The sequence below is a fragment of the Capsicum annuum genome, chromosome 11, assembly GCF_002878395.1.
Source record: "Capsicum annuum cultivar UCD-10X-F1 chromosome 11, UCD10Xv1.1, whole genome shotgun sequence".
NCBI lineage: Eukaryota > Viridiplantae > Streptophyta > Magnoliopsida > Solanales > Solanaceae > Capsicum > Capsicum annuum.
In genome coordinates, this window is record NC_061121.1 from 3,130,026 (window position 1) to 3,202,114 (window position 72,089).

Genomic DNA, 72,089 nt, shown 5'->3' on the forward strand with positions numbered 1-72,089 from the left:
CTCACTAATCTCAACTAGTCTTAAGTCAATGGGTGCATGTTGTATTTTCCAAAAGTAATGTATTTTTGGAGAATCCAACACGAGTGCGACATTAAAAGTGAAGAGTCTGCGCAACTTTCCAACACCTATTCACCAACACATCTACAAGCATAGTTGAATCTGTTGATGAAATTGTTTTAGTTAACATCTTCATCTGCATTTATATATGTAAATTTGATTATTTAAACATTAGCAAACTACATATTAAAAACTATTAATATGTAAATTCACTTAAAGATATTAACATTTTGAATTTGGATGAAGTTGTGCAACAAGTTTTAAGTAGAAATAAGTGATTTAGCATTTTCATGATGGATACGACATCTATAATTGTTGATTTGGATTGAATTAATCGTTATTTTTGAAACTCAAAAGATAATGGGTTGAGAAAGATCTAAATTAAAAGAAGGGGATCATCGAACCCAGTAATATTGGAAAATATGTTGTGTATATATATGTATATACTTTGAAAAATGAATATATATATTTGATTTCTAACTCTAGCAAGTCCACCCTTTTACCATTTTCAACTTAAAATATAAAAAATAATTTGCGTGACACTAGACTCGAACTTGTCACCTAAAGTAAAAGTCCATCAACCTAATTTGCCAATTGAGCAAACCCCATGTAGCTTCTCTTACCATGGGTTCAAAAGCTATATGCATTCTTGAGGAATGGTGATTATGTGACATGCATATTGTAACATATTAGTGTATCGATCGAATGAGAAATATGAATATTTTAATTTCTATGAACGTAATAATATTCGATACGATGTTATTAAAGTTGGTATAACAATATTCGATGATGTTATTAGAGTTTATATAATATATCAAAATTTGGTATATATTACACTTTAAGGTGAGTGTTTGTGACATATAATGAATCCATATGTACCACCAAAGGATGTGGTGCACCAGATGGGGCTGCTCCTTCTTTAATTAGAAGTCTTGGATTCAATTCCTGTGTATGAAAAAATTCTTGATAGGGGACGCTTTCCCCGAATAGACCCTACGCGGCGTGAATCTAAATTAGGTGTATGAATACCGAATATCAGATAAAAAAAAATCCATATGTATTTTCTTGTACCAAGTCCAACCTAAAGGTCCTAAAATACCTACCCCCACTCATTAAGGTGAAAAGAAAAATCATGTCAAATGGTATGTCTCATTGTTAAACATGTCAAATGCATGGGTGGATTGGTAATGAAATGAATTGAGTACCATAAAGTCTCAAATTTAATTTCTAACAGAAACAAAATAATAGGTGAATTCTTCCTACCTTAAAATCTGACTTTGATATCATTATTATTCAAAAAGAAAAAAGAGTATAAAATAAAAATCTCATCAAATATTTTTATGTATATATACAAACGACCAAAATATCTCTCATGTATGAATGCTTTTTCTAAAGTAAAGCACATATGACACTTTGGCTTATAGTATTATAATTCATGTATTATTAATTCATATATCATCACAGTTTCAACCCACACTCTAAACTTTGCATAAAATAATTCAACATTTAGTTAATTGGAGGGATTATAAACAAGTTAATAACTAATAATAACATAATTAAGACAATTACAGCTAACTAAGATGACTTGTATATCTACTCTCAGCCTACCTATAGTTTAAGAATTTATATTATTAATTAATAATCGTACGATGAGTCCTTGTTTCATTTCTACCCCACCCCTAATCAAAAAGTTTGGATGAAGTTTTTAATTATTTTTATTTTTATAATTTATAAACACTTACTTTTTTGAACCACGATCTAAGTATACTTTGAAGTAAATTGAATATTTTATGAGAAAATATTAGAATATATTCAAAAAATTTATAGACATTAGATGATAGTCAAATATTTAGGTTGCTCAACATCAAAAAATGAGAATCGAATTTAAACGGTCATCTGAAAAACGAATATTTACATTTGTAATCAGCTCCTAATTATTTTTAGCCCAGACAAAGACTTTAATTTTTTATGAATGGAATATTCACAGCTAATTAATCAAGCTTTAATCTACTTAATCTTTTTTTAACTTAATTATTCACATATGGTAAGATTTTTTTAAATGAATAAATAATTCATAGCATGTAGGCTGCTGACTACTTAAACTATAACACATAAAATGAAATATCAAATCGAGTATTCCTTCCATTCCAACTTAACGAGAATGAAACAAGTTTTTTTTTGATTGTGGTATTTTATTATGCCTTTTAAATATTTGAAAATGCAAGATAACATAACTAAGTCAAGATATAGAACGAACCCGAATCATCTTCAATATTGCTGTACATAATCAATAATTTAACCAGAATAATAATAATATAATTCAAGGCATCGACCATATCAATATCACTGTGCAATATAAGTAAATAATCATAATACTACTAGTGTATCACAAGCTATCACACAAGCTATAAAATTGATTCCCATAAGCCAATTGGTGTAGAAAAGTAAAGAACTCGTCACAACCTCCCATACGATGGGAGAGTACTTTCAAGAGAAGGATAAACCAATCAACCAATGTTATAACTAACCGACATCATCAATTAACCATCATTCTGTTGGGTTCGAAATCGAGAGGGCGTCATGAGGAAGCTATTAGTTGCAAACTATGAGACGAAAAATCAGATGACAACGAAAAAACAATACTAAAAACATAATTTTACTATATGATTTGGCCAATTGACCTACATATAAAACCTAATATTAAAATACATAAAACTAATAAGAGAGAAAATCTTTCCGTAAACAAAATCTTAAAATACTACATTGTGGATGCTATCGTATTATTGTATGAGAAGAGGAGTCTTCTATTTATAGATGTCCAAAACCTTTCCTCCAAGAAAGAGGTTAGTCAAATATAAAAAAGTTTTAAAAGTATTTATGGTTACTTTTATTTCCTTACAAAAAAAAAAAGTAAAAATTAAAATTTGGTAAGAAAATCGAGGTAAAAATTCTAACACATTCTACAATTATTATCAATCAGTCATTTACCAACATTCCACTAATAACCAACATTAATCTATGTACCCTCATTTCATAAGGTTACCATCATTAACCACATTATTATTATTACTCACTAACCACCGTCTATTAGCGAAACAGCTCTTATTAACTAACCCATTCGATTACTAGTCATCTTATGACCTCTAGTCATCACTTGGGAAACTATTCGCCACATGATCATTAAATAGCCAACATTTATTAACCAACCAACATTTATCAACTAACATCATTTATTAACTAAACTTCATTTTTCAACTAATTTTCATTTACCGACTAGTCATTTCTAACCTCTTGAACAATATCCACCACTAATTCTCATTTAACCTTAATCAACAACTATAGCATTTTATATGCATTTTTCACTAGTGGGTTATAAGAAGAGGAAGTAGGCAAGTTGTAAAAATCACAAATGGAGCTAGCTATAGAGAGAAGAAGAAATAAATAATTAATGTGGAGTTAATAGGAAAGTTATAAATAATACAAAGTCGTATTACTATTTTAATTTTATACATGCAAATATACATTATAATATATTTGTTACCAACTAATTTCTAGTATATTAAGATTTTAATCTCTTCAAAAAGTTATAAAGAAGAAGGTTTGACTGGCAGTTAAGTTAACTAGTCCACTAAAATTGTCTTAATTAATATTCATTTTGCAAATTGCTAATTTATTTTTCATTTTCTTTAAACTAATAAGGTTGTTGTTTGTCTATTTTAGATTAGACAAATTAATATAATTTATTGGTGGTACTGGCCTGCCTAAAAATTACACAAGGAGGGAAAAGCAATTAATTAAGCTAATAAGCATGCCTGCCAGTTTTGTGGGTGGGGGGGGGGGGGGGGGGTGCGGGGATCTATCTATGAAAAATATTTAGTATAAACAGGTAAGATTAGATATATTGAGGTACCACACAATTGCATGCTTATTTTAACAGTAGAGAGTATTATTATCCTATCCTATTTTTTTAAAAAAAAGGTAATTTGATACACTAAAGCTTTCGCTATGCGCAAGGTTCGGAAAAGGTCTCCACCACAATAGCAGCCTTTATTTTGCATTTCTGTGAGAGGTGGTGGGTAGCAAGGGTTATAAGGTTTATACATCATGTCAGCAAGTCAAAGCCACCTACGTCTTCTTGCACGAAATCCGCCTTTGTTTGGATAAGACGTTGAAGACGTTCATTTTCTGCCCGCAAAGTGCAGACACAAGAGGTTGTGGCGGACCTAATAAGGAGAACAAATTATTCATCATTCTCACCACACGGTAAAATTAATATAGAATTATTCTTTTTATATGTATACATAAACAAACATGTGTATCATGTTGATTAATATAGAAAAAAAATTCCACTTTCATTACACTTCATTAATTTCTTCAAAAAAAAAAATGTGTATAAAAAACGTTGTAAATTTTAACACATTTTTTTTTTCAAATTTTATTATTGAGAAGAAGTAGAAATTTATACTCAATTTAATTTTCACGTGACAAAGATTTCTCAATTTCACCAAAAAAGAGGAATAGTTGATTAATTAATAAAATGGCACTATCTTTTGATAATTGATTTGTCAATCTGTTGAATCTTTTGTCTTGAGATAATAGACAACAATGGTATTTTTATACCAAATGCAAAAATAGGATAAACGTGCGTTATTCCCCCTCAAGATTGCAGTTGTTATTGTAAACAACTCCATAAATGGAAGAACTGGATGGCAAGCTGGTACATCAACAAACATTATTATTTAACTAGCAATGGCAAATAAAACGTAAATCTGAAATCTATTTCCAATAATTGAGAGGTATTTGACCATTTCCCCAACAAAATATTGCGTTTAGGAGTGGCCAATTGTTATCAATCCAATTTGAAACACGTCTGACTCCACTTTGGATAGTAAATAGTCTTTCCAGATGGTTTAGAGAATTTTTGCCAATGGGGGAGATTAGAATGTACACAGGCTTTATCACTATAAAGGTTGTTTCCTATAGATCGTCGATACTCGGCTCAAGTGCAGCAAATACTGGTACAAAAAAAGAGGGAAAAAGTCATTGAAATTGGAAAATTAAATTCATTACTAGAGCTCATTGTTCATATCCCATTTATATGATACAAATCAAATTGCTCATACTTGGCATACAACAAGACACTGTGTTCATAGATGAGAGCGCACCATTTTTTGTAGACGCATTTAAATTGCAACGACGACTTCACAAGCAACTCAATAAGATATCCCTTGCTAAATCTTCAAGAAAAGCCCCACTACTATCGGTGGTAGCCATAGTAATACCACTCAATCTTAGGAATACGGAAAAACTGATTTGATAAGATTTTATTTCTGTCCAAATGGGTTCTAAATATTTCCTTGTGGCAAAGTTGGTAGGCCCAATTTATGGCCCTAGACTCAAGAAATTCTTCCTCGTGTATTCTTAGATGTGTTGCTTCATATAAACTTAACAATCCTTTAAACATCATGTTTAGTTAGAGTTTACTGGGATTTTCCTTTATGGCTGTTGAATTTTGGATACTGTTGAAATGATAGTGAAAAATGATTAGTGAATTATAATGATAAGTGGAAAATGATGAATGGGCAGTGTAGAGCTGTCAATTCTGTTATAACAGAATTGCCAATAGATGTAGTAGTTAGTTAGTTAGTCAGTTTCTGAGTAGTTAGTTGTGTCTCTGTGTGTAGAGATATTTTGATTAGTTGTATTCACCAAAAGCTATCAATACAAGCATCAGTTTAATTACTCCCTTCGTTAAAGCTTCTTCAATACTATTCCGATCACTTAGCCTAACAATGGCAAAGTTTAACAGATACTAATTAATTCCATGTACCAATAAAATAACAATAGAAAAATAATAATAATTATAACTGTTTCACCTCGTCACTTATTTCTTAGCTCTTCAAGTCAAGCAACATTTCCCATCTTCATTTTTATCCCCCTCCCCACCCCCCAGATAACAATTTGTTGGATTAAGCTAACAGTAAAGTACTCTTAATAAAGGTGTAATAGTGATGGCTTTACGTCAAGTTCACACGATTATTTTTAACACATCTCATTGCATTACTAGCACTAATTCACAAAATGTTTTCCTTACAAAGGATTTGCTTGAATAAGCCACAAGAATAACCCATAATAAAAATATATATGAGGTTGAAAGAATACATACAATATTCCATGAGATGCACCTAAATAAGTTGGAAGAATGAACCGTACATAAACATAAACATGTAAATTTATCCAATATGTTTAAGGCTCTTATTGAAATTTAGAATTCGACCGACATTTTCGTCAAACAGCTGCAGAGATGGAGCTCATCATTTCGTTGTCGTTTAATCGTTACTAAGCTCTCTTTATAATAATAAATTCCACAACCAGCATGGTTTGGGGCACTACTGCTTAGGTCCGGATGAAAAAAATTCAAGAAGCCTCGTCTTCTTTGTCCGAACATTATAGGAGAGCAGTTGAGAATCGCTAGTTACCAAAATCAAAGAGCTTTCATAACAAGACTTAATATGTGCAAAGCAGTTAACAGTGACAAGTTTGTTCCAGACCCCTGGTTGGATCATTACCCATACATCAATAACCAACCTCTCAACAAAGTTCAAGATGGCAACGGAGTCATCAAGCAATATCAGATTCGCACTCCAACTATAAATGCAGTAATCAACTGGTGGTCCTTCAATCTCTACAAACACCTCTTTCCCAAAGTCAAATGAAAGAATATTCCAAGTAGGTTTCTCCGTTAACAACCAGTAGTAAGATCCATTCAAGTAAGTAGTGTTATATAAGCTTCCAACACAGTCAGTATTTCGATTACAGTTGATGTTATGTTTGAAGATTTTCCATGAATCCCTTGAACATGAGTAGACCGCGTATTCAAGTGTTCTATTATGAACTTGGGGTCCTCTATAAGAGCACACCATTTTTTGCATACGCATTTGAATCGCAACAACGACTTCACAACAAATTCAATAGGATCTCCATTTCTAAATCTTCAAGAAAAGCCCCACTATTACCGCAGGTGGCCATAGCGATGCCACTCATCTAATACGTACGCGAACACATACAAAAAAAGTCCCTGTAAAAATTAAACTGAAAGTAAGAAATAATCTTAGTATATTTATGTCATGTATATACTACTAATAAACAAGTCATAGTTTAAAAACGTGACTGGCCAATTGGTATCAAATTCTGGTGTGTCAAATCGCAAAAATCCAATTTGAAACATGTCTAATTCCACTTTAGAAAGCAAAGTAAAGCACACAAGCAATCAAAAACCGACCTAATAGAAATCATTCTAATGAAATAAGATGTGAATTTTAATTAATGAAAAGAGATGCACCTTTGAATTTTCAGTAAATCCCTATGCTTTGTGCAGAATGAAGGGAACGTTGCTGAGAAAAATGAGCCAAAAGGGCCTTGCAGGTTTCCAATTAAAAAAAAAAAAAAAGATAAGTGGGTCCCACAAACTTGACCCCTTAAAAAACTTAAGTCCCTCAAACAACTGAGATAGTTATTAGACAACTACATTAGTTGTCGAACAACTTTGCGCAATTGTCGAACAACGTTGTTGAACAACTTTGGTAGTTGTTGAACAACTTCGCAAAGTTGTCGAGCAACTACCAAAGTTGTTCTACAACTGGGACAAGTTGTTCGAACGGAAAAACTTAAAAAAAAAAAAAGACTCAAAAAGGATTTGTCCCTCCCACCTAATTTAAAAAATTTGGAGGCCCACTTAATTAAACAACTTGTTTATCCTTTTTAATCCAAACTTGTTTTTTCCTTTTTAATCCAAGGTTGCTTATGGGTGGAGATTCCCAAGTTTTATACAATTAAGCTCGGATAGAGGAGTCTAGGTTTTACTTAATTCCTAAGAGTCAAACTATTTATGTTTGAAAGTAACTTGGGGCAAGTAATCTTCAAATATTTTGAAATAAAAGTTATATTTGGAAATTGTATAAAATTTGGGCTTATGATATTGCTAGGTTAGAAATTGGATTTTGTGGTAGGTTTACTAGGATTAGAACTTAACAGATGAGTCATGAAGGATACGTGAGCAATTTGTAAGGAACTCTTTTTAGGATGAATTGAGTAGTGACACTAAGTAATTCCTTAATAAAGAAGAAACTTATTTGGATAAATTCTTATTAATTTTATCAGTAATAAATTCTAGAATAATTTTCCTAAATGAGTTACAGTTGTGCTTAATTAGAAAAATTATAGTTATAAGTTGTTTAATTATGTCTTGTAGCAACAATTTGGAGGAGAGAGGGGTTCGGGGAGCGTGAAATATATTCAACCTTATAGTTAATTGAGATACATTATAGCAATGAATCTGTTGAATAATCAGCAAGGGACACCGAGAAACACAAGTTGAAGATTATCACAACTCTGGTGAGATTTTTTGGATGTAGAAACAAATACTATATCTAAGAAAGCAATATCAGTTCTTAGTATTTATTGGTCTAAGACTGTACAAAGTGTATTTGAATGAGAGAAAGAAAAACAAACATGAATAAGAGAGAAAAAACTGAGAAGTAGTGCAGTGATTTTTCATTCATACATCAAATATATAGGAATAACACATAAGTGGTCTGAAAATATTCTTCAAAATCTGCAAACATGTCTCCTTATGTTGTACTTAAATAAAGCACCACCACACACTACAACTAACTTCTAAAAAATCTAGAACTTACAACAAAATATCAAGATCAAGATGCCAAGTTGACAGCAATTAGCATCACACAAAATCAGTACCCTTCATCACTCCTCCTTGATGCAAGTGTTGTTGGTTACTCCAAGCTTAGCACTAAGACGCTCAAATCTCTATTTCTGTATGCTTTTTGTAAAAATATCAGCTAGCTGGTCTTCACCACAGCATTGCAGAATCTAAACTTCATTCTCACTTCCAGCTTCTCCAATGGAATGATATTTGATTTTAATGTGTTTATTCTTTCCATGCAAGACTGAATTCTTTACCATAACAACTGCAGATTTGTTATCACAAAGAAATTTATGTTGCTTTACTTGGCTGAAACGCCAAGTCGATCAAAATTTTTCTCAACCTTAAAGCTTGATTAACAGCACCTGAGGCAGCAACGTATTCTGCTTCAGCAATTGATTGAGCCACAGGCCCCTGCTTCTTTGTGCACCAACAAATGACACCTGATCCTAGAGTGAAACAATATCCGAAAGTTCTTTTTGTGTCATCTTGTGACCCAGCCCAGTCACTATCAGTGAACCCCAACAATTTCATAAATGCAGTTCTTTTAGAGAACAAACCGTAATCAATGGTGCTCTGAATGTACCTCAAAATTCTTTGTGCTGCTTTGAGATGAATTTCAGTTGGTGAATGCATAAACCTTGACAACACACTTGTTACGTACAGAAGATCAAGCCTCGTGGCAGATAGACACAATAGAGAACGAAGCAAACTTCTAAAAAAATAAAGCATCAACCAAACCAGATTCATTCCTTTTCGTTAGTTTCTCTCCTTGAACTGCAGGCGTACTTGGTAGTTTGCATTTGTCAAGGCAAAACTTCATTAATATTTTGATAGCATATTTCTTCTGAGCAATAAAAATTCCTTGAGAAGATTGACTAACCTCCATTCCCAAGAAATAAGTCATCTTTCCCAGATCTTCATTTCAAAAACCTTCTTCATTTTCTTTTTGAAGTCTATGATAGACTTTGTGTTGCTGCCAGTCACCAACAAATTATCAATATAGAGAGAAACTACTAGAAAGTTGTCAGTTTGAAGTCTGATACACAAGGTTGCTTCATTGCAGCTTCTATTGAACCCTAAATTCAGTCTATTCATGCATACCACATCTTAGGCGTCTGTTTCAAGCCATAAAGTGTTTCTCTTAACAAGTATACCTGATCGCCAAATTTTCTAAAACCTTCAGGCTGCTCTACATAAATTTTTATTTTCTTTAAACTAATAAGGTTGTTGTTTGTCTATTTTAGATTGGACAAATTAATATAATTTATTGGTGGTACTGGCCTGCCTAAAAATTAAACAAGGAGGGAAAAGCAATTAATTAAGCTATGCATGGATGCGTGGTTGGGGGGGGGGGGGGGGGAGGAGGATATATATGTAAAATATTTAGTATAAATAGGTCAGATTAGATAAATTGAGGTACCACACAATTGCATGCTTATTTTAACAGTAGAGAGAATTATTATCCCATCCTATACAAAAAAAACAAAAAAAAAAAAAAAGGTAACTCGGTGCACTAAAGCTTTCGGTATGTACATGTTTCAGAGAAGGTGCCCACCACAAAGGTGTATGGTACGTAGCCTTACTTTGCATTTCTGTCAGAGGTGGTGGGTAACAAGGGTTATAAGGTTTATACATCATGTCAGCAAGTCAAAGCCACCTACGTCTTCTTGCACGAAATCCGCCTTTGTTTGGATAAGACGTTGAAGAAGTTCATTTTCTGCCAGCAAAGTGCAGACACAAGAGACTGTGACGGACCTAATAAGGAGAACAAATTATTCATCATTCTCACCACACGGTAAAATTAATATAGAATTACTCTTCTTATATGTATACATAAACAAACATGTGTATCATGTTGATTAATATAGAAAAAAATTCCACTTTCATTACACTTCATTAACTTCTTCAAGAAAAAAAAAATGTGTATAAAAACGTTGTAAATTTTAACACATTTTTTTTCAAATTTTATTATTGAGAAGAAGTAAAAATTTATACACAATTTAATTTTTCATCTGACAAAGATTTCTCAATTTCACCAAAAAAGAGGAATAGTTGATTAATTAAATAGAATTACACTATCTTTTAATAATTGATTTGTCAATCCGTTGAATTCTTTTTCTTGATACTTTTTCGTGTTAAAGTTTAATCACTAAGAAGAAGAAATAATAGACAATAGGATACCAAATGCAAAAATAGGATAAATGTGAGTTATTCCCCCTCAAGATTGCCATTGTTATTGAAAACAACTCCATAAATTGAAGAACTGGATGGCAAGCTGGTTCATCAACAAACATTATTATTTAACTAGCAATGGCAAATAAAATGTAAACCTGAAATCTCAAGGGGGTATTTGGCTTTACTACCTGCTGAACCAAGACTATTTGGAGCTAATTTAATCTGGAATGAAAGCAGTTCATTCCAATGTTTGCAGGGGGGGTGGGGGTGGATGGGTTTGATGGAGGAAGAGAAATAAAGAGCGGGGGAAGGGTGGTCTGAAGAAGAAAGAACGAGTGTAGTGTAACTTTTTATGTGGCAATGACGTGGCGCGAGTGTAGTGCATTCATCAATGTGAGACTGCAATTTTGATTTTAAGGTTGTGTTTAATTCACTTGAAAGTTGTTTAGAAGATAAATAATTACTCATAAAGTTAAAGTGCTAAAGTAAGTTTGACAGGCAAGATCAGGGATGTTTTAATGACTTTTCTCTTGATTAAATAAGGTCAAACTCATCGACAGCCCCCTAAACTTAGCACGATCTTTCACTTTAATACCTCAAGTGGACGTTGTTCACTTTTGACACCTCAAGTAATCATAAAATGTGTCATTTTTGCACCTTTCGACATCAGCACTGGTGAGTGTATCTCCTCGCTGCCAACGTGGATAAAATGGTCAATTGATTTGTGTCAACTCATTTAAATTGCCACATCATATTTATGTCCAATAAATTAATGATAAATTTTATTTTATTTTATTTTTTTTACCAAATAATTGCAAAAAAACCCCCAACAAATGTCTTCCCCACCTAACCTTCTTAACCTTCATTAATGGAGGTTAAATTTTCTAAGGATGATAAACATATTTTCCCATTCTCTAAGGTTGACAAATATGCATTAAAAGCTTCATGAATTTCAGACACAAGCTATAAAATGTGTCATTTTCGAATACAAGCTTCACAAAAACGTACATCCCCATTCAGACACAAGCTATAAAATGTGTCATTTTTTCTTCCGTTAATTTTAACCATTTTTGTTTCTTAAAATGGGTTCCCTTCTTAAAATGGTTTCTCTTCTTTGATCGAATTAATAGAAAAAAAGGGAAAACCAAGAAAATTTTTATATCATTTTTTTTAATTTTAAGCTTACTTTTTTAAAAAAAAAATTTCACCATTTTTGTCAATCACTAATGCTTGACATAATTCTTTGCTTGAAACAAAAAAAATATTATTATTAATGGTGTACAAAAATGGAAGAGGGCTAGGGTATTTTAGAGAATGATTCGCAGGTGGGGCGTTGGGAATTTGGAGAAGGAGATTTGGTTGGTTGGTTGGTTGGTTTTTTTTTTTTTTTTTGGGGGGGGGGGGGGGGGGGGACACTTTATGGCTACTTGAGGCGCCATAAGATATCAACGTCTACTTAAGATATCAAAATGAAATATCGTGTCAAGTTTAGAGAGCTGTCGATTGATTTGGCCATTAAATAAAGATATTTATGTATCATGTTGATTTGGTAAAGAGAGAGGTGGGAGAGTAGGGGGCAAAAGGAACAAGTATTACTACATGTTTTTGTATAAATAACATAAATATCAATCCTTTTGTAAGTATTTACATTCTCTCCCACTTTTTTAATTACTTTACTCTCTCTCCCTATTAATATACATAACATAATCGATATATACATAGCATTTTGTGTATATGTTGTGACTTTTGTAATATGTTTAGGGAGTTGGGATTTTTTGTAATATTGAAAACATAAGTTGTGTATTTGTGTAATTTTTATTTTTTTTAATCTACATCAAATAAAATTATTTCTATCGGTTAATTTTGAGGGGTAAAAAGTGGGCCAATTCTTTAATGGTGAGGGTATTTGAGTTCAAAATCAAAACGAAAGGTATATTTGATCTATTTCCAATAATTGACAGATATTTTTGACCATTTTCCCGATAAAATATTGCGTATAGGAGTGGCCAATTGTTATCAAATTGTGGTGTATCAAGTCACAAAAATTCAATTTGAAACACGTCTGACTCCACTTTGGATAGTAAATAGTCTCCCCAGACGATTGAAAGAATTTTTGCCAATGGGCGTGAACTGGGAGATTAAAATGTACACAGACCTTATCACTATCTCGAGGCGGTAGAAAGGTTGTTTCCTATAGACCCTCGGCTCAAGTGTAGCAAATCCTGATACAAAGAAGAGGAAAACAGTCCTTAAAATTGGAAAATTAAATTCATTACTAGAGTTCATTGTTCATATCCCATTTATGTGGTACAAATCGAATTGCTCATATTTGGGATACAACAAAACACTGTGTTCTATAGTGAACTTGAGGTTGATAAGAGCACACCATTTCTTGTAGACGTATTTGAATTGCAACAACGACTTCACCGGCAACTCAACAAGATATCCCTTGCTAAAGCCATAGTAATATGTACCACTCAAACCTTACACGTACAGAAATACAGAAAAGCTGATTTAACCATATTTTAATTAAATCTAAACGGGCTCTAAATATTTCCTTGTAGCCAATGTTGGTATATTTGTATATGTTGCTTCATATAAACTTAACAATCCTCTAAACATCATCTTTAGTTAGAGTTTACTGGGATTTTCCATTGTGGCTGTTGAATTTTTGAAAACACATCTGATTTAACATCATAATAATATTAAAGAAATTAAACTAGTTAATTAAAGAGCCATATAATGTTGGAATATAATGTGCACTAATCGAATAAGATTGAGGGAAAAAATAAAAGATATCGCAAGATATATAATGCCTTTGTTGTCTCACTAGTCGAAACAAACGAGCAACAATGTATAGATTGTTATTATTATTATTATTATTACTCTGTTGAAACTTTTCAAAAATGTTTTGTATTGAATTGTGTCAATCAAGACAAGTTTTGTGTACTATTATTAGGTGTTTTTACTAGCATTTGCCAGACTTTTTTCATTCAACTCTTCAATCTGAAGTTTTTCTTGGACACTAATTCCATGTACCAAAAAAATAATAATTAAAACTTAGTAAAAATTAACCAAGTTGAATTATGGCATAATATGTGGCTTGGTATCAGATAAATTATTATTTCCTATACCATTATTATTATTATTAGGGGGTGGACACTCGATATTCGATTCGGTATTTTCAAAGTTCGGATTCGATAATCGATATTTAAACGTAAATACCACATATCGTCATACTTATAAACATCAGTTCGACAATCGATAAATTAAACTTCGATTCGGTTCAGTTTTTGGTAATACCATATTAAAGTTAGAAATGTGCACATGTACGTTTAAACATCAAAGATAATATGTAATAAAAACACTATTTAACATTCCTTTTGTTGCTTTTTACGAACATATTACAGCAGTCCAAGAGATTCTTTGGGATGACTAATACTATTGTATATTGGGTTGGTTAGACATATTAGATAAATACCAAATACCAAACGGTATTAATATCTTGTACCAAACCCAATCCCGAATATTGAAATCTTACTCCCAAATACCATACCAAATACCGAATCACTAAATACCAAATTTTTTAACTTTCGATAATCTTGATGAAGAAGAGAAAAATATGAATCCCTAGAATCTTCTAGAGAGAGAAAGGAGTTGAAGCATCATTTCATTATCTGAGAGAATGAGAAAATTACAAAAAAAATGACTTCAAAATATCTGAGCCAAACCTATACATATATGTGGGCCTTTACCTGTCTATGAAAATGGAAAGCATAAACTAAACTATCGGGCAAAGCCCAATGTAAAGGAAAATACAATGACTAAAATTAAGTAATTCCAACACGATTCGATCAGCCCTAATTATTATCGCTTTACGTTAAGATCACACGATTATTTTTAAAAGATCTCATTGCATTACTAGCACTAACTCACAAAATGTTTTCCTTAATGTACAATCTCAAAGGATTAACCTGAATAAGCCAAAAGAATAACCCAAAATAAAAATATATATGAGCTTGAAAGTATACATAAAATATTTCATGATTTATCTCATATATATTTCACCTTAATAAGTTGGATTAATATCTTGCCACCATATTCGTCAAACAGCACTGAGATCGATCGAGTTCACCATTTTCTTGTCGTTTAATCGTGTTATTTCTACTAATAAACCCAACAACCGATGACGAAATTTAAGAAGCCTCGTCTTCTTTGTCCACATTATACGAGAGCAGCAGAGAATTTCTAGTTACCAAAATTAGCTTAATACGTGTAAAGTTTGTATGTTATCTTTTCACGGTTTGATAACCATGAAATCACTCAATTTTTAGAAGGCCAAACACATCGACGGGCTCCTCAACTTAGCATCATCTTTTGCTGATTCAGCAAAGTGAGTGTTCTACACTCGCGGTTTGACACGTGATAGCGGTATTTTAGCTAGAACGTTTCTACCATCATGAAAGAGTTCAAAATTCCTTTTCTTGTTTTCATTCTATTAGTTGAACATATTTGGTTTAAATTTTATTCAAACAAGGATACCAAAAATTGCAGTAGTTTCATGAGATTTAAGCACCATGTGCTTATTTTGATTAACAACCCCCCCCCCCCCAAACCCCCAACCCACCACAAGACCAGTGAATAATTTTATGGACAAATGGGCACTACTTAAAGTCTTACATAAATATAATTTGGTTAGCTGATTCATCGGGTATAGAGATATTTCGAGAAATGAATTGTTAGCAGCAAGAAGACGAATGAATTTAGAAACTTTAATGCAATTAATAGGCTGTTTTTCTAAGTCAAAACACTTAGCTCTGGCATACAAAAATAACCATAAGCTAGCACGAGTTGTAATTTGTTACCACCAGTGCAGCTATCAAGTCTTGTAGCTATATATGCCGTTGCATCCCGTAAAAGTTGGATTCCCTTGAAAGAACATGTAAGTAGGAGTATCCACATTACAAAACGGACATAGTACAAGGTCCATCGAGCCATTTTGCCCCTAGAAATCAACGGCTAAACTAGTCAAGAAAGCTAAGTTAAGAGGAGATGTGGACTTGCCAAATAAAGAACACCAGTGAGGAAGCTTCCCAAGTACTGTTTCAGTTGGTAAAGTTAGTGTATCAACATCTGTCCGCAGTTTTAGCAAGGGTTTCTTCTCTCTGTTGCTATCCGACATACCAGTATGATTGTTGGCCGCCCAGAAAAGCATCAGACTGAATTTCCTTGGTGACTTCTTCCCTCCTGAAAACTGAATTATGTGCCACCCATCAACATTGCTTTTGTCACCAATTGGAACCAACTCCTCTCGACCGTCTGCACCAACATCAATCATCAGAATAACAGTGGAAAGAAATCCATTCTTACCACAAGCTTTTAAAACTATAGCCGTAATTTATCATTACATGTGACTTTATTATAGAAAGAGTATTGAGTCATTACTAGGAAGGTTGAACCAAAATTCTCTCCACCAATTGTCCTAGCTCATTATCTTTTGCCCTCCGTTCTAGTTCTAGACACGTCAAAAATAGCACAATAGACAACTCCCCGACTCCTAGTTTTCAAATGGCAATTGGACCTTTACTAACAAAATGATTTGAAGACACAAAGGTCAACATGTGTAGCAAGATAATTAATTTATTAGTCATTTATTTTTTTTCCATTGTGGAGTATACTATCCTACGCATTATATGTGAAATTAACAATACATAACGCAAGTGTTCTCAGCTATGATTATTGGTAGCGTGTTTGCTCTCGGCGGGAGTGACAATGTTGTATTGGTGAACAAGTGATCAGATTCATTTCAACAATTTGACCCTAGGATTCTTGTGGATCCCCCGGAGGCTCATTTCAGTTGTCCAACTGGTTATGCTTCCAAAGTGTTTCGTAATCTATATTTTAGCTGAGCTAACTTATTATCAAACCAATTGTATAGAACACCTCAACGCATAAAAGTTATCACCTCGCTTTTTGTCTCCAGATAAGCTTGACCATAATCTTTCTTTATGGGGCTAAATTAAAGATGTGGAGGAGCAAGAACATAAAAAGAGAATCATTTCCATTATAAGAGAGAGAGAGAGAGAGAGAGAGAGAGAGAGAGAGAGGTATTTCAACTATCTGATACGAGTAATGGAACTTGATTGTATAGACTGGCATCAATTCAAGATTCAACCAAGTTAATAAAGTAGTATCTATCTCCAATATATGCATGATTCAAACCAAGATCACAAAGCCTCTCTTCTCTCTCTCTCTCTCTATCCTCCCAGCCCTCTCTGTAAAGGGCAGCCCGGTGCACTAAAGCTACCGCTATGCGCGGTGTCCGGGGAAGGGCCCCACCACAAAGGTGTATCGTACGCAGCCTTATCTTGCATTTCTGCCAGAGGCTGTTTCCAAGGCTTGAACCCGTAACCTCCTGGTCACATGGCAGCAACTTTACCAGTAACTCCAAGGCTCCCCCATCCCTCTCTGTAGGCCCTCTAAAAGATAAGAACCAATTTTTATGGTAATTTTCGCAACTTATTTTGCAAACTTGTCGCCTCATCTAGTCCTACACACGCATGCGGGTATGAGAGGCATTAAGCTTTTACCTCAGCCCACCCGAAACATTCTCTTCCAAGAACTATAACTAAACCAGTTCTAGTTAGTTGTTCCAAGGGAGTAAACCTTTTGTGTATCTGATAGGCCAAGTTCCCAGGATACGAATTCAGCATGTGAGCTACATGAACAGAGTCTAATACCTGTTCCGTTTTTCCATATATTCATATTATTACATTAAGTTAGCATGAGAAACAACTTTAACTACAACAGAAACTAAGAACTAATAACAGAATCTTCCTAAGCATGGTGCACAACTTGAGCAAAGCAAACTTGTCTAAATTGTTTCTAACAAGTGCAGAAGACTATTTCAATTATGAGTGGGGACATCTAAAAATGGAAATAGCTTTGATAAGAGCACAAAAGTCAGACCAGGATAGAATTATAGAATTAACAGAAGTAAATCCCTTAATACCTTTGATCAGCATGATATGATACCGGTGCCTCAACTAGAAACTTAAGTTTGTTAAGATTGGAAATGAAAATATAACCAGATCATCTTGTTAATTTTATGCAACTTCTGAAAGAACCTAATCATCTATCTACAAGAGTATAAAGAAGAAGAACAATGATAAAAGTCTTTGTTTCCCTTTTTAGGTGAAAGAGCAAAAGCCTGATGAAGGCCCATGCTATCTCAGGCATATGAAGAATTCACATAGTCCAGATAAAAAGTTTTTTGTTAATAAAAATGGCGGCTCAGAGGTGTATCAACTGTCTTAAACAATGAACTGCGGAACACCATGGGAAAAGCATGACCAGAAAAGAAGTCAAGGAAAGAAGTTTCTTCTGTGTATTAGCATGTTGAACAGGAATGTAGTTATATGGAAAAGTATTTTCACCCATGTAAGTTAAATCTTTTTTGCACTTCAAGTTCTTTGGAGAACTATTCAAGCATTTCACATGGAGATGATCTCAACTGAGAGAAACGTAACCCTCTGAAAACCCCAAAATTCGACACCTAGTGAAACCTAACTAATGTATCTGAGCAAGAAGATAAAGAAAAGGTAATGACAACCTTCACGAGTATTTTTAGGTACCTTTCAACTGGAAATCCTCAACTTCATCAGTGTTGATACCCAGAGTCCAGCGTGTGGAAAGTTTTGTGTCAATGGATACATGAGAAACTCTATTGTCACCCTTGGTATCATCCTCAACATGAATCAGAGGAATATCTGTCTCATGCCAACCAATATTAGCATTTTTATCGCTCCAACAACCATATTTGACCAAAAATGTGACAAAATCAAGAGGCTTATCAGTGCCACAAGTAAATCCTTCTCCAATCTGTTCAACCTCCTTAACCAAACTTCCTGGAGTAGTTGAAAATAAGGAAATGTGAGAGGCTGGTTCTTGCATTTCGCCTCTGGCTCCGGTCATATCAACAATATGCACCACCTGAAATAATAGTTCAAATATAATCAGATTTTCACATGGTATGCTACCTCGGTGCAAATTTCAATATCATTTTGTATTTGAAGGAGAGTTGGACCATAGTAATTTTTTTTTTGCAAGCTACATTTGCTAAGGTTATAAGTATGTGCTGTGCAGAAGTTTAGAAGTGATATACTTCTCTCATCTTCACATAGTGGAGCATGACTATGCACAAAGAGTTTATCTAATTTAAATCAGTAAGTGTAAGGAGATAGGGATTCTAGAAGCAGAGGCAGAAAAAGTCACTCGATAAATTGGTGGATCACACACTTAAAAGACAGGAACAGGGGCATGCAAGTATGTCCTGTGCAGAATTTTTGAAGTAATATACTCCTCATATCTTCACATAGTAGAGTATGATTATGCACAGAGAGTTTGATAAAATCCAAATTGGCTTCAATGCCTTTGAGCATATAATTCGAGGCCAACACAAGGGATTTCAAGCCATGAACATCTCAAGGATGCTAAGACATGTTTGGAGTACCCTTGTTAAGCTCCCACGAGGACCATACCACATATGGATGATAGGTTGGAATGCGGGAGGAGCTATACTTGAAGATGTCATCCAAAGGAGCATTGAGCAACACCACGTTTGGATGATAGATTGGGCCTCAAGAGAGTAAGGACGCCCTTTGCATTGCTTGGGCTCTCGGGTCACTTTTGGGCCCAATAGCTTTTAGGGTCACTTTTGGACCCATTATATAATAAATAGTCCATTGCTATAAATAGCCAGTTTTCCTTCATTTGTAGGTAGGTGATTTGGCTATGTGTTGAATACACTTGCGAGTGTTTATGTCAAGCTTGTTTTAGAAACGTGGGTGCTCGAAAATTTGTTTCCGTTGTGTCCTCGTAAGAAATTGGTGTTTGAATCTACTAGTTTAAGGGTCGTTAAGTTTGATACACTCGTTGGTTCTTAATTCATTGTAGTTTCTTATGTCAATTTGCCTATCTTAACTTCTTGCATCGAATCTAGACGGAAGAATGGTGAGTGTGGAAGGAAACCACAATTCTTCAAATCCTACTCCACCAACCCCACCACATGTATCCTGACCACTACAATTCCACCAACAAACACCCCAAACCCTTTCTCAAGCTCCCTAAAATCAAGTGTCGAACTACCCTGAGCACCCAAGGCCACTCCCAATCCAATGTGAAAAAGACAATTCAAACGTTGAACCTTTGTCACTCAGTAACCAAGATACTAGCATTTTGCCTAGTATCATTTCTCCTCTTGTGCAGGATCATTAAACATCACCTTCAAAGGAGAAGACAAAGAGAGTGCCTCACGAACATACGCTTGAATATCACACGAAGTTCTTACCAAAGGTTTCCAAACTTGAGAGGTTTGATGGAACGTCATCAAAAGATTTGGATTCGGGGTCGAATCTTCTTCGAGAAGGGGAGGATGATACAATCCAAATTGGCTTCAACGCCTTTGAGCATATAATTCGAGGCCAACAAAAGGGATTTTAAGCCATGGCCATCTCGAGGATGCTAAGACATGTTTGGAGTACCCTTGTTAAGCTCCCACGAGAATCATACCGTGCGGATGATAGCTTGGAATGCGCAGGGAGCTATACTTGAAGATGTCATCCAAAGGAGCGTTGAGCAACACCGCGTTTGGATGATAGCTTGGGCCTCTAGAGAGTATGGACGCCCTTTGCATTGTCTGGGCTCTTGGCTCACTTTTGGGCCCAATAACTTTTAGGGTCACTTTTGGGTCTATTATGTAATAAATAGCCCATGGCTATAAATAGCTAGTTTTCCTTCATTTGTAGGTAGATGATTTTAGATATGTGTTGAATACACTTGCGAGTGTTTATGTTAAGCTTGTTGGGAGCTTATTGGTTGTTTAGAAATGTGGGTGCTCAGGAATCTGTTTTCGTTGTGTCCTCGTAAGAAATTGATGTTTGAATCTACTAATTTAAGGGTCTTTGAGCTTAATACACTCGTTGGTTCTTATTTCATCATAGTTTCTTATGTCAATTTGCCTATCTTTACTTCTTGCAACGATTATCTTTTGCTTCTTTAGGTAGATTTCTATCTTTCGTAGCTTGATCCATATCAGAGTTCATCCAATTTAAAATGATTTGTGTATTAAATCGCTAAGTGTGAGGAGATGGGGACTCCAGACGCAGCAGAAAAAGGCCACTCAATGAATTGGTTATCACACACTTAAGAGACAGGAACAGGGGCATGCCTGACTCTTAAGAAAGTATTCACGGGTTAAAAGAGTGAAGTCTAGTCAGTCCAGTATACGCGAGGTTGTGTTGTTCTCTTTGCTGGTGCAGTTGTTAAATCTATCTGAATCTTTTTTGACAAGGTAAAATATTAAAATGAAAATATAAATTAAATCCATCTAATTCGCCCTTCATTATGGCACCTACTCCTATTTTAGCTCTTACACATGATGCTTATATGGTAGCCATGGGAATTTTTCTTGTATCTCAGCTTAGAATATTAGAACAGAAGGGAAATTAGTGTGATAAGGAAGATATGCACAACCAAACGATTTAATTAATAATCAATGGACACTAATTGTTTCATTAATGAAGCCCCAAAAACAAACTGGAGCATCTCGTAGTTCTTCCAACTTTTTGATGAAGATAATTATAATAGTGATATGACGGGAACGGCCCCTTCATCCATGGTGTATACAAGTAGGTAATCCTACAAAAAGGCGCGACTCTATACAAAGTGCATTCAATCATTAATGTTGATTGGATATCATTAGTGTTCCATGGTTCTTCCAACGTATGGAAGAAGCAAGGAAAAGATTGGCACCTTAAATATGTTCAAGATATTACCGCTGCCTATTCAATTAAAAAAACTGGTTGAAAAAGCTAGGCCTGAGTTGTGATTCAACATCAAGATTAGTTATCTTGCAGTTTGCATGGAGATTGAACATACATCAACTTACATTTATAGCTCTGGCAGTATCTTCGTTAAATGGTGGAACAACACCTAGTTGAACCACAGCAAGCGAGATGCCAAACAGAAGACAGGTCGTTACAATAAGTGGCATCTTTGCACCTGAAACTCAAAATGAGATTTTGATTTAATGTTGTCCATCACATGCCAAATAATAGGCACACATACATATTTCTATGAGATTTTTCCACTCACTAAAAAATCAAGTAATTAACTTTAGATGAGATTCCTATCAATCATGTGGTTTATACCTATTTCAATGGGGGAAGGGGAAGTATGGATAAGTAACTGGACCTTGTAACAGAAACCCAATGATTATTCGCTTGGATAGAAAAGTGATTGCTTTTTTGGATACTGCTAATTTAAAAGCTATCATGTCACCATGCAAATTTAAATATGCAGTTAAGTTTTTCCTTAGTATTGAATTAACGAAACATATACAACTGGGGCACTAAATACTGTGCCCTTTCTTGATAAAACATCAGTACTGGCCAGATCTATATGAGTACGAGGATCGAAGGTGAAATGAAACATAGACAGCAGTCAAGATCCTAATGAAGTTCTAATTCCAATAGAAAGCAAAACAATATGCTAAATCATGGTGGAGAAAATAACCTGCATTAGACCTTGTAAATATAGCGATTGTGATCTCTCTGATGAGAATTTCAATAAACAGAGATAACAAATATATAACAAAAAGCAACTAGTTTCACATCACAATTGAGTTATAATTTGGAACCGAACTTTATGCAAGATGTGCTTCACACTGAACCATTCTAAAGAATTTCAAGTGCTGTTTATTACTTCAATACAATAAAATCATCTACAAACCCAAAAGAAATCTTCTGAGATTATTTAAATTTAGAAGCACGATTACCCATTCAACTTTTTACTTGCACCAACATTATTCAAGGAATATTATTAACAGAGTGCCTCACGACTAATACCACTATGGGGTATCTAGTTACTTAGGCTTCAGTAATTTGCACTCAAAGAATGTCTTAATCATTTAAATCTCACTTTTTTACAACTCAATCTTAATAATTCATGTTTAAGAATATGAGCTATAAATATATTCTATACATATTAAGATCCTGTCACATTTTCATTTATTAATTTTGACCTAAGTTGCTCGAACTCAGGTGCGGGTGTCCGAAAAAGGCATGGATCTAGAGGTTGGATCCTTCATGAGCTAAATTTTAAGATACTGTGATACGGATCTAGGTACGTATACATGTGCGGGGATTCTAATTCAAGTATCTAAAAATAAAGTTCTAAAACCTCAATGATGAGACCTCATGTGCAGCATGAAGAGAATACTAAAAGGAGTAGAGGAGATAAAAGAAAAAGGAGCGGCATACAAATTTCTATATACAAGGTATTCTATTTTCTTCAAAGTACCAAAAATTTTGGTCAAAGTATCCAAAATCGGTTGACTAAATCAGGTACGGATCTCACACCCACGCCCATACCTATGTCATGTCGACACGGGTGCAACACCGAAAGTGACGAGTCCGAGTAACTTAGGTTTTTACTTCTTTGTTTTGGTAAAGCATCAAGTAGATACAAAGTTACAAATGCACAAATGTGCAAAAGAAGCAGCCCCAACAGAGAAACATGAAGCTAGCTTGGCAAATGACTTGTAAAAATGGCCAAAAGGGGTCCATGCTACACAACTATACTAGACAAAGGGAACTAACAAAATCCGAAAGTTTATCCACACTATAACTATATAACTTCTTTCCTAAGATAAAATCCTTGTAACTGTATAAATTCCTTCCATATTCATGAATATAGTAGCAACCTTCCACTATTGAATTACATGGTACCAGAGCTGCTAGCACACAAATTGTATGCTTCGAAATAAAACTTTTTGGGATTGTTTGATCAGTTGGGTCACCCCTAAGGAGTGACTAGGTTGTCTCACCACCATTGAAGGAAGAGACAGCGATGGATTTACGGCCTGCAAAACCATCTCCAGAGCCAGACCTCCACCTTGCGACAGTCTCTCACGGTCCGCCGCATGCCACGACAGGATCGAATGTGACTTAAATTGCCGGTTTCCACTGGCTAGTTCCGACATATTCCAGGTCTTTTTTGAGTTAAAACACCATTTTGAAAATCTATTCTTCACTTCCAAGCTCATTATTTCTTTTGATGGTAAATCTAGTTATTGGATTGAGCTTCTGCAGCTGCTGGCTTCTCTTTGGGTGTCTAATTTTCTTTTGTGAGAAAGGTAATGTTGTATTTATCCGCATTAAAGACATGCTAGAGACCTCCAAAAATGTGTTCTCTACAAAACAAAACCAAAACTACTTGATTACAGCGTGCGTATAAAGTCTAATTTGTGCTTCTTCTATTCCTTTTTCTTTACACCAAATACATGACGATATTATGCTCCAACCACTTTTTCTGAGATTTGTTGTCCCCTCTTCTGATCCAGCAACTGAGCAAGTCTGAGTAGGTCTGATATGCTCCGGCATGATCCACTCAGTTTGTCACAATCCAAGGAATAAGATCCACTGTTTTGTTGTCACTGCCATGTAGGAACAGATGGTTGTTTGTCTCCTCTACCTCATTGCAAAGAGAGCACCAAGAGGCAATCTGAAACTCTCTCCTTCTCAATCTCTCGTGTGTGGAACAAACTCTTCTGGCCACCAACCAAGAGAAGCATCTTACCTTGGTTGGTAACTTGTTCCTCCAAATCTGTTTCCAGGGACGGATCTTACATCCTTGCTTCTCCTTGAATGCCTTAGTATATAGTCTATTTACAGAGAGAAGTCCATCATTGTTGTGCTTCCATATGATAGAATCCTCCAATCATTGAGAGGTTTCCTAAACACTATGTTCCATTCTCGAGGCAACCAAGCATCAGCCACTGTTCCTTCTGAGTTAGTATTCAAGGAAAACAAGTTCGAGATTAAGATCATCAGGGTCTCATTTTCTATCCAGTTCTCCTTACGAAACAAAGCTTTAGACCCATTTCCCACCTTATAGAATATGTTTCTATTCAATTCAGGCCACAAATTTCTCATTGTTTTAATGTGCTCGAACACCAGCTTCCATTAAACACAAACTTATTTACTTTCACCTCCCTCCACAAAGCTTGTTCGTCAGGGGTGAACCTCCATACGTCATTCGCAAGGATTGCATTGCATTGAACCTGATTAAGAGCCTCTCATAGCCTAATACCGTGAACTAGCCATTTTGTCAAAAGGCATTTGCAACCCCAAATTTCTAACTCCAAGTCCACCAGATTCCTTGTATAGCTTGTATAACTGGACAGTCTACCATTTAACTAAGTGCATACCCTTTCCTTCTTTGTTACCTAACAACAAACAGTCTTTCTTCAACCTTAGCAGGGATAGGGAATAGACAGTACATAACTTGACAATGAGTACAAAAGTGAATTTATAAAGGTGGGTCTCCCTCCTAAAGAAATGTACTGAACTTTCCAATTAGCCAGTTTTTTCTTAGTCTTTTCAATAATGTCATCCCATATTTCTAGATCCTTGTGTTTGTCCCAGTGGCATGCCCAGATAGGTTGTGGGAAGCTGCTCCACTCTGCACCCTAGAATAGTTGCCAAACTCTAAAGTTGGGACTTCTTTAATAGGGAAAACGTTGCTCTTCCTCCAGTTGACTGATAGCCCTGAGACTACTTGAAAGGCCAATAAAGTATATCTGATGAATGCAAATTGTACTGCCTCGGCTTCACAACAACTAACTATGTCATCTGCATATAGCAGATGATGTATCTGCATTTCCACCCCTCAAAAATTTCCAATCTTGAAACCTCTGATCCATCCAACTGTTTTGAATAGCCACTCTCATCATGCTACTGTAGCCCTCCATTGCTAAAATAAAGAGAAAGGGTGAAAGTGGATCTCCTTGCTTGAGTCCTCTTTCAGATGGTACAAAACAGGCAGGTTCTCCATTTATAAGAATGGACAACCTAACAATTGGTATACAATAGTCTATCGACTTCAACCATTTCTCCCCAAATCCCATCTGCTCTAGGATTCAGATCAGAAATCTCCCATTTACATGGTCATAAGCCTTCTCTATATCCAGCTTGCACATAATTCATAATTCATGGATCCTCTCCTTTGAGCCTAGTGTCCACACTCACAAGCTATCAATGATGCATCAATGATCTGCCTTCCTTTTATGAAAGACATTTGATGATTGTTTACCAGCTTGCTAATCACTCTCTTCATCCTTTTAGCTAATAGCTTGGCAATGATCTTATATACTCCACCTATCAAAAGCTTCCACCCTCTTGGGGATCAGTGCAACATAGGTTGCATTTAGGCTTTTCTCAAAACATGTTGATCATGGAACTGTTTCTTGTCCACATACCCCTCAACAAAATGGAGTAGCAGAGAGAGAGAGAGAATACACACCTCATCGAGACTGCTCGCACTCTTCTCATCTGTGTTTTTTAGGCGATGCAGTTATCACATCTTGCTATTTAATTAATCAAATGCCTTTATCTTTCATTCAAAACCAAATTCCAATCCAATATTGGAGGCTCCTTTTGAAGCTCAAGAAATATTGGATAGCATAAAGGCTTGTGCGGGGACAACGCCCCTGGGCTTGATGGCTATTTCAATGGCCTTTTTCAACCAGTGTCGGGATATTATCCGTCATGATTTGATAGCTGTTGTTCAGAATTTCTATATGGTGGTGGGGGGGTATATTTGATAGAAGTATGAATGCCACCTTTATAGCATTGGTTCCTAAAAAGGTAGGGGCTATTGAGTTGACTGATTTCATGAAACACCCAAGATCTTGGCCTTGCAAAATTTTTGCTCTTAGGACACACTGTCCATGATACGGCTTGCGCATGTCACTCGTACCCATTGGGTACGAATCGTATCCTCTCTTCCCTTCCCTCTCATACCCTAGGTAGTGTGGTGGGGGGTACTCAATGTCCTAGGTACAAGTGACACCCCCCCCCTCAATCGTACCTTAAGGTAAGAGTCGTACCAAGTGAGTCGTACATAGTGAAGTCCCAAAACTTGAGTGGACTGTTCTAAGTACAGCTAAAGCATACGATTTAGGGCATCAGTCGTACCCTTTGGACACGACTCAAGTGTGTGTGGTCGTACCCTAACCAGTGTAGGTGACCTAGGAGGATCCTAGGGTACAAGTTAGGGTACCGCTCGTACCCTAGGGTACGGCTGACTTAAGTGAGTCATACCCTCCATCGTGGTCACAGTGTTCAGAGATGCGTGATGCGGAAAAAAGCGACAAGGCTCCGCATCACGCATTATGCGATGCGTGATGCGATGCGACCGCATCATTTTAGTGAAGCGCTATTTAATAAAAAATATACCTATAGAGCATTGAAATAGTAAGTTATAATTTAAAAGAGCCCAACAACTATATAATCAACAATAAAGACAATATATTTAAGCGAAAGTTGTAATGAAACACCAACAAATCAGTTCAACAAAGCAAAATAAACACCAAAAAAAGAAGAAAAATCAAATCTAAATTAATAATGGTTCAATCTAAAGCTCTTCTAGTTCATTAAGGTTGTCCAATTCTTCTATTCCTTGAGTATCAACATAATTCTCATCATCTTCAACTTCCTCATCTCGTGTTCCCTTACCAGTTGTTAAAATGAAAGAAGGAGAAGAAGAAGAAGACTTACAATGTTCAGTAGCCGTTGGAGTACAGAGAAAGCTGTCAAAATCCTAAATTGCTTAATGAAAACTGTCTTCATTACCTTTTTCAACTTTTCACCACTTTTTTTTACTTTAAACAATTTTTGTGAAAACCCAAAAATACTGCACATGCAATTCCAACCTAAATAGAATACCAGCACATGCAATTCCAACCTAAAATAAATACCATCCTCAACAAAATTAAAAAAATCCATATTGCGAGCGCATCGCAACGCCTCGCCATCGCATCATGCAACAGGGCTTGATGCGCCCGCATTTCTTAGATTGCTCCGCATCATAGATGCATCTCGCCGGAGGACCGCATCGCATCGCATCACCGCATAATGCGACATTGCGGGCGCAATTCTGAACACTGCATGGTCAAAATCCAGCTTTTAGTTGAGGACCTTATGGTCATTTCCTACACCTAAAATCCTTATGTCCCCTCACTATATAAGTCATCTTAGCCTCTCATGAGGATAAAACATTCCAAAACACTCAAAAGTTCTTGAAACAAGATTAGAGGCTAGGGTTTAAAGAGGGTCCATCTAGAGACGATAGAGGTCAAGTTCTTCCTTGAATCAACTTGTATAAAGCATGTACCTCTCTCCCTTGTTAAATAACTCAAAAACCATGTATTTTACACTTGAATTAGAAACTGTACATGGAGATTTTGAAATCAAAATGTTAAGGGTTTGATGCCTAGTGATGAGTTATGTGTGTTCTTGCTTAGACTTGTGTTTATACATGATAATGTTGATGTTTTGCACATGTGGGTGTTTGTTGTTTGTAGCTTACAAATGGGTCTTGAGGAACCCTAATATTGATGATTGTTGCTTTGAAGTTGGCCTTGATAAATACATGCACACAAGGTGTTTGTGAAAATGTCTAAGTGAATTGTCTAGTCACATGATGGTGATGTTTTGAACTAGGGCAATGGCTCAGTAAGTACGAATGGTTGATAAGTGACATTGTAGAGGTATTATGAGCCACGCAATGTGTAATTTATGACCTTGTTGGTTTGATGACTAATGGGGTTAAGGTCCCTAAACATGAAAATGAACTTGAATCGGGTTTTGAACTAATGTGTTGTATAGGATATGTTGTAAGATTGCTAGTGAAGTGTGAATATTTGTAAGGGTCTTGATGACCATAAATATGAATTGAATGATGAATTGAATAAAGGCATTTGCCAATTAAAGTGTATGATGCATGAATGGTTCCATGAAGACCATGTGGTCATATGTGGTGTTGAATTGGTCAAATGGGTTAATAGTCCTGAAGTGTTGAGATGAATTGTATGGGTGAAAAAATCTTGAACAAAAGAGTTAGGAATCAAATGTCCATTAGTAATGGTAATGAGAGGGCATGTGGTTAAAGTCCCTTGCCTAATAATAATAATAATAAGGCGACTTGAGGTTAGAGTCCAAAGAAGAATGTGGTTAGAGTCTCGTGCCTAATGACAATGCATGAAGTTAGAGTCACACTGCCAAATGTGAAAGCATGAGGGTGGAGTCCCATGCCTAATGACCTAAGTTGCTCGGACCTGGGTGCGGGTGTCGGACACGAGTGCGGATCCGAGTGTCGGATCCTTCATGATCGAATTTTTAAGATTCGGGGATCTGGATCTGGATACGGATACGGGTGCAGAGACTTGGCAAAAAAAAATTAAAAGTTTATACATATAGTTACAAAAATATCAAATATGCATAATTATATATGAGATATTGTGAAAAGCTTACATGTAACTTATGCCTTATAGAATTAGATCATGAAGGAACGAGGCCGCAAGCAAATACACCTCTTTAAAAGGACATGATTCATTCCGTTTCCTATAACTCACACAACAAAGTATTAAAATAAGATAGTATAACTATAACACATTGAAATATAGCAAATAAAAAACTAAAACAAAGCTAAGATTAAGAGAGATATGAAACATACCTTTTAGTCTTTTGGAAGTAAGTCGAGATGACTAGATGTGTTACTAAGTTAGAATCAAATAGACAAAGAGAAAGTCACGAGAGACACAAGTCAACTAACCATTCAAATTAAGAGTCAAATGATCACCAAAAATCATACATAAACTACATGTTCACAAGTTCATACACCAAAAATAATTGCATAAAATTTACATTTAAACTAAGTTCTATTTGAAACATCTAATATGAACATGGGCATATCTAAATCAAAGATCATCTTCTTCAATTTCCTCCATGTTGTCATCTTCTTCTAAATTCTCAACTTCATTTTCCAAGAACATACGTTCTAGTTGAGGTTTGTCGATTGACAATTCAACTAATTCATTGATACTTTCATCAATGTTGAAATGGTCTCCTCCTAAAATAATAACAAATGAATATAGAATATTGTGAAAGAGACTTATCATAATAAAAAATTACTCAAGAAGTATCAAAAGACTTACCTAAATCCCAATATTTGCTTGGACCACTTATGTATTTTTCTATCTTTCGAGAAAGCAAGCGAAGATTATAATGCACAAACAACCTTCGGCTCTTGAAGAAGCTAACTTCACTTGTTTCTCTCGATGCTATGGATCAATGAATAAGTGCTCCAATTCCTTTCACAAGAAGATGAATAAGCCGGTTGGGAGAGCAACTTACAAGCCAAACTTGGTAAAAGTAGAGCATTTACACACCATAGTTAATCCACCAAGATAGAGGATCTTCATACCCCATAGCATCAATCACGTGAGGCTCACTAAAGTAACCACTTAAACTACAAAATGCCCCATACTCCAAAGAAACTTGCTTCAAATCATTTGGATCTTTGAAAACATTTGATCCTATTTGAGGCAATCTCCATATCTTCATTCGGTGCAAGTCTTCTTACCCCATTACCTTCCCCTTGCAGCCACGATTCATGATAGTATTTGGGCACCAAGGAATGTGCTAAACAATGCAATGGGGTGTTACTCTTATTCCACATAGCCACAAGAATTTCTTGAATTGTATCAAAAAATTTCGATTGGCTGTTAATAAGATCTTTCCCTTCATCCTCAAATACAATCACCTTCGCCTTTTCAATCATGGTATCCCACATGTCATAAATAAGATGCAATTGTAAAATATCAAGATCGGCTCTTCTAAGCATGGATACTATCAGATCCGTGCACTTTAAAAAGTATTCAACCTTATCCCACCATACATCATCCATCACAAGCAATTTTATCCCAGGCAACTTCGCTTCAAGTACTTTGTCTCCCTGTAATTTTTTCATTCGTCATCCATTACCATTTTTTCCAATGACGATTTTACCTTATAAACACAAGAAGTCATGACAATGTGGGAAGGGAATCTTGTTTCGGCAACTTTTAACAAAGATAGCTCCGAATGCTTTTGAAAAATGGCATGCGCCATGTCATGATTCACAACAAAATTCTTTAAACTACTCACATCGCCAATCACCTTTAATATCCATGCACAACTTGAAAAGTGGGCCGATTTTTCGAAAGGTTGACACATACTTTTTAAAGCAAGATTTAGACAATGTACAACACATGGTGTCCAAAATATGTGCGGAAAAGTTTCTTCAACAATAGTACTGGCAAGTTTCATATTTCCGGCATTATAGGTGATAACTTGAACGACATTTTTTGGGGTCAACATCTTCAATAAATAACTTAGCGATATACCCACCATCCTTGACAACACCACTATAATTAATGGATTTCAAGAATATAGATCCACCACTAGATGCTCCCATTATATTTATCAAAGTGTCGTCTTTTAATATCCGACTATCCGTCCGAACATATTGACAATCCTTTTCTTTTCCACGTATCTCTAATAGGTTGTAATTTTCTATCTATATTAGCTTTTTCTTGAGCCAAAAGTGTTGTTCTTAACCTATTATAAGTGGGTGGAATATAATCGGGTATAAGATTTGCCGCCAAAAACTCGAATACTTTTTAACGTAAAGAGAAGTTGCAAGGTTGGATGATAAACCCAAAGCATAGAACATTCGAGTCTCCAAATTATCGGCAATGCTAAACAACTTCTCTAGTGCTCCACCCGTCGATGCTTTTGGCTTTTTCTGTTGCGATAAATCCGAGCCTTCGGGAAAGGATACACAATCTGCCTTTTTTCTTACATCTAATTGAACCATTGATTTTTCTTTTCAGCTTCTTCATTCTTCATCTTTAATGTTGCACATACTTCATTACTAATTTCTTTGCATATTGCAACCCCATGGCCAAAAAGTTTTAACAGATGTGCTTTCACCTTAGAATATGAACCTGTAACCCTTTTATTACAAAAGTTACATGACCATATTCTATTTCCACCACCATTAGGAGCAATCATAAGAACCTTGACATGATTCCACAAAAGTTTATCATCAAAATCGAATCCAACACTTTTAAAAAAAAAGGGGCATCCCGGTGCACTAAAGCTACCAATATGTGCAGTGCCCAGTGAAGGGCCCAACCTTACATAGCCTTACCTTGCATTTCTGCCTTTGTTGGTCTTAAAATACTCTTTCCTTTTGTTGTTGATGCTTCCATGGTAGAACAGTGCTTTAAAAAATTCTTATCTATAGAAGTTTTTTTTTTTTAAGAACAGAGATCGTTTGCAGTGTAATGGTGTCTTTTAGAGCAAGAAAGAGAGGGAAAGTTGAAGAGTTGGTGAGAAATAAAGTTTCCAAGGAGTAAAAATAATAGAACTATTAGTACATCCGCAAGAATAGACACTTGACTTTTTTTGTTATCAAAAAATATATTTTAAAGATTATTTTATTTAAAATAGTACAAATCTCATTAAATGAGATGTGATATTTTTTACTTTCGAATATTTTCATTTGAAAATTTTATCATAAATGGGTGCTTTTATATGTTAATACCTATTTTCATATATTTTCTATATAATTATATCTATTCTGAATCAAATACTATTTTAAATAAAATAATCTTTAAAATACATTTTTTGATAACAAAAAAGAGTCAAATATCTATCAAAATGTCCATTCTTGCAGATGTACTAACAGTTCTACTATTTTTACTTCTTGGAAACTTCATTTTCTCACCAACTCTTTAACTTTCCCTCTCATTCTTGCTCTAAAAGACACCATAACATTGCAAACGTTCTCTGTTCTTAAAAAAAAAACACTTCTATAGCTAAGAATTTTTTAAAGCTCTGTTCTACCATGGAAGCATCAACAACAAAAGGAAAGACTATTTTAAGACCAACAAAAAGTGTTGGATTCGATTTTGATGATAAACCTTTGTGGAATCATGTCAAGGTTCTTATGATTGCTCCTAATGATGGTGGAAATAGAATATGGTCATGTAACTTTTGTAATAAAAGGGTTACAGGTTCATATTCTAAGGTGAAAGCAAATCTGTTAAAACTTTCTGGTCATGGAGTTGCAATATATAAAGAAATTAGTAATGAAGTATGTGCAACATTAAAGATGGAGAATGAAGAAGTTGAAAAGAAAAAATCAATGGTTCAATTAGATGCAAGAAAAAAGTCAGATTATGTATCCCTCCCCGATGGCTCGGATTTATCACAATCGAAAAGGCCAAAAGGATCGACGGGTGGAGCACTAGAGAAGTCGTTTAGCATTGCCAACAGAAATATTGCCGACAAGTTGGCGGCTCGAATGTTCTATGCTTCAAGTTTATCATTCAACTTTGCAACTTCTCCTTATTTTAAAAAGTGTTCTGAGTTTTTGCGGCAAATCCTATACCTGGTTATATTCTACCCACTTATAATAGGTTAAGAACAATACTTTTGGCTCAAGAAAAAGCTAATATAAATAGAAAATTACAACCTATTAGAGATACATGGAAAAGAAAAGGATTGTCAATATGTTCGGACGGATGGTCGGATATTAAAAGACGACCCTTGATAAATATAATGGGAGCATCTAGTAGTGGACCTATATTCTTGAAATCCATTAATTATAGTGGTGTTGTCAAGGATGGTGGGTATATCGCTAAGTTATTTAGTAAAGTCATTGAAGATGTATCCATGCTTAGAAGAGCCAATCTTGATATTTCACAATTGCATCTTATTTATGACATGTGGGATACCATGATTGAAAAGGTGAAGGTGATTGTATTTGAGCACGAGGGGAAATATCTTATTAACGGCCAATCAGAATTTTTTGATACAATTCAAGAAATTTTTCCCATTTCATTGTTTAGCACATTACATGGTTCCCAAATACGATCATGAATCGTGGCTTCAAGGGGAAGATAATGGGATAAGAAGACTTCCACCGAATGAAGATAGGGAGATTGCCTCAAATAGGATCAAATGCTTTCAAAGATCCAAATGATTTGAAGCAAGATTCTTTTAAGTATGGGGCATTTTGTAGTTTAAGTGGTTACTTTAGTGAGCCTCACGTGATTGATGCTATGGGGTATGAAGATCCTCTATCTTGGTGGGCTAACTATTGTGTAAATGCTCCACTTTCACAAAGTTTGGCTTACAAGTTGCTCTCCCAACCAGCTTCTTCATCTTGTTGTGAAAGAAATTGGAGCACTTATTCATTGATCCATAAGCATCAAGAGAAACAAGTTAAGTTAGCTTCTTCAAGAGCCGAAGATTTAGTGTTTGTGCATTATAATCTTTACTTGCTTTCTCTAAAGAAAGAAAAATACATAAGTGGTCCAAGCAAATATTGGGATTTAGGTAAGTCTTTTGATACTTCTTGAGTAATTTTTTTATTATGATAAGTTTCTTTCACAATATTCTAAATTCATTTGGTATTGTTTTAGGTGGAGACCATTTCAGCATTGATGAAAGTATCAATGAGTTAGTTGAATTGTCAATCGATGAACCTCAACTAGAAGGTGTGTTCTTTGAAAATGAACTTGAGAATTTAGAAGAAGATAATAACATGAAGGAAATTGAAGAAAATGATCTTTGATTTAGATATTCCCATGTTCATATTACATGGTTCAAATAGAACTTAGTTCAAACGTAAATTTTATGTAATTATTTTTTATATAGGAACTTGTGAACATGTAGTTTATGTATGATTTTTGGTGATCATTTGACTCTTAATTTGAATGGTTAATTGACTTGTGTCTCTCGTGACTTTCTCTTAGTCTATTTGATTCTAACTTAGTAACACGTCTAGTCATCTCGACTTACTTCCAAAAGACTAAAAGGTATGTTTAATATCTCTCTTAATCTTAGCTTTGTTTTAGCTTTTTATTTGCTATATTTCAATGTGTTATAGTTATACTATCTTATTTTAATACTCTGTTGTGCGAGTTGTAGGAAAAGGAATGAATCATGCCCTTTTAAAGAGGTGTATTTGCTTGCGGTCTCGTTCCTTCATGATCTAACTCTACAAGGCAAAAGTTACATGTAAGTTTTTCACAAAATCTCATGTATATAATTATGCATAATTGATATTTTTGTAATTATATGTATAACCTTTCAATTTTTTTTGCCGAGTCCCCGCACCTGTATCCATATCCAGATCCAGATCCCCGAATCTTAAAAATTCAATCATGAAGGATCCGACACTCGGATCCGCACCCGAGTCCGACACACGCAGCCGGGTCTGAGCAACTTAGCTTCGTAGTACTCCGGTAAGGAGAGGGACTGAGTTGTGAATTTGTCTGGTTCCGGACATTTGTCCAATTTCCATTCTTTCTTTATAGAATGATTATGGTGGAGTTTCTGTGCTTTCAGGCATCAAGCGGGCGATTTTTCCCGAGTGGATGAAGAATTTATAGTGTCCTCCATGTGGAGTGGACCCTATATATGCTTACCTTATATAGGGTACTTGGTTAGTAGTGCATAATGGTTGATAGACACTAAGTGGGAATCTTAGATGTCGATGTTGACAAAGGTAGTATGTTAGATCTGGCATAGCAATGCAGGAATCGTGGAGGTAAATTAGTAGGTTGGATGAGGTTGATGACTTGGCGAAATTCAATAGTGGGAGAGTTGGGCCATATAGGCCGAGAGTTTAGGTTGAACTAGTCAATTGGAGGTCTAGTCGTTGAATGGGTTAAAGCAAGGAGCTCGTATGACGAGATGAAGGTTGATGGTTAATCTTACATTTTCTTCGAGCGGTGGACTTCAAGGAAAAATCAGGTGGCAGACTCCAGTGATTCTCTTCTATCTCGGCTAAGAGATTACTCTACTAGTGTTGCATGCATTCTTTTAGCACTTATGCCTAAAGTTCACTTTGTATTCATCTTGTTCCCGGGATATGAGTCTTAACCTCATTTCACACTACCTATGGTTAGGGGTGTTCATGGGTCGGTTTGGGTCGGTTATTGATCAAAACCATAACCAAACCAACTTAATCGGTTTTTAAATTTCTAAAACCAAACCAAACCAAACAAAAAAATAACCGTCGGTTTGGTTATTGTCGGTTTAGTTCGGCTTGGTTCGGACCTTTGGGTTTATAACTTTAGCTAATGATAAAAGTTAAAAATTAGAAAAAACAAATCCAATCTAACATATGAGATGTTAACCGAGTGTTGTATCTCAACCTTAAAACTAAGATGTCAACTGAGTGCTATACTTCGGCAAAGCTATGAACAACACCACATGAATGCTTCTAAAAATATATTTTAAAACTACATTTAACAGAATAATATGATAAAACTCCCAAAAGGTGAACACGTAAACTTCTTGCTCAACAAGGTTAAAAAAAAAGTTAAAATTAATGATTGTCTATAGTTAAATGAATCTCAGCTATAAATTTCAATATACAACAAGATATTATTTTCACAATTAGTATCGTTTGTCATTCAAAGTGCAAAATTCACTTAGAATCTCATAAGGTACTATCAACTAGATAAAGAAATGACTTAATGTGTTACAACTAAAGTTAAATCATGATTAAATATAAAATGTAAATAATATTTATATTGTATTTATGAATAATACATAAATATTTATAATATACATATATATATCGGTTCGGTTTGGTTATTTTGTCGGTTATTTTAGAGTAAAACCAAACCAAACCAAACCAAATTAGTATCGGTTTTTAAAATTCAAAACCAAACCTAACCAAATACCAGTTTTTTTAATCGGTTTGGTTTGGATCGCGGTTCGGTTTGGTTAAAAACCAAACCATGAACACCCCTACCTATGGTATATACGGCTGTGTTTCTTTCGGTGTTCAGCTCTAAGGACTCCTTTTATGGTATGGTTTGCTCGAGATGATTCTCCATTATGGTTTAGGTGGTTGTTATGAAGTACTTTGCACCTATGGTGTTGTCTTGATTCAAAGGTCTTTGTCTTGCCTTAGGTGGCATGGATAATTCTTGTACCTCTGCTCCTTAAATGGCTCCTCTTATATTAGAATGGTAGTGGCTTGGGAAGCATAGTGATGTTATGTAATAGGGAATGTAGAAGTCCCTAAGTGGGGGAGAGTCTAGGATGACTACACTACTAGAGTTTAAGGTTTTGGAAGGTAAGGTAAGGTCTTGGGAAATGGTTAGGAAAGGAATAGGTGGAGGAAACCCTTGTGGAAATGATAGAGGGTGCTAGATCTTTTGGTGAATAGATCATACTGTGGGTTTATAGGCAGTAGGCTTGGATGTTGTGATTGGTGGATAAGATAAACCAATAGTGTGTTGGGTTCTTAGGAGGTTTGGGAAGGCAAAACTTGTGAATTGCTTTCATACCATAGTGGTTATACAGTTTTGGGTTTTTTCAACTATATGTTGGATCTTTGGGTTATGTGGTTGGTATTGGTATCTCAGAACCCTTATTCTTTAAAGAGGTCTCAATGATTTGTGTCTTTGATAAACAATGGGCTTAAGTCCCCGATGTTTTGAAATGAATTGTGTCTTTAGATGAGGGGTTTAAGCCCCCAAGCTTTGAGTTGATTCCTGTCCGTGATAGATAGTGGGTTCAGGTCCCTAATCCTTGAATTGTACAAGTTGATAGATAGTGGGTTCAAGTCCCTAATCCTTGAATTGTACAAGTACCTTTGGTAAGTCATTGGGTTAAAGTCCCTAAGCCGTGAAAATGAGTAAGTGTTTTGATAAGTAATAGGCTTGAGTCCCAAAGTCAGTGAAATGAAACGGTTGATTGATGATGACCATGTTTATGTGTCGTATTCTTGTTGTGTGCTTGTTTCTAATTTGTTTAAAAGTTGGTTTGATTTGTGATAATGTGTTGAATAGTGTATATATTTTCTCTACCCGTCATTTGAGGACGAATGATCCTAAGTGGGGGAGAGAATGAAACACCCAAGATCTTGGCCTGCCAAAAATTTTTATCTTTGGACACACTGTCCATGATACGGCTTGGGCATGTCACTCATTACCCTTAGATACGAGTCATATCTTCCCTTCCCTTCTCTCTCGTACCCTAGGCAGTGTGATGAGGGCTACTTACTGTTCTAGGTACGAGTGACACCCTCCCTCAATCATACCCAAGGTACGAGTCGTACCGAGTGAGTCGTACAGAGTGAAGTCTCAAAACTTGATTGGACTGTTCTAGGTACAGTTGAAGCATACGAGTTAGGGCATGAATCGTATCCTTTGGATACGACTCAAGTATGTGTAGTCGTACCCTAACCAGTGTAGGTGACCTAGGAGGAGCCTAGGGTACGAATTAGGGTACCACTCGTACCCTAGGGCACGGTTGACTCAAGTGAGTCGTACCTTCCATCGTGGTCAAAATCCAGTTTTTAGTTAAGGACCTTATGGTCATTTCCTACACCTAAAACTCTTATGTCCCCTCACTATATAAGTCATCTTAGCCTCACATAACACTTGCTTGGTGGATTAAACATTCCAAAACGCTCAAAAGTTCTTGAAACAAGATTGGAGGCTAGGGTTTGAAGATGGTTCATCTAGAGGCAAGAGAGGTGTCAAGTTCTTCCTTGAATCAACTTGTATAAGGCATGTACCTCTCTCCCTTGTTAAATAACACAAAAACCATGTATTTTAAACTTGAATTAGAAAGTGTACATCGAGATTTTGAAATCAAAATGTTAAGGGTTTGATGCCTAGTGATGAGTTATGTGTGTTCTTGTTTAGACTTGTGTTTATACATAATATCGTTGATGTTTTGCACATGTGGGTGCTTCTTGTTTGTAGCTTAACAAATGGGTTTTGAGGAACCTTAATATTGATGATTGCTGCTTTGAAGTTGGCCTTGATAAAGGCATGCACACGAGGTGTTTGTGAAAGTGTCTAAGTGGATTGTTGTCTAGTCACATGATGATGATGTTTAGAACTAGGGCATGTCTCAATAAGTATGAATGGTTGATAAGTGACATTGTAGAGGTATTATGAGTCATATAATGTGTAATTTATGACATTGTTGGTTTGATGACTAATAAGGGGTCAAGGTCCCTAAAACATGAAAATGAACTTGAATTGTGTTTTGAACTAATGTGGGGTATATGATGTGTTGTAAGATTGCTAGTGAAGTGTGAATATTTGTAAGGGTCTTGATGACCATAAATATGAATTGAATGATGAATTGAATTAAAGCATTTGCCTATTAAAGTGTGTAATGGATGAATGGTTCAATGAAGACCATGTGCTCATATGTGGTGTTGAATTGGTCAAATGGGTGAGTCCTTAAGTGCAGAGATGAAGTGTATGGGTGAAAAAGGCTTGAACAAAAGAGTTAGGAATCAAATGTCCATTAGTAATGGTAATGAGAGGGCTTGTGGTTAAAGTCCCTTTCCTAATAATAATAATAATAATAAGGCGACTTGAGGTTAGAGTCCCACGAAGCATGTGGTTAGAGTCCCATGCCTAATGACAATGCATGAGGTTAAAGTCCCATGCCAAATGTGAAAGCATGAGGTTACTGTCCCATGCCTATGACAATGCATGAGATTAGAGTCCCATGCCAAATGTGAAAGCATGAGATTAGTCCCATGCCTAATGACAATGCATGAGGTGAGTCCCATGCCTAATGACAATGCATGAGGTTAGAGTTTCATGCCAAATGTGAAAGCATGAGGTTAGAGTCTCATGCCTAATGACAATGCATGAGGTTGAGAGTCCCATGCCAAATGTGAATGCATGAGGTTAGAGTCCCATGCCTAGTGAAAATGAAAATGCAGGATGTTAGAGTTCCATGCCTAAGGAAAGGACTTATGGGTAGAGTCCCTTGTCAAAAGGACTTGTGGTTAGAGTCCCTGGTCTAAAGGATTTGTGGTTAGAGTAGCTTGCCTAAGAAGCTAGAGGTTAGAGTCCCTCGCCTACGAGTTCGTGGTTGGAGTCCCTTGGCCTAAATGGATGAGTGTATGGTTAAAGACCTTTGTCTAATAATAAGTGGGTGCGGCTAAAGTCCTTGGTCTAATGAGAACCGTTTGAATCTAAGTGTGGAAGGGGATTTTGGCAGAAACGTTACTTCATACATATAAACAATGTAGAAAAGCAGAAGATGTACCCACCCAAGCAATTCAATGCTTGTCATCACAGAAGTACTTCAAATAACAGCCTAACAGATGGGGTACCAAAAATATGAATTATTAGATAGGGTATAAATTAACTAGACAGCCCACATAGCCTAAGGACAGCTTTGCAAACATAACAATATCACTACCATCTGCAATAAAATATGAAAAATACATTAGAAAAATACCTGAAATATGAATATATGACAAAAGATATACCAGTGTCAAACATGCTATGGCAGCAATAAATATTGCAACTATTACATTGCCCAGCCACTCAGGGTTGCTGCCAGGACTCCTGCATAATGTGAAACATTAAAAATGCAACTCTCTGATTATACTTTAGATATAATATCAGGATCAGAAATACAGCGCAACAAACACAACAATTTGTTAACAATGCTAATGTGTATCTTTTACATAGTCAGGAATACACAAGAGTAGGGATGGCAATGGGGCAGGGCAGGTTTAAGCTTCTGCGGGTGCGGGGCGGGGCGGGTTTAAGCTTCTGCGCGTGCGGGGCGAGTGTGGAGTGGGTTCAAACATTTGTAAAGAAAAACAACAAGCGGGTGCGGTTAGGGTAAAGAAAAATGTTACTAAAGGAGGGGAGGATAGTGTTACATACTGCCAATACAGTGATGACCTCCCAGTTTGGGTCGTGACTAGATATTAAGGAACTGGAAAATCTGTTATCATAAACTGAGGGCCTGTTAGTGTAAAAACTATCTTGGAGCTTTACCTTTCAAGTCGAACAGCAGTGCCAATTAGTGTGGCAACCAAATGAATAATTATGCCAGAAGAAAGCAAGAACGGCACAGATAATCCGATCAGCAAGGTGAGAGTTTTGAGTGGTTTTGGCAGCCGTGCTGGTGACAAAGTTGCTTCAAGCAAACCATCTAGATTTTCAGAACATTGATCAGTTAACAGCGCTAACTACTGATACAAGGAATTCTAGTTAATCTACAAGGGCAATTCATTAAATCTAGATTTTCATTCGCTGCAGGGAGACTTATGGGGTCTCATGTTCATATCTTAAATGTCAAAGCTAACGAATGAAATAAATGTGGACTCACATGCAAATGCAGGAGTGGCTAGCCAAGCTAAAGCCAAATAAGAAGATCCTATCTTGTAAAAGTTTCCAACAATCAAAAGAACAAGCCACTGCATTAAACCGGCTTTGAAGAGCCACCTCTCAGCATCTAACTTTGCCAGATCTTCTCGCACAACCAAAGGTAGGTTTCTATTTCTTCTTGAAAATGTCTTTGTCAGATGCTTCAACAGAATGAGATAACCCACATGTTGACCAGTGAAAGCCCCAAGCACAGCAGGTGCACCGAACAAACCAACTACTAGCCATGGACTTGAAATGAAGGGAATTGGTGAAGATGATACGAGGGGAAGAACAAAGGCCACAAGTACGGAGAAACCGATGGCGCACATCCACATGAGCATGAGACTCAAGGAAGATAAGGCCAATGACACCAGGGCAGAATATCCACCCATAATTAATGATGTCATCCATATTAAAAGTGCCTGCAATATCATTGAATTGTAGAGCATACTGGCAAATCGCTGACGGAATACGACCATGTATGTTCCCTGAAATATTAGTTACAAATGCTTAGGAAACAAATTTGCCATGCAAAATGAAAGCAGGATAAACTCTAAATAGGAAATTATCAGTGTTTACCATAAAAAAGCATCGAGAGTCAATTATAACTTTCCTTGCTTTTAACAAACAATAAGATATTAAGTTCGCCCTCAGTAGCTGGAGAATCTTTTGTCATTAGATTCCCTGTCCTTTACATGCTTACTGGTCCCAAGCCACAGGGATTCAGACTTCAAATTTGGATCAGAGACCAGAACTATTCGAGGAAACCTCAGATAAATATCAATTGTATGGAACTATATGTCCTTTCTGATTAGAAATTAAATTCATTAATCAAACAAAAAGGTAAAGCATAGAATAACCATGGCCTTTAGCTACTAGGAAGAAAATATTTTATCTTATTCCACATGTCAAGAAAGAATTTTGCTATATCCCATCAATAAGATAGAGGCACATGCCAACGTTGAAGTAATCTAGAACAACCATCAAGCCAAATGCACCAGAAACCGTGTGCAATTCACTTGCATTTCAAACCTAGGAAAATTGCTTTTACAGTCTTTTTTCTCTAACTTTGTGCCAAATATCTGCTTTTACAATTTCCATTACCTGTAGTCACGATTTGATGTATGGATAAACCAGGGATGAATTATAAATTTCCACAATCAACTTGTCCACAACCTATCATATCCACCTTTTACATTGGCTTCATAGCACAATCCCTGAGAATAATTTACACAATATTCTAAATAATTATCTTGACTTTCAACATTTTACATGCCACCTTTCGCTGTTGTATAAAATCTCACAGTGATCTGATCAATTTTTAGTACAAGCCAGTGTTATCAAAAGAGAATTTTTAGTACAAGCCAGTGTTATCAAAAGCAAATAGTGCAAAAAAGCTCTAAGGTCTGTTGGGGCTTAAAGGCAAATAAAAGTTTGGGCTTCAATGAAAAAAGGCGTAGAGGGAGAAAAAATACTTATATTTATGTGTTGTCCCAGACTAACAATTTTAAGCATTAATGAAATATATGAACAAAGAAACTGAAAAACAATTACGATAAAGTGAAATATCAATTGTTTAGTGTCACCTCTTCAGAAAACACTCCTTGGCAAGGAAAAGTATGCCTTAGAAACTTGATGACGACAGTGAAGCGCTCAGGCATGCCATTGATAACACTGGTACAAGCTTATGACATTTCTCCAATCATCGGACAAATCATTAAGTTTGGCTTTCAAATTGTTGATAGATTACCCTATATGTTACACTATCTTATTGCTCATGTAAACTACTAAATGTAATGTTTCCATCACAGGAGATGCCAAAGCGATTTGTAATCCATGTCAAAATTCATCTAAATCCTTGTTATCTAGACACTTTACCAAACAACTACTACTTCTTTTATACACCTAATCCAAAACTGGTCGGAATCAATATACGAATCCTCGTTATTCGTCTCACTCCATTTCCGCTTCATCTAGTATTCAATAATTTTAAAAATACTCTCACAATCAAGCAGTAATATGAGGCAGCCCCTTGCCATTTTTTCTATAACATTCACATGTCAGTGTTACGTGGCTCACATCAAACATGTCCTCAATTCTATATTGTGAGAATTTATCATCACTTAAACCTACGTGTTTTACCAAGATAAAAACAAATATTCCCTTTGTCGCAGTTTATCTGAGACACTTTCCTTTTTAGTGAGACCCAAAAAGAACAACACATTTCCTTATTTGGCAAATATTTAATGACACTATCAACATTTTATCTATGTTGGGTCCTACTTATTTGACAAAAAGTTCAAAAAAGTGTACTATTTCTAAGGGTAGTTTTGGAACATTACAAAGTTTTTCCATATTTCTTAACTCCGTGCCAGTCAAACTACATCATATAGATTAGGACGGAGGCAGTATTCATAATCTCAAGAACTACCAATAGCAAAAGGCTTTCTAAGTAATCAAATTGTCACAGAAGTCAAGTCCCGATTTGACTGGTTATTATAAGATCTACAGAACCCATCTTTTGTTTTTCATGTTCCATATCAGAAGAAGGAGAGCTAGGCCGAAGAAATACTGGAGGGAAGTGATTAGACATGACATGGAGCAGTTTTAGCTTACTGAGGACATGACCCTAGATAGGAAGGTGTGGAGGTCGCGAACAAAGGGAGAAGTCTAGGATGAGTGTGTGGTTTGTAGTAAGTAGTTAAAAGAGCTCACGTATAGCCGGGCCAGCAATCCTAGGACTGTGTCCATAGGTAGGAGCCTTTAGTCGGGAGGGTTTGGGGGTGGTGGGTGCCTTTGGTCTGTGAGGGCATGTTACTACTAGGTGGTTGCCCTTTCCAGATGTCCTTTTTTAATCTCTTATTTCATATTGCGCTTATTTATCTTATTTCGTATTGCTCTGATTTCTTGTTTATATTTTCTTATTCCTTATTTATGTTATGCCATATACCCTGCTTTATGTTTCACTACGCTCTTGCTCACTATTTTTATCCTGAGCCGGGGGTCTATCAGAAATAGCCTCTCTACTTCTTTGGAGGTAGCGGTATGGACTGCGTACATTCTACCCTCCCCAGACCCCACTTTGTGGGAATACACTGGGTTTATTGTTGTTGCTGTTGTTGTGCATATTAATATAATTTATCCTGCAGTAAACACCAATTTCTAGGCAAAAAGGTATATCAACAACCAACAGAAACCAAAAGATTAAACAAAAGAACTGCAGTTCGTGAACATACCAGAATGTCAAAATATATAGCAGTATCCTGGCCAGATTTTCCACCGGAATTTTTCCCCTTGCCTTTGGGAAGATTTGTAGAAGTTCCAGCCTTGAGCAGAAACGCAAGCATATTTTCTCCAAGATGTTGAAGAGAACCAGGTTTCAAAAGCTTTAATTTGTCATTCTGCATGCCAAAGGCACCATATTTGTAAAATAAAATAACACATTCCCAGAATATTATAAAATCGAACGAAATGATCAAGTTTATTGGGTCTTGAAGCAAGACTAAACACTTTCAGCCTGAAGCGCACAATTTACAATGATTTCCTAACAATGGGAATATAGCTTGTAACATCAAAACTAGTTACTCTCTCTCTCTCTCACTCTCATCCAATTTATGTGGGCACTCTTTCCTCTTTAGTCTGTCCTAAAAAGAAAATCTTTCTACATTTACAATTTTAACTTAACCTTCCCATTTTAACCTTAGTGAGCTAATTTATGGCCACAAAATTTCTATGGCTTGTTAGTTTTAAAAAAACAAAAAATCTATGGCTTGTTTTAGATAACAAGTTTTAAAAGTCAAATCTTATTCTCTTAAAATTCGTGTTGCCCAGTCAAACACACATAAATTTGGGACTGAGGGATTATTAATATTGATATACATACAAATATACAAACATGAAAATATTAATTTCACGATTCAGTTGAATATATCATCAAAATAATAAATTCAACAACCCATGAAATGAAAATATCACAGTTTCTGTTTCTCTCTTTTTTTTTCTTTGGGGGAACAAGGTAAGATTTTATTCATTTATTGGAGACAATATCAAGCTAATCATGTGGATTTCAACGAAAAAGCAGGAATTCATCAAATTAAATCCTAAACAATCTAGCAAGTCCAACAAATTATGAAGATCAAGAGCATTCCCATCTTTACAGTATACAAAAATATGATCCACTGATTCACATGATCTCTCACACAAGTAGCTGTACAGGATCCAACCCCTTCTCATCTTGTGTCGGACATGCTTCACGAGACACCAACTAAAAAAAAAAAGGAAATTTTGTTGGGACTGAAGATTTCCAAATCATGTTCCATGGCTACTCTTGTACTTGAGTCGACGGATCAATATTGAGTATTTTTCTATTAGCTTTCCATAAAAGGCCAGCTTTTCTTCCTGCTGAATTCAAAGTTCCGTCCAACATCAGAGAATATATCTGCAAGGACTTCAGAATTATTGGCCAGACTATATAAGTTGGGAAATTGGTCTTCCGCCAAACCATAACCATCCCAACTATCTTTCCAAAATTTGATCTTTTTCCCATTGCCCACCATCAAGTCAACATACTTCTTGAATTCCTCCCAAACATAGCAAATCCAACCAGCTAATCCATGGAGTCTTAACTACTTTAGATGCCCAGATGCCTTCTCTCCTATATTTGGCATCAACCACCACTTTCCAAAGACAATATTTCCCATCATAACTTCCATAGTGATTTATTTCCAAAACAAGGTCTGCTATCTCAAGAGAAATTCCAATACTCAATTAAGAGTAAAAAATTTCAAGTGATTAGCCATAGTCATTTATGTATAACTGCTTTTGCAACAACGTTGATAATCATCTTAAACTAACATATATTTGGAGAGGAATTCTAATACTCACTTAGCAAAAGGCTCTGTTCTATCCTCCTTTTTCTCTTTTTTTGATCCAATAAACTCCGTACTATGTGAAGTACATTTTTCTTTGAAGCTGCTTTGCTTCACCCATACAAAGAAACCACCCAATGTTTTGCATCGTCTCATCACTTTAAGTGACAGATCAATCACTTTAAATAACACTAGAGTCGCCTGACACTTTTTATAACAGTAAATAGAAGAGGAAGTCCATGAAATCCATTTCCAGTTTGTAGATCCGCAAAGTAGTTCATAATGAGGTTCAAAGTCCCATCAGCAGTTTCCTTGATTTGGTATATAGATAATACTAGAAGATCTAATCAGCTTTCTGTCTGTACGCAAACTTTCATATAGAATGTCTTATCAAGTAATTCCATATATTATGATGCTTGAAACCTAAGCTACTTGGACTCGGGTGTAGGTATCCGAGACTGGTGCGGATCCGAGAGTCGGATTCGTCAAAATTTAAATCTTAGGAATCAGGGATGCGAATCCGAGCATGGATACGGGTGCGAGGATTCAGCTAAAAAATCAAATATTATGAATAAGAATTATAAAGATATTCTAAAAATCCGCTATTAAACAAAAACAAGAAAGCATCACAACTTTTGCAATTACTTTTCAATTAAGAGTAGTTTTAGTATTATGAGTTTCTTTAACTTACCTATAATAATTTACAGAAAAAAGGTATCCTCCACAACCTCCTATCTACGATCATATCCTCGATAAGCTGAAATACCATGTGAATTGTAAGTGTTGCAAAATTACCTTTCTAGTGTTGCAAAATTGCCTTTCTCAGTACTCAGTAAGTAGAAATATCAAATTGCCATTAAGGTAGAGTACAATAGTTCATTGGGAGGCATACTGAATACCTTTGTGTGGTATACAGCAGTATTATCAGCATATGCAAAGTCCAGACCAGAAAGACCGGCAAGTTCTTGGTACACTTGGAAATCAGTAGCAGATTTTATTGCCCCAGATTTAAATATATCCTGCAGCACTAAAGACGGTGAAATGTAAGTTCAGAACCTCAACCCAGAGTGTTACTAACATAAATGATAAATCAAAAATTTTAGTAAAAATATTTCTCTTCGAATTATGCAAACTGACCTGTGCAACTATTTGACCAGATGGAAATTTTGCTGCCAAGGCAAAAGTTTCAATTGCCCATGGCTGAGGACCAGCCTGTTAATTAAATAACAAGTAAGCGAAATATAAGAATCAAAGATAAGGAGAAAGGAACTTTTGGTAGGCGTCTGGCCATGGAAAAACAAAAGAAAAATTCACTTTATTTGGAATTTTGAAAGTTGGAGCTGGAGTTGGAGTTGCAATTGTGTTTGGCCATAGTTTTTGTAGTCAATATTTAGAATGTATTTGTAATTTTTTAAAAAAAATATAAAATATTATTTGAAGATGGAATATAATTTAAATGAGGTTATTTTATGAAAATAAAAGATTTAGGATTTTTTTGAAAAAAAAAAAAAATTTAAATGTGAAAAAAGTGAACCAAGGTTTTGGCTGTTTTCCAAATTCCAAATGTAGCTACAAGTTGAATTTGGAATTTTCATAGCGAAACTATTTTTCAAATAAAGTGAAATAATTTTATGGAAAAAAGTGAATAATATTCAAGGCCACACGGCTCCTTGAGACGTTCTTGAAAAGAAGAAGTGTCTAAAAACATCCCTTTTGATCATAAATAAGCTCAGGATGTTCATTTGAAAAAAGGAGAAGAAATATGCATGCATGATGCAACTCTAATCAAAATTAGCTCATTAAAAAAAAAATGGAGAAAAACAAACAACGCAGCAGCTTGTAAAATTAGCTCATTAAAAAAAAAATGGAGAAAAACAAACAACGCAGCAGCTTGTTTTATCTCATAAACATCGATAACCACCTGTTCAGTAACCAGATGAAAAGTAGAGACAGAAAAGGACTGTAAGAGTAGGATACGAACCTGAAATATTCCTGACTTGCCTCCAACACCCATGGCCTCCAAGTCAATAGCCACGGTTACAGTATCACTCCACGAGTGCTGCATCAATGAAATAACTATGCAAGTTAACAAAATTCATGATTCGATTTTAAATGGTAAAGTTTAGCAGTTAATTTCTGCTATTGATACTTACATCATTTGTGAGCGCTGAAAATAGCCATTCAGTCAAAATGCATAAATATATCCTAATTAGCATAGATATGGACATCAGTGTGGTGTTAGACAAGACATGGAGTGGTGCAGTCAAGAAGAAAAAATTCTTGAGAAAGTGGATACAAGCAGAATAGGGCATGAAATTATGATTATGTCTGTAATACTTGATATATCAAATTATATACCAATAAGTTAAGAACTTGCATTAGAAAAATGAAAAGAATATCAATTCACAGGTTATACATCAGATAGAATAAACTCAAGTCATTCACCATGATGATAAAGATTAAGAAGCACCTATAGAGTTCAAATAATAACAAAAAAAGAAGTATAATATCAAACAATGTCTAAACTGAGTTGCAAGGCATCATCCTTGTTCTTTCCTATTTGAAGTTAGGAATTGGTACTACAACAACCCAACTCCTCATTTTGAATATTTTGTACAAATTCCTTGATTTGAGAATTCCCATTGATCCATTTAATGTAGTGGGGCTTGTTGGTTTGTTCGGATTGTGACCAACCTGGGTGCATGCATTCCAATCCACAGCAGTCGACACACAAATCTGTGCAATTACCTTGTACCAATGTTATCAAAGACACGCTAAAGCCCTAAAGCGAGGGTCAAAACATATTAAGCGTGCTGCCTCACTTAATGTGCGGTTCAGCACCATCATCGATTTTCTAAGGCATACTTTTCCTTGTCAATGAGCCTCTTCTGATGAGGCGACATTAAACAATTGATGCTTCACTTTATTATACTTTTTCAATTTCTTTGTTCATATATTTGGCATTCATGCTTGTAATTAGTATTCTTGGACATAACATATATATTCTTATTTTTTCTCCCTTTGTGCTTTATCCTTAGAGCTTTTTTGCGCTTTTTCTTTTGATAACATTGCCTTAAACGAGTCTTTTATCCTCTGAGTTGATTGCCTCCTCCTCTGAAACCTGCAAGACCGTCGATTTTGTCGCCGGAATCTTTTTGAAGCTTGGATTTCTCTCAACCCATATCGGAATGGTGAAGTTAAGTTATACCCATCCTTTGATATGGTGACTTCATTAGGTATTTTATTAACCTCACCAAATACTTCAATTCGAGCATATTTAAGATGGGTCTTGAGCTCAGTCTCCTCATCTATCTTTTTTCACGCGCCACACTTCTCACCTGTTTCTTGGAATGTGTCGCGTGACAACAGATGTAGCAATAAACCTACTGCCTAATCCATGTCGATTTTATCTTGTGTTGCACAAAATCTTCTTTTTCATTCTTTTATTAACCGGGATGCGGTTTTGGGAGGCTTTGGAGGAGGTGGTGAGAGGCGTGCCTAGTTCGGAGAAGATTGTTGTAGCAGGGGATTTCAACGGGCACATCGGGGCGCTACCGGGAGGCTTTGGTGACGTGCATGGGGGTTTTGGTTTTGGGGAGAGAAATGACGAGGGGGCGACCCTACTGGAGTTTGCGAGGGCCTTTGGGCTGGTGGTGGTGAACTCGGGCTTCCCGAAGAAGGACGAGGACTAAGGAGTGTAGACCGAGAATTAAGTGGGGCGGCCTGACGCCAGTGAATGCGTGGGAGATAGGGGAGAGGTTGGCGGGAATGAGGGTATGGGAGTATAGGGGGGACGTGGATAGTATGTGGGACAGGGCGGCAAGGTGCATCAGGGAGAATGCAAGTGAGGTGTTGGGTGTTTCTAGGGGCCGGGCCGGGCACCGTCGGGGGGATTGGTGGTGGAATGAAGAGGTGGAGAAGAAAGTGGGGACCAAGAAAGGGGCGTATGCTAAGTTGGTGGATAGTAAGGACGAAGAGGAGAAGCGGGTAAACAGGAAAGAGTACAAGCTAGCGAGGAAGGAGGCGAAGTCAGCAGTCACGGTAGCTAAGACGGCCGCTTTTGAGAGCTTGTATGCAGGGTTACAGGAGAAAGGAGGGGAGAAAAAGTTGTTTAGACTCGCTAAGGCTAGGGAGAGGAAGGGTCATGACCTCGATCAGGTGAGGTGCATTAAGGGGGAGGACGGTAGAGTGTTGGTGGAGGACGGCCACATTAAGAAGAGATGGCAGTCGTATTTTCATAGGCTCTTGAATGACGAAGGGGATAGAGCTATTGTGTTAGGGGAACTGGAGCACTCAGAGGAGTGTCGGGATTTTAGCTATTGTAGACGCTTTAAGGTAGAAGAGGTTAGACAAGCTGTCCGCAGGATGCGAAGGGGTAGGGCGACGGGGCCGAATGAGATACCGGTGGAGTTTTGGAAGTTCGTTGGAGAGGCTGGTGTAAGGTGGTTGACTGGATTGTTTAATGAAATCTTCAGGACGGCAAAGATGCCCGAGGCGTGGAGGTGGAGTACCATGGTCCCTCTCTATAAGAATAAGGGGGACATTCAGAGTTGCAATAACTATAAGGGGATTAAGTTATTAAGTCACTCTATGAAGATCTGGGAGAGAGTGGTCGAGGTGAGGCTGAGACGGATAGTGTCTATTTCGGAAAACCAGTTTGGATTTATGCCCGGCCGCTCGACGACGGAGGCAATCCACCTGGTGCGGAGGTTGGTGGAGCAGTATAGGGAGCGGAAGAAGGATCTGCACATGGTGTTTATCGATCTGGAGAAGACATACGACAAAGTCCCCAGGGAGGTGCTTTGGAGATGCTTGGAGGTGAGTGGAGTACCGCTGGCATATACCAGAGTAATTAAGGATATGTATGATGGAGCGAAAACCCAGGTGAGGACGGCGGGAGTAGACTCAGAGCATTTCACTGTCCTGACAGGATTGCACCAGGGATCTACTCTTAGTCCCTTTTTGTTTGCGTTGGTGATGGATGTGTTGACGCGGCGCATTCAAGGGGAGGTGCCGTGGTGTATGCTTTTTGCAGACGATGTAGTTCTGATAGATGAGACTCGAGGGGGTGTGAATGACAAATTAGAGGTGTGGAGGCAAACTCTTGAGTCTAAAGGGTTCAGGGTGAGCAGAAGCAAGACAGAGTATGTGGAATGCAAGTTTAATGACGTGAGGCGGGAGAATGAGGTAGTAGTGAAGCTGGAAGCACAGGAGGTGTGTAAGAGGGATAAGTTCAAGTATCTTAGGTCCGTGATCCAGAGTAACGGTGAGATTGACGAGGATGTCTCGCATCGTATTGGGGCGGAATGGATGAAGTGGAAACTCGCGTCGGGGGTGCTGTGTGATAAGAAGGTGCCGCCCAAGCTTAAAGGCAAATTCTACAGGGTGGTAGTCCATCCGGCCTTGTTGTATGGAGCGGAGTGTTGGCCAGTTAAGAACTCCCACATCCAGAAAATGAAGGTGGCAGAAATGCGGATGTTGCGCTGGATGTGTGAACTGACTAGAGGGGATAGAGTTCGGAATGAGACTATCCGGGAGAAGGTTGGTGTGACTTCAGTGGAGTGCAAAATGCGGGAAGTACGATTGAGATGGTTCGGACACGTGAAGAAGAGGGGCATGGATGCCCCGGTCCGTAGGTGCGAGAGGCTAGCGTTGGATGGTTTTAGGCGGGGTAGGGGTAGGCCGAAGAAGTACTGGGGCGAGGTGATTAGGCGGGACATGGAACAGTTACAGCTCACCGAGGACATGACCCTAGATAGGAAGGTCTGGAGGGCGCGAATTTCGGCAGAGGATTAGGGCCAGTTTGGGTCGCTAGTGTAGGGAATTACTTGGTGGGGGTTTTATTCCTGTTATGATTCCGTCTTCCGTGTTCCATGTTTTATTACGAATCTGTATGCTTTCCGTTGCTTTCCTCTGTTTTATATTACTTATGAGTGCCGTATTTATGTTATGTAATCTGCTTCTGTGTTTTACTATGTGTTTGTGTAGTATCTCGTGTCTTGAGCCGGGGGTCTATCGGAAACAGCCTTTCTACTTCATCAGAGGTAGAGGTATGGACTGCGTACATCTTACCCCCCGACCCCACTAGGTGGGAATACACTAGGTTTGTTGTTGTTGTTGTTGTATTAACCGGGATTGGGGGTGGGTTGGGGGTTGGGACATAGATAGGGGTGGGGTGGTTTCTTGTGACAAACCGGCGATGAAGGCACTTGCTTTCGTGAAGTGTGACCACAATGGCACGTCATTATGCTTTTAATTCAAAGAAATTCTCGGAAAAATGGTTACAAAAGATTTAAACCAGAGAATATATTACTAAAATAAATTATTGAGATCATACTTATTTTACTTAAGGATAAATAAGTAAAAAGAATTGTTACAAAAAATCTAAAAAAAAAAAAGGAGATAATCCTAATATCATAAATCCTCTTTACTTCTTCGGAGGTAGCGTACATTTTACCCTCCCCAGACCCCACTTGGTGGGAATACACTGGGTTTGTTGTTGTTGTTGAATCCTAATATCATAAACCGCAAGGGAGGTTTGTGTTACAAAACCAAACATGGGAGGAGTTTTCTAAAATTATCCCTAAATGTTGTTATAAATGCCCATACCTTTAATTAATTTGAGGTTCAAAACTAACTCAAAAATTTAATTTTTATAAGGGCATCTTAGTTTTTTCAAGGATAAAGTATGGGAATGCTGCCCTGACTAACAATACCACAGTGGTTATCGTACTTAATTACCATTGTTTATACAGTGTGTTAAAAAACAGAGACAAATCTGTGTACCAACTATCTAATTATTCAATCTGGTGCCACACATGGTGCTCAATCAGCATCCTAAAGGACCCCGGAAATCTCCTCCCACCAAAAGGATATACGCAGTATGAACTAGGTTGTTCCCAAAAGCATTTATTGACCATGATTTCATAAATTCTTGAAGGCTAATATACGTCCTTTTGCAGAACTTATGGCGTCTCGCAGTAATATCTAAAATCCTAAAGCTATGGGAACTTTAGTTTTTAGTTATGTAACACTCGAGAAATTCGAGCTAAGATTAGAACCCTACTTAAAGTAAATGTAGAATCAAACATCATGTTTTCATGGTATGAGAAGTGATTTAGACATGTATTAAGGCCACAGGTAACTCCTAGCACCTGGTCAAGTCAAAACCTCTCTTACCGATTGATTTCTAGAGAAGAATCTTGCTATAGTCAAATTCAAACGAGCATAACTCCTAGATTTTGAAGTATTAATGAGCTCATGACCCACCAAATGATAGGTATTTGAATTACCTTTCCAACGCATCCAATTTAGCCTTAATCCAATATCGGAGAAAAAAGTTATTGTCATTTTACTGAAGTACTGTCAAGCTGTCAGATTTGACAACCCAAACCACGACCAGGAACCCACGATTGTGGAATGGTCTCGTCTGATCAACTTCAGAGACCTGAAAAGGCCCCGTAGAACATACGATTCAATCCACCCACGATCGTCGGAGAGTCCGTTTGGCGTCCAAAATTAGATTTTTCTGCAACATTTTCCGAGAGGTATTCCGGTCTTTTCCCACCTTTTAACCTCCTAAATTACATTGTTTAAGCTATCCTAAGGCTGAATATAAGGCCTAAACTACTCCTAATCCCTCATCCACTTCACAACACACGAAATTACTCAGAGAAACATGTGATTTCCTCTTCTCCAAATCAAGAAATTTAGGTTCTTCATCTTCAAGTTCAAATCCTCCAAACTTTAGATCAAGAATGTGGGTATTCAATGAGGATCTCTTTTCATCCTCATGCTCAAATTATGATTTTTGTTCACGAATTTTATGATTTCTAGTTTTTACTAAATTATGATTCCAAGCTTAAATTCAGTGCTCCGTGATATATTTTTCATTCATAAGTGTGTTTTAATGATTAATCGTGATTTCTTAGGCTATATTATAGATTTATAGTATTCACATTATTCTCATGTCCATGTCTGATTTACATGATATTACTTAAGATTTCAAGCATAGGCAACAACAACAAACCCAGTATATTCCCACACAGTGGGGTCTGGAAGATTTCAAGCATATGATCAAGCTATATAAGATGTAGAAGTTTTTAAAAACTATTAAGCATTATTTATCAAAATTTGATGGAGTTCAATCTATATTAGTTTAACATTTGTTTTCCCATGAATTCATTATCTTCACAGACATGCCATTTTATTACTCCTCAGTATATTGATATTTAGTATTTTAGACTTGTATTATGAAAATTCACATTCTCTTCAGATTATAAAATTTGTCATGATAGTTGCATTCTTCAATGAGTTGGTTATAAACACCTAATGACTTAGGATATCATGCATTGTCAATCAAACACTCTGTCCTTAAGATTTATATGATTTAGAATGATTTCAGATAAAGCACTTATCTTTCAATCTCAGAACTTTAGTATTATTCAGCTATTCAATAAATCAACTTACATTCAGTTGGGAGTAGTACTTAGCACCAAGCAGGCGCAGGGATGAAGGCTCACCCATGATTATGTTAGGTTGAGACCTTAAGTAGAAGTCCGTAAGTCCCAGAAAAACGGTGCCACTATTGGTTCTAAAAGGTCGCCTGTCAGACCAGGCTTGATACCTTAGTCCTTTTGGACATCAATTTAGTGGTACTACATCAGATCAGCCTTTATACCCTGGCAAGGTATATTTGGCCCTTTTCAATAGGGATTATACATCGAACTCCATGTTTAGCTCACATGGTTATATGTCGGTTAATAATATCTCCCACGGTTCAAACTCAGCTATTGCATAACCTCGTACTCAGTTTATTCGGTACAATATTGATCAGTTACATGTTTATTTACTTGGTCATTGCATCAATTCACATCCCACAATTTCAAACCCAGTATTTATACATGACCCTTAGTTTAGTTCTACTTGCTTTTATACTTGACTTTTTAGACATCACTTCACATCAGTATATATGTATTGTATACAGGGTCATTGTACTACAATTCAGCTCCATGCATTCAGTTTGCATTAAAGTTCCTCCCTTTATTTTAATTAGCATTCAGTATAGTTTTACAAAATATTCAGCATTAACTTTAGATTAAATATAATAGTTATGCTTCTACCGCTTCCTAGTTTACAGAAATGTATTAGCTCATGATTTACAAATTTCACTACGCCTCACAGCTTTTACGTGCAGACATGTTTTAAATGCATATTTCAACAAATGACTTATGTACTCAGTTTCAAAGCATGTTTTAAGTGTTTTCATGACTAGTGCATATCTAACATACTTAGTACATGCTTGCTTGAAGCATTGTCTATTATGAAAAGAAATTATTAATGGAAACCTTCAATTTTTAGTTTTCTTGCTGATTCCATGCAAATATGCCCAGAACTCAGGATATTGCAGTGACTAGAGTCATGTACTCCAGTAAACATGGATAAGAAAATAAACTGATACAGGAACACAAACTTTTTTTGGTAAGTTGATACAACAACAACAACAACATACCCAGTGTATTCCCACCTACTGGGGTCTGGGGAGGATAGAGTGTATGCAGATCATACCACTACCCCAGGAGAAGTAGAGAGGTTGTTTCTGATATACCCCCGGCTTTAGGACCCTTTTTTTTGATACGTTGATACTGGAACAAAAATCTCGAGATAAGTCTTAAAAGGGGCAAAAACCTGAGTTATAAAGCTGTGAGCACCATTTAAGCCCTCCTCCTCTCCTGTGTTAAACAAAAAAATTACAGCATTTTTGAACCCATGAGCCCATTGAGACACTCCTCGAGCAAGCTCCAACATAACAGCTACACATGAACTGCAGTCTCCGGCCCCTTCACTATATATAGTAAAATAAGCGAACAAGATAGCCCAATATTAGCAAGTACCACTTTAACTTAGCAGATATATTAATGAATCATTAGATTGAAGATTAATCAGATAATAGAGAAAAGGGTGTGTTATCATGTGTTTGGCATCATAGAAAAAGTAAGAAAAGGCATGTAAAACAATAAGTAGCACCCCTTCACAACCCGTCAGTTAATAGGTCAAACAGCAAAGGCATATACAGTTGCTGCAGATAAAGGATTTTGAACCAACCTGGCACACGCGATCCTCTGAAAAGTACTACAAGAAGATAATATAAGACAGCAAGAAAAAAAAAAACATAAACGGTAGGCTTCTATACAACCCGGCACTACACGGGCGCACCAAAATAAATAAGGGGCCGGAGGCTAAAGGAACAACATTCTAAGCCCTGCACTTTCTCCTGCTTCTTCTAGCTTTCCAGCAAGACAGCATTCCCTTCACGGTTCTAGGCATCACCCAAGAAATACCAAAACAGTTAAACATATCCCACCAGTCTCGTGATCGGATTGCAACGTAATAGAAGATGATCAACCTCCTCACCCGTCACTTTGCATAAGTAACAACAGCTAATGCATATGACCTTACTTTTTCCTAGGTTTTCCGTCGAACACCCCTCTAGCAGCCTATGTTGCTCGGACTCTTCAAAAATGTCGACGGGTGCGCATCGGATTCTCCAAAAGTAATGTATTTTTGAAGTATCCGACACGGGTGCGCCATCAAAAGTGAAGAGTCCGCGGAACTTAACTAGCAACTAACCAAGAGAAAAAACACACCTTCCTCGGCACCTTAGGAATCCAAATCGACTTAATGGGGAAAGCCTCCACATCTTTCACCAAAAGCTTCTCATAGAAAGACTTGACAGAAAAAACCCAATTACTCCCCAACTTCAATTTCAGAGTATCGAGTCTATCAGTTGGCTCGCGATGATGATGAAGTAGAGCTAGCAACCTTTGAAACTCATTAACTTCCAAGTCTTGAAAATCCCTCCTAAACCTCAAATCCCAAAACGTTTCTTCCCCTTGTAACCCTCTAATATGATGGACTACCGCCTCCCTCTAACAAGAAATCCTATAGAAGCTCGGGAACTCATCTTTTAGTACCACATCTCCACATCATTTTTTCTCTAAAAACTGACTCTCTTCCCATCCCCTACCCTGTTCTTTCTTCTTTTTAATGTCAAGTAACTTGTTGTTCTTTCTTCTTGTTTTTAATGAAGTATGGAAATTTTGCTAAGAGGCATCAAGAAGACACAAGGAAAAAAACTACAGCAAAAGAAGATGCTTGTCTAGTCCTATACAAGAACTTACTGAATAACTAAAGCGCAGACATAATCCAAAAAAATTTCAACAATAGTTATAGGGGTATGGTTGAACCAACTATAGAAGTTGACCAAACAATTGGATTTAAGAATGAGGTTAGGAGTTGAAATCCTATCAAAACATCTGCAATTCCTTTCATTCCATTCCATATGGACGCAATTCCTTTCATTCCATATGCACCAAAAGATAGCAGCAAGCACCATACACCAAGTTTTTTCTTGGGTCTCCCAACTATCCGCGAATGCCAAGCTCTCATAGGCTTCTTTAATAGTATTTGGCATGACCCCGGCAAGTCCAAAAACTAATAAAAACATACACTCCATATGTCAGCTACTATAGCACAAGGCAAGAATAGATGCCTAACACTCTCCAACGCCATCTGTGGCACATATAACATCTATTTACAATCTGAATTTTTCATTTGCTGAGATTGTCTTGGGTAAGACATGCTTCATACAAGGTAGCAAAGATAAAACTAACTTGGGTAAGACATGCTTCATACAAGGTAGCCAAGATAAAACTAACTCCATAGAAGCTTCCATGGTCATTTGTCAATCAATTCCTTGTCAGAACATATATTGTCATATCCCCTTTTGACAGTATATGCTCTATCTTTTGATTCTCCCATTCTTCTCCCATTTTGTTGAGGAGTATTGACACAGATTCATGAATAATTCCCTCTTTTTGGGAAGAAAACACATGTATTGAACGAAGTAGTCCCGAAACTGGTAACTTTATATGTTACTCTTGTATTCTAATTGATGAATGACACAAACCACCTAGCGGCAGAAATATTAGGAATGGAAGAGGTCCACAAATATGACTTGAATAAGGGAAAAAAGTCTTGGAAAGGAAACACGTCTGTGTTTTGCAATTTCCCAATCATCACAATGAACTCAATAACCGAATCTTTTGGTTATATAACAACGCGCAGTACTGGAGATGACCAGTTTTACCACCTAGCATCTCCTGCTCTATATGCCATGAAGGTCTGAACAACAAAAGAAACAACGATCCCTGGAAACTGCCCTATAGTGCAATATAGTGTCTTTGCTGGGGAAGTATTACATGATTCCAAAGAATTGGAAGACCATTTCTATAGAATCAGCAGTCTACTTTTAAGTTTTACCTTCTTTTCTTTATTTCCTCACGGCTTTGTGTTTCTGCTACGGTAACAAGATCCACTTCTCGGAGGAACTTATATCACTACACTTGTACGTATTTGTGTTCTTAATTTCTTATTGGAACTTATGTCAATACACTTGTTGGCATAGCATATGCCTTTTTGCTTCTTATTCTAAAAGGGCAGCTTGGTGCACTAAAGCTATCGCTATGCGTGCCCGGGGAAGGGCCCCACCACAAGGGTGCATCGTACGCAGCCTTACCTTGCATTTCTTCTTATTCTTCTACGAATAAATCACTTCTTCTTCCTTTTCTTCTTTTTCTAATTGGGAGGATAGGGGAGACTATAAAGTTGAAAGCGAGCAATCATTGAATAAGCCTTTAATCTGATTAAATTAATAAAAAATAGAATTAATAATAAGGATATTCTGGATTCTGAGCTACATTTGGTCCATACACTTTTGTCAATTACAATCAACAAGCAGATACACGAAATACATTTGCAAGAAAACACAACGTATGAAACTGAGTGAAAAGGAAATATTAGGAGGAGAAACATACGCAGAAAACACGGTATCAATGTGGGAAGAGACTAGAATAGCATTTTCTCTTGCTTGAGGTGTATATTTCGGCGATATCCTTAACACAATGTGATTGAGATCTGAATAAACAAGAGTTTTTCCCTTGAAGAGTCCACCAATCATAGTATTAGCACCAGATTTCGCATGAAAAACATCTAATTCAACATCAACTTCCCAATGAGCTGTTTGTTTAATCGTTTCTATGGCTTGCAATACATAGTCCAAGGCATGATCAAGTGCATCTGAAGCAACTGGATGTGGACCCAATTGAGTCAAGGCTATAACATGTTTGATGGCTTCATGCTCGGAGAAACCCCTCTTACCAACCTGTTCAGCACCAAGTGGGTTTGGCAATTTGAGAAACTGATGCTCGTACACAGACCAACTCCCATATACAGCTATCACAAACAACGCCAAAATCACATACTTTGACCTCTTAGCTACCAGAACTACATTCGATTCTACAGAAGAACCTCTCATTTTTTCCCTACGCATACCTTCCTTGTGCCTATTGAATATATTAAGGGAGAATAAGACGAACACTGATAAACCAACACAATCAACAATCTTAAATAACGTATGATTCTTTCAAAGCCTAATTGACTTTTTCATGGCATGTTAAATACTACTCCATATTTAAGTTTAAAAAAGAAAAAATAATAAAATCCAATTCGAAGTGGTGGATCCAGGGGTGGAATGGCATGGTACGGTAGGTATTTGAAATTTTGGTATGCTAATTTATTATGTCATATTTATTTTGTATGGTTCAGTATTTTGACGTTTGATTTTGATATTTTATGATATGATAATCGATAATCATAATTTATTTAACTTTGACAATATATACTCGTATACTAGAGTATTATTACTTCAACTTTTTTAAAATATAACTTAATTGTATCATAAAAATGTATTACACATGTAAAAATATTGAAAAAGAAGTACAAATAATTTCTTTTATTAATCAATTACACCAAAAAGATATTTCAATCAAAATAGAGTAGCGAAATTTTCAAAGTCTAAATATTTTTATATTAATATTAAGTATTATATATATGTGTGTGTGTGTGTAGCTATATATATTTCGGTATGGTATTTGATATTTTGGTATGTTATTTGTAAATATCGTATACCATATCAAGGAGAAAAGACATCTTTTGTTTCAGATTTTATATGAAATAATCCTATGAATATTAGTTCTACATCTTTTCTAAATTATGTAACAGGTCTCAATCTTATTATCAAACAATTAAAATAACCTGACTACACGCACATCACATTTTTTTATCATGTGGAAAAAAACTATTTTATAAAACTTCACTCCTTAGCGAGTACCGTCAAATAGTTATTATTTAAAAAGTTATCATTTTAAATCAATTTACATTTATGTTTGTACCTCATCAGTATCGAATATTGGTGCTAAAAGATGTCTATAGTGTTGGGCCCGTGCTGACACGGGTCATGCATTACCAAAAAAACCCTCCACTTCTACTTAATTATATACCATGCCCCAATATATTATAATTTCATTATTTCATCATAATGGTTTAAATATTTAATATATTCTATTAATTTATATTAATTAACTATAACTACATATTAAAAGTAATTTTTTTAATTTATTTAATTGTCTATCACTTTCAAAACTAATTTTTTACCACGAATCACAATAATTAATAACATGAAATATTTAAAAGACATATAGAAATTTTATTGACTCTTATTATTTTAGCAATGCTACATAAATTGAGATAAAAGAAAAAGTACTGCAAATCATAATAACTAACAACTTGAAATATTTAAAAGATATATAAAAAATTTAGTTGATTCTCAAAATTGTATCGAAGCCACATAAATTGGGACACAAGGAGTAAATACATTATTTGATAATTACGTAAAAATTATTATAAATTACTATAAATAACAAGTTAAAATACTTTTTAAAAAATAGATAAAAGTTCTATTCAACTCTCAAAATTTTATCGGTGTACCATAAATCATGACAAAATAAAACATTATCTTAATTAATTGCAACTAAATATTTAAAGTAAATCATTTTTATTATTTTAATTGACTTTTATATAGAAAATTAATCTTTTTATTTATTTATTTATTTTAGTAAATTTAAATTTTAAAATTATTTTTTTCTTATATAGAAATACTAATATTTAAACTTAACTTTAATTTTTTAAAGTACAAAATTCTTAAAATATTTAAAAGATATATAAAAATTTTAGTTGATTCTCAAAATTGTATCGAAGCCTCATAAATTGGGGCACAATGAGTAAATATATTATTTGATAATTACGTAAAAATTATTATAAATCACAATAATTAATAAGTTAAAATATGTTTTTTAAAAATAGATAAAAGTTCTATTCAATTTTCAAAATTTTATCTATGCACCATAAATCATGACAAAATAAAAAATTATCTTAATTAATTGCAACTAAATATTTAAAGTAAATCAATTTTATTATTTTAATTAACTTTTATATAGAAAATTAATATTTTTATTTATTTATTTATTTATTTTATTAAATTTAAATTTTTAAATTATTTTTTTCTTATATAGTAATACTAATATTTAAACTTAACTTTAAATTTTTAAATTACAAAATTAATAAATTTAATTTAATAAAATAAATTTCTAATGAATATTTTCTTAGAATTTGTGTTGGGTCAATATGTATCAAGTTAAAAAAAAAAAAATATATATATATATATATATATAGTAAAATTTTATTATTGTGAAAGATAAATATAATGCACTATCCAATAATATTTAATAATATCATATTTTTCATATGCAAATATAGCATCCCGTATTTAATTTATATACTATTCGGTGAATTATTGATGATTACTATTGGATATGATAAAATTATATTAATTTTTATAGTAATAACATAATCGATCACTCTTAATTAATTATTATGAGTCATCTAGATATTAAGAAAATAAATAATATTTATTGAAAATAACATAGACATAAAATGCAAAATTAACTCTTAGTGTTTTAAATTAAATTTTCGTCTTTCAAACGATGATTTTACTATATCACTCCTTATTATAAGTCATTTATGTATTATAAAAATAAGCATAACAAAATGATATATCAACATAAATATTTGATTGACTATCAAAATTATATTAGTGCCACATAAATTTAAACGGGACAGAAGAAGATATAAAACAACATATATGATTTGAAAATGAAATAAAAAGTACTGTAAATAACAATAATTAACAAAAAAAAAAATTGACTGATGTCTGCTGCTTCATTCTACTGCTTCAATAGTGATTTTAATATATCACCCGCAATTAATTATTATAAGTCACTTATGTATTGAAAAATTAATAATATTAAATCCACGATTTTACTATATATATATATATATATATATATATATATACTATGAATAAAAGGGCAAAAGAGTAAAAACACACAAAAGATAAATGTACAGAAATCAAGAAGCACCAAATGGATTATTAACATTTGTAACATTCAACACATTTCTAAATATTTCCAAATTCTTCTTGAATCAACACATACACATAATAAAAATAATAAATAATAATAATTACATTTTACTATATCACCCCTAATTAATTATTTTGGTCATTTAAGCATTGTGCCACATAAGTTGAAATAGAAAAATATCATAAATCACAATAATAAAAAATTTAAATTATTTTAAAAAATATAATTGGCTATCGTCGACACAAACTCTGGACAAGGAGAGTAGCATATATTAATCAAAAATTACATAAAAAGTATTATAAATTGTAATAGTTAATAACTTAAAATATCTAAAAATAATTTAATATCTTATATATTTCAAAAAAATTACATGAAAAATACTAGAAATCACAATAATTAACAACTTAAAAAATTTAAAAGATATAAAATATTTGGTCGACTCTTAAAATTATATTAGTGTCACTAAAATTGGAATAGAAGAAAATTATTATAAATCACAATAATTAAAAAATTAAATTATTTTTAAAATATAATTGACTATCAATGCCACAAAAATTTGGACAAGAAAAGTAACGTATATTATTGAAAATTATATAAAATATATTATAAATTATAATAGTTAACAAATTAAATTATCTAAATACATATTAATATAATATATGTTGAAGTCATGCTACATTCCGGATGAATCCTAGAAAACATATGCAAACTTTTTATTAAAAAATTTTATTTAAATATATCAAGATTGTAAAGATAAATAATTATCTTAATGTTGGGCCCGTGCTGATACAGGTCATGCTCCTCTAGTATATTATAGAAAAGCTGGTTTCGACCGGCTATTAATTGTTAAGTAAATTTCAAATAGGAGGATTTTGGTCAATGCATTCTATTAATCTGATATGTATCCACCTTTACGTGTCTTGCTCTTACTTTTAGCAGACACTTCGCATCTTTAAACTGCTTACACAGTGCATACCACAAGATTTATCCTATAAAAGTTGGCTCTATTCATCTCCACTTTTGTTCTTTGACCTCAAAGATGGTGCTGATAGTGATGAGGACGAGGAGGAAGAAGATATCGAAGACGGTTAGACTTAATAATATTTTCTATTATTTTTTACTTTTTATAATTGATTTCTTTTATCAGTTCAATTGCTTACTCGCCTGCATCGAATCAAAGAATCAAGAATTCATCAGAGAGATGTATGGAAAATATTATTTTTTATTGGAATTTGGGGATTAGCAGATGAAGTGGGATCGAGAATATATGGAGAGCTTTATTTTTCATTAATATGGTCTATCAGTTTGTTTACTTGCCTACAGCGAATCCAAGAATGAAGAATTTAGCATAGAAATGCATTGAAAATATTTTTTTAATTGGAATTTGGGGGTAAGTAGATGAAGTAGGATTTGGATATGTAAAGAGCTTTATTTTTCATTACTGTTAGATCTTTAGGGTCCATTTGAACAAATATTTGAAGCTGAAATTGGAAAAAAAATTTGAAATTGAGGTCTGGCTAATAAGTTCGGTTGATTTTTGTTCTCTTTGGTTGTTAATTTGATTTCTAGATCAATTTATTTACTTGCCTGCATTGATTAATGAAGCAGAGATCTTTATTTTTTTCGTTAACATATGGTCTGTTAGATCTTAGGTTCTATTTGAACATATGTTTGAAGCTGAATTGGAAATAATATTTGAAATTGAAGGCCAGAAAAGAAGTTGATTGTTTCTGTGTTCTTTTCGTTGTTTATTTGTTTTATCAGCTCAATTTGTTTACTTGCCTTCATCGGAATGAAGAATTGATCATAGAAATATATTGAAATTTTTGTTTTTTTAATTGGAATTTGGGGTTAAGTAGGTGTAGTAGGATCGGGAATATGTGGAGAGCTGTTTTTCTTAGTTAACATGGTATTTCAGATCTTTAGGGTCCTTTTGAACATAGATTTGAAGCTGAAGTTGGGAAAAAATATTTGAAATTGAAGTCCAGAAAAAAAGTTGGTTGAAGTTAAAGTTATGTTGAAATGTGTATTACTGGGCTCCATGCTCATCTTTCTGTTCAGTGCTTGGGCCTTTGCAGCCGTTAGTCGAACTGCTCAGGAAATAGTTAATGAGGTAAGAAGACAGTTTATTGAGAGGCCAGGGATCATGGTTAGTAGTATTACCTTTCAGAAAGTTTACTTGTGTTGCAAATACTCATGGACAGGCTGACGTTAATGCATGTTACTTTTATTGGTGGCAGGACTACAAGAAGAAGCCAAATTACGGTTGATGTGTGTCCATTATTGTGTCTGCGACTTTGAGGGTGATGATTAAGCCTGGATCCCTAGCTATCATATCCCCAACAATTGGTGGTGACTGGTGAGTCTTGCACTTAGGCATTTTCTCTATGCTTTCTGAGAACTGTTTTCTTGCTGTAAAAGTCATATATCTGCATGTTTTCTTGTAATCTAGAAGCATAAATCTCTAGCTATCAATGTGTTTTGGTTAAACTTATTGCTATCAGGTCATCTTAGTTTTGATCCTCGAGAGCTCTTTCTTTGAACTTCCAAGTCTTGTATAATATTCAAGGATAATAGACATGTTCCTCATTGGATTGTCCAAGTCTTTTTATTGCAAACATAAACTTTGCAGGGGTTGTTTTTTGGGTGGGTGGGTTGGGGGTATTATCCTTGGAGACATTTTTGAAATGGAATAAATATCCCCTTCACTGATGACGTGGCACAGAAAATGAGCTCATTCTGCGGGAAGAGTGTGTGTCCTAAAAAGCTGAGATGAACTAATGTGTACAAGTGTCATTTTTACTGAATACTACACAATTAATTATACTTAATTGATTAAGATATGATATTTCTCTTACCCCTTCACTTCCTTTTATCAAATTTCATATCTAAAACTCAGACATTATGCTAGAGGCATTAGAAAATGAGAATGATTTATCCTTATAGTTTGCACTTCTAGAGGTTTGATGAAATCAAGGAGCTCAATGTGTGGATAATGCAGTCTAAAGTTTGTTATTTGTAATTTGTTTGTATGTGAAGCAGTGAAAATGTCATTCAAAATGTGTTTTTCTTACATCCCTAAATTCATAAACAACTATAGACTCTAAAAGTTAGACCAACTAAACGGTAACTCTTGCTTTGTTGTATTTTTTGTTTATAAGATAATAATTATTTCTGGAAATGCAATAAGTATATTTACTTGAAATTTATAGCTTTTTCCATATCCCCTTGTTTTTATCTACTCCTTAGTGCTTGAAATTTACATTGACTTACTAGCCATCAGGGTTCATATTTATGTTCCTCAATAGTTCAACAAAGGTTTAATGGTCGAATTGATATGAAAGCCACTAGACACCTATATATATTGCTTGGACTATCCAAAAATATTGCCCCACCTTGTGTCGGATCCTCCAATGATATACTACTTGACACATTCAAATTGCTCAGACTCTAAAAAAATGTTACTATCACATATTGCTCAGACTCTTAGAAAATGTTAATCACACCTTGTATTGGATCCTCCATGATACTCTACTTGACACCTACATATATTGCTCGGAGTTTCCAAAAATGTTGCAACACTTTGTGTTGGATCCTCCAATGATACACTACTTGACACCTATATATGTTGCTCGGATCCAAAAATGTTGCATTTCAAGAAGATTATACTACCAAATTTTTCTACTATATTTGCATAATTTTTTCTTTTAATTTCTTCTGTAACTGCTTTGTTGACTATTTCATTTTGGTGTTTTATCGGATTTCTGTATTCTACTGCTTTGCCTCTATTCAGACTTACACTTAGTTGTACACCTTCTTATATATATCTAAACGGAGTGTAGTTCAATCCTCTTTCCAATTAAATATTTGAATACTAATCCTTGTTCATCTTCTTTGCTCTTATGTAACAGGTCTCAATCGAACAACTGAATACAAAATAATTGAGATTACACCTTAGCTCTTCTTCTGAAACATGACATATTCTTATCATATAAGAAAGAAGCACATAATTGATTTTCTTGCAAAATCTGACTACTTAGCAAATATATGGAAAAAGTTTTAGTATATCCACATTCTCGGCCTTTACATTTGCGTTTTTATAATACATGTTCCAATCCGACCTCTATTCAGTCATAAATTTTATACTTCAAACATGCTATAAAGCAGCACGGGCCATGCACCTCTAGTATTTAATATATATATATATATATATATATATATATATATAAATAGTAAATATATATTTTTTGCTTTTTAAAATAAAAATACATAAAAATAGTATGTGTATTTTTTTTAAATTTAATTTCTTACGTGGCAATGACCTGTCACTGATGTGGCATTGATATGACGCGTGTATAATCCACTCTCCGTTGTGAGAGTGGTATTCAGTTTTCAGGGGTGAAACAAATACACTTTACAGATGTTAAGGGGGTAAATAAACAGAAGTTAAGTGCCAAAGTGAGTTTGGAGGATGAGTTCAGGGAGGAAAATGTCTTTTCTCTCCAAAAAAAATTAAAATGTATATCATATACCATACCAAATACCATAACACCAAAAATCACGGTATCAAAAATTTTGATTTGATATGGTAATTCGGTATATATCATACCATACCCACCCCTAGATCCAACATAGGCCCGTTCGTTTTTGAATTTTCTCCATTAATCAAATCCATAAAAAAATATATTATGTTAACGTGTTTGATGGCTTCAATTATCTAAAATTGTGAGATTTTAGATTGATGAATGAGAATTTATTTTTTTTGTTAAAAGGAATTGGAGCGGGTCATAGTTGGATCGGGTTATTTGGCTGGGACGAGTTGGATTTTGAGGATAAAATGAATTAGTTTAATTTAATATTAATTGTTCAATAGGAACATGCCATGTCATAAATGAGGTGGGGTCAATAGGTAGCTGTTAAATGGAAGGGCAAAATTGATTCAATGGGTGGACGGAAAGGGTATTTTAGGCTCAATAGGTAGATGAAGGGCATTTTTGCACAATTTTAGATAGTTGAAGGGAATTTTAAGCCCTTTTCCGTAATAAAAAAAAAAAGAGAAAAGACATCTTCCCCCCTGAACTTGTCCTCCAAACTCACTTTAGCACTTAAACTTAACTTCTGTTTATTTACCCCCCTTAACATCTTTAAAGTGTATTATTTTCATCCCTCAAAATTGAATACCACTCTCACAACGGAGAGTGTGTTACACTCGCCTACACATCAACGCCATGTTAGAGCCATGTCATTGCCACGTAAGAAGTTTAGCTTTTCTAAAATAAAAAAATAATCCCCCACATATTATTTTTATATATATATTTTTTAAAAATAAAAATATATATTTACTATTTTATTTATATAAATATACTAGATGGAGAAGCCCGCGCTAGCGCGGGTCCAATAATAGTGACGTTGCTATGATTTTTGTAATCGTCAATTTTGTATGTTGCAATTAGAATAAGCTAGTCCTGCTACTTCCTTCTCGTTTTTTCCAGCTCCAAAAGAGAAAAGTTGCAGACAAAGCAGCAGTAGTAATGTTTCTCTCTTTGCTGGTCGATGCTCCACCCAGACCAATGCTGTTATTTGTTTTGAAATTTAACTTCACATGTTTCCTGTTTCATGGAGCTTCTTTCCAAGCACAGTCAGCTATATCTTTGTAGTCAGAGTTTCTACACAAAAGCAGTCTGTTCAGTTCCAATGATATCATTTGTAGTTCTTGCTGAAATGTATTCCTTTCAGCCTAATAATTTCAGCAATAAGATTGTTGTGGCCAACACGAACAGGTTCATACATGTCAGACCTTGCCATTTCATCTGCACTAACGACTGGTCCAGATACCTATAGATAAAGGAACAATTGGCACGCAATAACGTAAGTTGTTAGTGTTAGCAATGGAAACTTTTACTTTGGAGTTGGAGAACAACAAAATTCTTATGAAATGAACACAAAGTACGGAAATCAAACGATAATAAAGGAAAGATGATAAGTAGATAGACACAATAAAAAGAACGGAGGCAAACCAATGGTATATTAAACCAAGGCAAGAGAATTAAGATGCATTAGTTAATGATTAACAACAACTATAGTAATCATAGTAGAAAGAAAAAGAAGTTAAATAGTTTTAACGCTTATTAACTTGTGAACAAGATAGTAGCAAACTGTTTAACCATTGATCAACTTAAAAAAAAATTTCAAATAGAATTTCGTTTAAGCAAAGTTCACACAGTTGCAAAACTGATTGCACTAACATACAACACTATCCCATAGGTGATAAAATGTTCTACATTTATCTCAATTTCTGTGGAACTTTTCACTTCTCGAGATTCAAATTTTCAAAAATTCCAGTGACTATGTCAGAGAGGGTCAAATGCATAAAACAGGCTTCAAGTAAACAATTTGACAACAGTTGATCATGTCAGTTCATGTGTAGAATAAAATAAACAAGAGGCATCCAATAAAAGTCAATTTCTATTTATATGTAGCAGTAAATGAGTAGATACTATCTCACCTTAATAATTAAAAACATAAAGATAATTTGAAGCCAAGGAACTGTCATTGGAGGTTCTTTTTTCTTGTATTTTTACTAAGATTCACTATACTTGTCACCTCAGCCTAACCATGAAGTTTCTCACCCCCTTCATCATTTCAAGCTGAAGTACAGATACTATTATACAGAGAAGAAATAGATTTGAAGTGAGTTTAAACTGGAGAGGTCCTTGATGGATGATGATAGAGATGGCAATACGTTTCATATAAGAGGAAGCAGAGAGATCAAGATGATGCCATTCGGCGTAGGGAGGAGAATATGTTTGAGCTATGATTTTGTTATGTTTCATTTAGAGTAGTTTGTGGTTAACTTGATTTTGTGTTTCAAGTAGAAGTTTGTGAAGGTAGACGATGTTGATTTAACTGGGGAGGTGGATTTCACCTTTACTCTGAAGAATCAACAGCAGAGTCGCATACACAAATAAATAAGTAAGTTTGCTGCTGTAATTATCATATCTCAAAGCACATATATCAGATCAACAGAACGACGAAAAGAATGGATAATGTAATGAGAAATTTAGTTAGAAGAAAGAAAGCAAAAACAACAGTATTCGATGTGGATGCAACATCAAAGAAATGAAGGAAATCCAAGGTAAATAATCAAACACAAAATTGAGAACTCACACAGATGATGATATAAACTTTCAAGTAGAAAATCATCTGTTATATTGGAGCCGACTCGAAGTTCCTTCACTTCTTTCTTTTTCGAGAAGAGGCCTATCGTCATACACATATCATTTCACCTTCCATTCTTGTATAAGATATATGAAGTTTTTTACAGTTTGGATTTTTAATCCAATTTTGTAATCTGTAATCAAAAAGATTAAACATGAAATTTATATTAAATCACAGAACCATAGATTTATATAGATTCATTCCTATATAGTAATTTTGCTAATGCATATATGTTCGAGTAATACAGTTGAGGTTGACAGACAAGTTATATTATTGTTAAGGAGTAGAAGTTAATACATTACCTTAGTAGGATGTCAATACGAAGGACAAGAGTTGAATCATTCAAGTATTGTTATATTAGTTAATGTCGTTGATAGAGAAGCTTAGCAAGAGGTGAAGAAACTATTAGATAACATAGAAAATGGTATGATGTTACAAAAAGGCTTTTTGAATGAGTTCATTGTAGACTATATTATATGTAGACTGGTCATCATTACTATCAGCAGTAGGTGGCCGTATTAATAATTTTATACAGTTTGAATTCTTTGCTCTTGATAAAGCCACATATAATTGACCATGAGAGAATACAGGTTCACGCAGATAAATTCCAACATAATCTAATGTTTGTTCTTAAGCTTTATTTATTGTCATAGCAAAACATAAGCGTATTGGAAATTGTGTTCTTTTAAATGGAATTGGTAACTTTTCATCATCTGAAGATAATAATGGTATTCTGGAAATAAATACATGTGTATTTTTAAAATCGCCACTGACAATTTTAGCACTTATAACACGATTCTTAAAATCACAACATGTTAGTCATGTACCATTGCATAAACCTTCACAAGGATTTAAATTTCTAAGTAAAATAATTGAGAAATTTTCTTTTAATGTTAGTTTGTAGGGAGGTAGACCAGAAGGATTTAATGAATGTAAAAAATCTTCAAATTGACTTTGATCATTTGGTTCAATAGTTTCATCAAGCGAAACAAATATTTTAGCATACTTAGGAAATTGGTTTATAAGTTTATGATTTAGTTCATCAACAAAATCATTTTTTGTTGTTAAAATAACACGAGAAGTCAAAAAACCTGAATCATGAAAAGAGCTGCTAAAATCGGGGTATACTACTTTGAATAACAGATCTAGTGATTCTTTTTTAGTAGTATAAGGAATAATGAAGCATCTAGGGATATCTACTTTGCCATTCATATTTGTCTTTTCTTTTCCATTTTCGATTCGCATTAGATACTCACAAAAAGAAGGATCAGTTTTTGCACGTATATTTTTCAATAGATGTAGTTTTTCAAGATGATTTCATATTTCTGAGTTTAATATGATTCTCGAATGAAGTATTATTTTTTTTTTACTCCGAACCACAGGTAGAGTTTGTCTAAAACACCATTACTTTTTCACCAAACAATGTATTTGAATCTATCTTATCTTTCAAAAGAGAATCAAATGCTTCAATCATATTTTTTTTGCCATTGATATTTCATCCCACACAATTAGTTTAGTGCCATGAATTAAAGATGCCAATGATTTCTGCTTGCTAATATTACAAGTGAATTTTTCATCAATATTAATTAAAAATTTAAAGGGGGAATGAATTGTTCGCTCTCCTGGAAGGAGAGAAGCAGCAACACCAGAAGTTATTGTTGCTAATGCTATGAATCCTTTGGATCTAACAGTTGCTAATAAAGTGCGATGTAAGAATGTTTTACCGCTTCCACCGGGACCATCTATAAAGAATTCCCCTGATTTATTGCTAAATATTCTTTGAAGGATTGTATCATATGCATTCTTTTGTTCTGTGTTTAATTTTTTGTGTAATAATAATTCTTCATCGCTCACAATAGGATTTCTTTTGAAATTTATGTCTTTTGCTTCAGTTACAATTTTTGAAGAGGTGATAGTTTCTGGAATAAGTTTGAACTCATTGATATCACGTCCCATAGAATGTAATATATCATTGATATGATTTAAAACTGCTCGATGAATATCTTTTGGTGTAATGTCTCCAACATTCTTAAAATCATCAGACATTGAATCTTTAAATTATTTCCATAATTCTTTTGGATTATCAGGATCACAATATACTAAAATAGTAGCAAATAAACGTCTTAAACTATAAGGCATTTGATAACATGTTGCTTCTAACATACATTCAACCAAGTCGTTATTACAATGTAATAGTCCCCTTTTTTTCAGCAGATTCTCTAAAAGTTTTGCAACATATCCCATTTACCTTAAGAAAATCATTATATGATTTTGATGCATTTACATTCATTAGTAATAAGCGAAGATAATATCTTTCTCCTTCTGTTGGATGACAAGTTACAACACGATCGATAACATTACCACGTATTCGTCGAGTCCATATTTTAAAGCTAGGCGACTACACAAAGTGTTGGGGGGATCTTTATACAATAAATTAAGCTCTTTAGCATATTTATTTGTTTGGTTCATTAAAAAAAATTCGGTTAACATAGTCTTATTAAGCATAGGTTTTTTTAAGATACTATCTATGCTATCAATTTTTTTAAAAG

General features: G+C 35.1%; 2 protein-coding genes and 1 long non-coding RNA gene across 7 annotated transcripts; 1 reads left to right on the forward strand and 2 right to left on the reverse strand.

Annotated features, from left to right (window-relative positions):
- Window positions 1–9,070: 9,070 nt before the first annotated feature.
- Window positions 9,071–9,529, reverse strand: LOC124888577 (secreted RxLR effector protein 161-like). Its single transcript, XM_047399256.1, has one exon. It carries the CDS (start codon window positions 9,527–9,529, stop codon window positions 9,071–9,073), a length of 459 nt encoding a protein of 152 aa, XP_047255212.1.
- Window positions 9,530–15,715: 6,186 nt separating this feature from the next.
- Window positions 15,716–59,535, reverse strand: LOC107847553 (endoplasmic reticulum metallopeptidase 1). Of its 5 annotated transcripts, XM_016691882.2 has the most exons (12): window positions 58,819–59,535; window positions 55,631–55,787; window positions 47,925–48,002; window positions 47,081–47,155; window positions 46,843–46,962; window positions 44,312–44,476; window positions 41,038–41,563; window positions 40,704–40,860; window positions 40,153–40,262; window positions 21,906–22,018; window positions 18,592–18,949; window positions 15,716–16,276 (listed from the first exon to the last, which is right to left on the reverse strand). In XM_016691882.2, exons 1-12 carry the CDS (start codon window positions 59,331–59,333, stop codon window positions 15,963–15,965), a joined length of 2,688 nt encoding a protein of 895 aa, XP_016547368.1. In that variant the 5' UTR covers window positions 59,334–59,535; the 3' UTR covers window positions 15,716–15,962. The 5 variants fall into 5 exon arrangements, with proteins under 5 accessions (XP_016547368.1, XP_016547369.2, XP_047255306.1 ...); XM_016691883.2 differs by lacking the exons at window positions 55,631–55,787; window positions 58,819–59,535 and adding an exon at window positions 48,097–48,922; XM_047399350.1 differs by lacking the exons at window positions 55,631–55,787; window positions 58,819–59,535 and adding an exon at window positions 46,635–46,700 and having other exon boundaries at window positions 46,843–46,970; window positions 47,925–47,997.
- Window positions 59,536–63,306: 3,771 nt separating this feature from the next.
- LOC107847197 lies at window positions 63,307–66,398 on the forward strand. The gene is made up of 3 exons (XR_001667343.1): window positions 63,307–63,409; window positions 64,563–64,681; window positions 66,234–66,398. It is a non-coding gene; the product is annotated as an uncharacterized LOC107847197 (long non-coding RNA).
- Window positions 66,399–72,089: the final 5,691 nt, after the last annotated feature.

Excerpts from the sequence above, each read along its gene's own strand:
- LOC124888577 (XM_047399256.1), bottom strand. The coding sequence starts at position 9,529 with ATGAATCTGGTTTGGTTGATGCTTTATTTTTTTAGAAGTTTGCTTCGT.
- LOC107847553 (XM_016691882.2), bottom strand. The coding sequence starts at position 59,333 with ATGCGTAGGGAAAAAATGAGAGGTTCTTCTGTAGAATCGAATGTAGTT. Across the intron at positions 46,963-47,080 it reads CTGGTCAAATAGTTGCACAG|GATATATTTAAATCTGGGGC; the intron begins GTCAGTTTGCAT and ends TTAGTGCTGCAG. Across the intron at positions 16,277-18,591 it reads TGAGGATTTCCAGTTGAAAG|ACGGTCGAGAGGAGTTGGTT; the intron begins GTACCTAAAAAT and ends ATGTTGGTGCAG.